General features: G+C 38.1%; 1 protein-coding gene across 2 annotated transcripts; it reads right to left on the bottom strand.

The window, feature by feature from the left end:
• Positions 1–580: 580 nt before the first annotated feature.
• On the bottom strand, positions 581–42,149 carry LOC120731264 (potassium voltage-gated channel subfamily H member 7-like). Of its 2 annotated transcripts, XM_040028201.1 has the most exons (15): positions 41,679–42,149; positions 41,116–41,346; positions 30,907–31,062; positions 24,290–24,730; positions 23,043–23,254; positions 19,416–19,841; positions 14,415–14,814; positions 13,960–14,160; positions 12,174–12,428; positions 9,926–10,140; positions 9,700–9,787; positions 9,380–9,541; positions 6,823–6,979; positions 3,500–3,680; positions 581–3,215 (listed from the first exon to the last, which is right to left on the bottom strand). In XM_040028201.1, exons 1-15 carry the CDS (start codon positions 41,752–41,754, stop codon positions 2,928–2,930), a joined length of 3,489 nt encoding a protein of 1,162 aa, XP_039884135.1. In that variant the 5' UTR covers positions 41,755–42,149; the 3' UTR covers positions 581–2,927. The 2 variants fall into 2 exon arrangements, with proteins under 2 accessions (XP_039884135.1, XP_039884137.1); XM_040028203.1 differs by lacking the exons at positions 581–3,215; positions 3,500–3,680; positions 6,823–6,979; ... (2 more) ...; positions 9,926–10,140; positions 12,174–12,428 and adding an exon at positions 13,304–13,792 and having other exon boundaries at positions 13,961–14,160.
• Between the last annotated feature and the right edge of the window lie 18,799 nt (positions 42,150–60,948).

The following is a 60,948-nucleotide window of genomic DNA, read 5'->3' as shown; positions in this document are numbered from 1 at the left end:
TATATTGTAATGTGCTACTTTGGGCTGACAGGCAGTGCAAAACGGTAAGCATATAGAGACTCAAAAAAATGCATGCTTTGTAGATCCATATGAAAATAAATAAATAAATAACTACAAAACTAATAAGAATTCCCCATAGGCTGCAATAGTATATGTTATATTTCATAGGTAAGTTTTCCCAAACCCTTTAAATCTCAAACCATGATGCACTCATTTAAGTGGCCACTTTCACATTTTTCCCATACAACATAATGTTGACTTAAAAGGAACTCAGATTATTTCAGCTCATGTGATCTCATATACTAAACCACGGTGTTAAAAAAAACACATGGCATAGTCCCCCATTTAGCCAACCAAAACAGGAAAAACATGCTGTTGGCTGTAAGCAACAACTACAATCAAATGCCACATGGCCCGTAAGTGTTCTTTTGTTCTCCAACAAAGACTGATGGAGCTTATCAGACACTTCGGATGCAGGTGGCTGGCAGATGTGCGCGAGCTGGTCGTTATGGACCACGTTTACGTGTGTGACTATTAAACTGGCTTGGGTAACGAAAAGAAAGGGGGGCTGTATTATTTCACCGTCGACCTGAAAAAAGTTGAACAAAATACGCGCTGTAATATCTAGATATTAAGACCAAGACTGTTCCAACAATGTGTCACTTTTTTAATTCACAAACGTTTTTTAAATAACACATTCAAATTGCTGTTAATCTTAATATAATCAGGTATGCACGTCTTCATAGTCAGAGTTCCTTTAACACTTTTGAATAATTATATTGTAAGAGAAAAATGAGAAAGTAAGTTATAAGACACAAAACATTTGATATGATTTTTTTCTATTTCTTTTCTAAATGTAGAAATGTCTATATCATACTTCTCCAAACGGCGAAAAAAAATTCTCAAATCTGCATGTTATATTTTTCCAGATAAGTATGTATAGTGTATTCTGTTGGCTTAACATTGTACACCAGGTGCACATTAGTCATTGCAGTAATAAAGCACATTGTTTATAGAAGAAAACCATAGTCTTTTTTTTTGATACTGTACAGTATATTGCAGTGCAATTGTCCATAACCCCTGAGTCACACTTCAGAGAAGACAGGCATACAACATACATCAGAAAACTCTTATTTGTAATAATGCTGTATTACACTAATGGCTACAGAAGACTTATATTTCTTTCATATACAGACTCATTACTCCTAAAGCCTGGAATGTTTTTATGTGCCCACACAGACTTTACACTCTAAACGGGCTCTAACATTAATGACCAGGCTCATCTGTGACTGTTGCATCATGTAAGATAATCTCCACTGTCCTCAGTCCCTCAGCGTCAGGTGCTAGGAACTGCATTCTGCAAATGGAGAAAGAAAAGCTGTGCCGTCATTTTTCTGTTGTGAAAAAGCCACCTCCTCACGTTTCCGGTGCTCACGTGTTTTGATAGCAGTGCAGGTACCTATGACTCGCTCACATCTTTGTTTCCAAGTCTCAGGTTGGACAGGTTAACTGCCTAAACGAACATGTCTGTATTCAGCTGCTGCCAGCCAGCCTTGGTAACAGTAATGGGTTGGCTCCTTTCAGCGTTCACAATATTTTAGTTGAGGCTTTCATGTGTTCTTGTCTGCTGCTCTGAAGCATAACAAGCAACAATGATCACTTGCATTGAACTTTGGCAGAGAGTAATACAGTTGCGGCTCTCTGTTGACACCCAGCGTCTGGAGAGATAACCTTTCCCTCTTCAGACTACAGGCATGAAAGGATTGAAAAAAGGCTCGATGGGGTTGTTGGCAAATTCTTGTGTAAAGACTTTTAATTTGCTTGGCAGTGTGTGTTAGTCCTGGCTTTCTACAGCCTCCGCTCTCTGTGGATTCTGCACTTGAGTACTGGTAGTATGTTAGTTAGCTTAAAACTAGCACCTTATCCACCAGATGACCCACTTTTGTCACTTTTAAATGACTCACACCTATTGCTCATAAGATGTTATGAAATGCTAGTACAGTAAGTAGTCGTGGTGCCACCATCACCTTCAACTTGTTTTTTGAGAGTATGTTTTTTCCACAAGTTCCTCTATTTTTTGTATCTTTCTTAATACTTTCCATGAATGTTCATCATCCACAGACCCCTCACTGAGGAACAGCTGGCTGCTGTTATGCACCGCACCTCCCGGTGTTTTTGGCAATTCTGCTGCAGAACCTGGTGAGTTATTGTATCCACTGTGGGGAGGTGGAGATGCCAGTCTTTCCCTGGTTTTGCAGATACCAGCAGGAGGAACCCTATTTGTCTGATGACTGGAGCCTGTCTACTGTGAGGTAGGTCAGTCGGCTCTTCTTGCTTACACTTGGAGCTAGTGTCACTATCCACACCTTCGATTTTACCCAAGCCACATAGCCCATGCTAGTGTGACCAACTGTGTGGGAACATAAAATGCTGCAATAGTGTGTCTGCAAAAAACACAAAGTCTGTTAACTAGAAAAGCATTTGCAAAACACATTGGTTGTGTATTTCTATCACAACCTAGTGGAGACCAGCATTCTTGCAGAGTAAGAAGAATTTAATTAAAAATGCTGAAATGCTGTCCTCATGGGTTAAATAGGTGCATCAAGATTAAGTGGGCATCACCATGTAAGTTTAAAGAGCAAAAATGAATGAGGATGATGATGATTATGGATTCAATCCTGTTTTGACAGAACTACTGTTAAAATATGTAACTATTGTTACATATTATACTGGCAGCTGCAGGAATAGTTTCTTAATTCCGTGTCAACCACGTAAAACAGTGTTTTGTCTTCATGCACAATGTAAGAACATCTCATTTCTAATACCAAGCCACAGATGACTGTGCCAGCATGCTGATAAAAGAAACTGCTACTTAGTAATTACAGCATTACAACCTCAATATTAGAATACCGTGCTGCAGAAAAGATTTATGGCCTTGGAGACTCTTGGTCTGAGGCAGGTTTATGGAGTCCAGTGGCATTGAGGTTGGAGTCTGAAGGTGACATGGAAGAAGAGGAAGCAGGGTTTTCAGGTGGAAGAAGGATCAGTGCTGACTGTTGATGCCCTGTGGATGGTTGTTGATGCTGTTGTGCCTCTGTATGCCTCTGCACAAGAAATTCTTTAAGGCTGTCCTCAGTGGGTGCATTCACACTGGCCAAGCTCAACACAGAGTCATTAGATTCCTGAATGGTGCTCCCTAGTTTTTGGTTGGGGGCCTAAAAAAACAGTTTTTGACAATAATAAGATCTTAGTTGCCTGTGCTGGCGTAAATAATCTCATTATATATATACATTTAATATCCTGTTTCAGATGTGAAATTATATTTACCCTTAAAACACAGCTGTATTTGTAGAAAACAAACAAACCAACACGTTTTTAGATGTGACATTTAGTTTAACAGTATGAAAAAGTGAAGGGAAAGGTCTCAATGTGTACATAAGTGGAAAATAAATGCTCTATGTAAAATTATGTCTACCAACTAAAGTGATGGCATCCTTACTTGAGTTCCTGCAGAGCTAAAGAAATGGCTTGCATTCAGAGCAGCCGGCTGAACCTTCACTGCAGATCTGTGATAGTCTGGATTAGCAGTCACAGTGCTGTAGGCAGGCGGTCCCAGAGTTGGTTGCCTCTGCAGCAGCTGCAGGATGGCCTGCATATCAGATAACAGCTGAGATTCTAGCCTAAAAAAAAAAAAGGAGTGATGAGCAAAAACAGACAGATATACTGTATAATATTAGCAAAAGATAAGTATGAAAAGAAAGAGTATTTACGTAACTCGGACAGTGTGAACCTAACTGTGCGTGACAATGGCTGAAAGCACACTCAGATGTGCTTCACTGAGCACTAGATGGAGCCGTTGCTCTGGACAAAATTAAGAGACGGCAACGGTGTGGAAACATTCTGTCAAAGCAATAGATGAAAGACATTGCCCCTGCTAGGAGCGATAATGAGCTTTGTGTGGGACATGTGAATTCTGCATTTACTGTGCAAATAACTATTATACTCATCTGGTAAATCTAATTAAGTCTAGATTTGATCAAAGTTCTATATTTAGGACTTAAGGCAAAAAACCCCAAACCCAACGTGTATTCCATCTAATGCACAAAGACACTGTCAGCCTTTTTGTTTTCCTCATTTAATATGCTGTGGCTCATGAGACACTAAGTAAAAGCAGCCACACAGTATTTTTCAGCGTACCAAACAATATTTTTCTTGGCTATTTACATAGATGTGTAAAAGAGAAAGGCCACACCGACATTTTTTTCCTGCCACATATGCTTTCAGACTAGTCAAAGCCACAAAAACACCAAAATGACAGAGAAGTGCTGCTCATCCTTCAGCCAGCCAGCATTAAAAAAACAAGGTCAGGTATAGTGCAGTGGATAAAATGCCTTATTTGTGCTTAATAAAATGAGCTTGCCCAGTATTTCAGGCACCCTGATGCGATCTTTCGTTCTCTGTGATAATTCCAGCTAAAAATACCATCTGCTGTTCATTTGCGTGTCCGTTTCAGGTGGCTGCTGACTGCAGGTGTGATTCTGAAACTACTGCCAAAGATGTGTTTCTACATTCCAGGAATGACAAAAATAAAATCTATTCATTTTAGGGAAGGTAAAGTACAACGTAGCTGCTAGAAATCAATCTCACCATTTTGTTTCTATCATTATAAATTGTTTCAGGCACATTTTTTTCTGAGCGCTGTTTTGCCATATAAAGACTTTAGTACCAGGTCATTCTCAAGTTTGATTTGCGCCGGTCCTACAATGTTGCATCCTGCTTCCATTAGATCCAACCTCCCACTCCAAGTCCGACAACGACTTCTGCCAGCTAGTTGCCGTCCTCCACCTACTCCTTCACATTTGGTGTAGCCTACTTTTAGCAGTGTGGGAGGTGACATCTTAAAAGAATAAAGCACTGCCTTATCATTTACTGAAATTAATAATAGCATTTATCTGAAAATGCAATGATAAATAAGAATAGTGACAAATATACCTATGCTGTCGCCACAGAACATACCAGAAAATGCTCTAGAGAAGTCCAGTTGCAAAAGACTACCCGAATATTTTTGTGCACAGTGAAAATCCATCATACATTCAATATCTGCTCAAATTAGACAATGTAATTGATAGATAAATCCATTCTTTCTGTTTTTAAGAACTACTATTAATGTTATATATGTAGACTTGAAGACAGTAGAAAAAATAACAACCAATTGAACAAACAGACAAATACATAAACACATAATGCCTCTAGATAAGGCTGCTTCTCTCCCAAATCAGTTTTACAGAATGTTTTGAAAAAATGGAAAAGGCTCCATTTAAAGCCACCATGAGTCACAAGTGAAAATTTGTGACTTTTATGGCGCGCTCGGTTGCTGTAATGTCAGACGTTACATCAGCAGTAGCTATGGTTTACAAATGAGATTTAGATGTTGAATGGAGAAAGTGAGGGGAACAGAGAGGAGCCTTTACCCTGCACTTAAAACTGGAAAAAATATTCCACTCTGCTCCTTCTGAGTCATTTTAAGTGAAATGTTCACTCATATGACTCCATGCATTTTTAATGGGCAGACTGTTGAATCTACCAGTTCAACTGCTGGGTAACAAAAATAACTAATCAGCAAATTACACAGCAGCAACTCAATGCATTTAGTCATGCAGACATGGTCAGGTTGACCGGCTGAAGTTCAAACTGAGCATCAGGGTGGGGAAGAAAGGTGGTTTAAGGGACTTTGAACATGGTATGGTTGTTGGTGACAGATGGGCTGCTGGTATTTCAGAATTTCTACTAATCTACTGACATTTTCTCACACAACCACCTCTTTACAGAGACTGGTATGAAAAAGAGAAAATATCCAGTGAGCAGCACTTCTCTAGATGGAAATGCCAGAGTTCAGAGGAGAATCGCCTGGCTGCTTTGAGCTGATAGGATGGCAACAGAGACTCAAATAACCACTCACTATAGCCAAGGTTTGCAAAAGAGTATCTCTGAATGAGAAACGTGTTGAACCTTGAAACAGATGAGTTACAAGAGCTGAAGACCAGATCATGTGCCATTCCTGTCAGATAAAGACAGGGAACTGAAGCCTCAATTCACATAGGTTCATCAAAATTTGACAACAGAAGATCAGAAAAATGTTGCTTGATCTAACAAGTGTCGATTTCTGTAGCAACAACTGGATGGTTGGGTCAGAATTTGGCATAAACATGAAAGCATTGATCCATCCTGTGTTGTATAAATGTTTCAGGTTGCTGGTGGTGTAATGGTGTGGGAGATATGTGGAGCAACTGAGTGCTATCATGTCAACATAGGCCAAAAAAGACAACTGCACATCTCACTTCAGTAAAGGAATGCCCCTGGATAAATGTAAAAAATGTAATCGTATTTTCTTCAGAACAAGTAGAGCTCCTACTTTAACTTCAAAGTTAACCTAAACTTTTCACATTAAAATTAAAGGAGAGAAGTTTTAACATCATTTACTTAAGTAAATTTAGACAATAATCTAGAAATACTGTCCAAAACAGCAACTCTTTGCACCATCTGGTAAAATGCTACACTGTTTCCAAACAGAGATGTGCTGAGCGCAACTAGTAAGTTTAAATGAGAAGAGAAATTTCTGCAATTTCATGTGGCGCCACACGTGAGCTGTGTGGCTGAAATGGCAAACCATTGGTAAAAGAAAAAGGGTTAGTCAAAAAAAAAAGAAGAAAAAAAACAAGCACTGTTATTCACACTAGAAAAATTCACATTTTCGGGTAATTCATAGTTTATGACAGCAAAGTGAAGCTCAACCATCTGCATGCTGACTCTAAAAATATGTACCTGTTTAAATGGTCCTGAAGCTGACCTAAGCGTTGTTCCACCTCCCCATATGTGATTTCACTGGCAGAATTATCATCCTCTCTCAGGTCCTGGAACTGCGCTGACTCATCCAGGTAGTCTGTAGGCTTCTTACAGGCCCATTTATCACAGCACAGATCTGGAGGACCAAACCAACATGCATGATTTACATCCTCACTTGTAGGTCAGAGCAACGTCATCACTAAACATTACTAAAATAGAATATAATTAATCTCTACAGCAAAGCTGTGTGTAGATCCTTTGTTGTAATTTATCACACTGCTATACCAGGAGAATTATTATATCGGTGTTTTCCAGTTGCAAACTAACCCTGTTGTTATCTCTGTTTGGCACATGGTAGTATTTAACCTGCTGTCCAGTGATATGTGTGGAGCCTCTTTTGTTGTTTTAAACAGAGGGGTGGTTAATTCTGTGATTAAGTTATCTCACTGAACAGACTGTGCAGGTGGCTTTGCACTAATACAATGCGTTGCATAGATTCGTTTAGAGTTTGGGCTGAGGGTGCATTGACAGTCGTTCTCTCGGTCCGACTTTGTATCACGTAGAACCCCAGCTCCAAAACAGTTGGGATACTGGGTACATTTTAACTGGGTAAATTTATTTTATTTTCAATAAAACATAGAAAATCAGGTCATTTTAAATTTGATTATAGCACATATAAACAACAGCACATGGCCTATTGAATCATGCCATTATTTATAAAAAAAAAGAAAAGAAGAAGCCAAAATATAGAAATGGTGTGTGGAAAAACTAAGTATATCCCATGATTCAGCACTTTTATAGCAGCAATAACATAAAGTAATTTGAAGTAATTGTTTTCTGTATGACCTTATAAGTCTCTCATATCATTGCGGGGGAATTTTGGCCCACTCTTCTTTACATCATTGCTTCAATTTGCTGAGCTTTGCAGGCATTTGTTTATACACAGCTCTCTTAAGGTCATATCACAGCATTTCAATCAGGCTGAGGTCTGAACTTTGACTGGGCCATTACTGCACCTTGATTCTTTTCTTTTTCAGCCATTCTGTTGCAGATTTTCTGCTGTGCTTGGGGTCATTGTCCTGTTACATGATTCAGTTTTGCTTTAACTGTTGGACAGATGGGTTCACACTTGACTCTAGAATACTTTGGTATGCAGAGGAGTTTAAATGACTGCAAGATACTCAGGTCCTGTGGCTGCAAAATAAGCTCAAATCCTCACCTTCCCACCCTCGATTTGGCAGTTGGTAATACACTGTGTTTGGTTTTCACCAAATGTGGTGTTGTGCATTGTGATCTGGTTTAAATGATGGTTTGTTTACAAGGAACTCTACAAACTTAACCTTGCAATTTACAATTTCTCTGATTTAGTAGTGTGTCCACTCCTGGAATGACTGACAACTGTCTTGAATGTTTACCACTTATGAATAATCTTTGTCACTGTAGAATGATGGACCTAAAATATTTTGGAAATGGCTTTATTACCCCTTTCAGACTAATAAACTGCAGCAATTGGTTCTGAGACCACTGCTGATGTCTTCCCTCCTCAATATTTTGTTAATGCACACCTGAATGCTCCAGCTGAGCAGTTGCTGCTTTTGGTCCCAAAGTCACGGCTGAAACCGAGCGTTCTCTGTTGCAGCGCCAATGCTTTGGAATAACCTTCCTCTCCATATTAGACAGGCTACATCAGTGCCAGTTTTTAAGTCTTTATTAAAAACCTATTTTTATTCTCTGGCTTTTAACTCTGTGGGTAACTGATATTTTTAAAAAAAAATTTTTTTATTGCTATGTCTGATTTTATTACTATGTGCATATTAGTATTGTACAGCACTTTGGTTTACCAGGTGTGTTTTTAAAGTGCTCTATAAATAAATAAATAAATGATGATGATGATGAAATGAGCAAACTGTCAAAAGTTATTTTCTACAGAGATAATTTGCACGGGCTGATGATTTTTTGTCTGAAGGACTGCAGTTGCATGCTGTTCCTTTGCCACCTGCACTTATAAAATTGTCTTTAAAAGAATCTTAAATGTAGAATAATTTGTGGATGGAATCATATCAATAGTGATCTACAGCATGTAAAGTATTTGTCTGGATATTGGACTAGAAAAAAAATTATTAAGAACAACTGCAAGACCCTGCAGCTCTTCATATGCATGTCTGCAAGGGAGAATAATGCAGTCTTAAATCTATGATTTTTGAGACAGATGACATCCTGTCTCTTAGAATCATAATCAGCTGAGCAGCATTTTGGCAGAAGGCAACCTAAATATTTAAATTCACAAGTTTTTGCTCAAAGCAACTCTAGAAGCCTGGGAACATCCCAACACTCTCCACACAACCAGTCACCCTCTTAGAGTTGCTAATGCAGCGTCAAAGACATTGTCCCTCAGTGTCTTCCCACCACTCACATTAGTGTTTGTCCTACAAATATTCATCACGATTTGCAACACTGCTTTGAAAGTCCTTGCCAAAAAAGCTATGATTTTATTCACCAGATATTTACAATTCATCTGTAAGACAAGATCTGTTACCTTCAAAAGGTGGTTTTCTGTCCAAGCTGTCTCTGACAATAACATCTGAGTCTAGGCCTGGAACTGTGAGTGAAGAGCGACCCAGAACTACTGAAGATCTCTTTAGGCACGAGTTAGACTCTCTCTCCCTTTGAACTTCTTTAACCATTTCTTTGCTTTCCCCTGTAGAATGGCAATCAGCAGGAGTCAGTGGAATAACACCATATCCCATAGAGGACAGACTTTGGATATCGGAGCACCAATCCATGAATAATAACAAAGAAAAAAATTTGCAGCCACAAAGCATGCTTGACAAGGTTCTCCTGTATGTTTCTACTGACCTTTAGACAGATCTGCTGTGAAAGAGATTCTTCTTTTCACATTTTTATTGTCCTCACCATCTGAATCACTTTCTTTGACACTACAGGGCTGCAAAATTAAAATACTTCAATCAGAAAATGTGTCAGTTACCAAGAATAAACAAAAAAAACATAATTTAGGCAAATTACAATATGAATACTTGTTATCAAAACACCCATTAAACACATCGGTCCAAAAAGTTCTTACATTATCTGCCTTAGTGGAGTCATCTCTCAGGTTGAACGTAAGCTCCAGGTTGTTGAAGAAGTGATCTGCAAACTCCGGGTACATGTCTAGCACCTCCAGCAAATCTTCTCGCTGAATGGTGCTCAGGTCACAGTAACTCAGAGCCCGCACATCAGCGTTAGACTTTCCAGGCTTGGCACAGAGATGGATCATTTCTCCAAATATGTCATTTTTACCTGGAGGTGACAAACACACAAACAACAGGTAATCTTGACAGTTTTAGTGGGAAGATGTAAAAATGCTGACTTGAGCTACAGTGAGTTCCAAAAAAAGGCATGACGCAGGCATAAATCTCTGCTACGATTACAATAGGAATTTATTTATCACTCTGATTTCACTAAGGGGCGCAGACGTGTTTGTTTTTGTGGATAATCAAAATCAGACAGCCTCTAATTTCTGTGTAGATGGTCTCCCAGGGCCGGCACATCAGTTGTCTTTCTAGCTTTGATCCATTATTTATGTTGAGGAGTAACTACTAACACACAGCAGCTTTGATGCGATGGGTAAAGGAGGGCTTGATTGCAATTGACACACTTTACTTGTGCACTTCAAAGGCAATTTTTGCACTGATTTTGGCTATCACATAATTAAGCCAGCTCTTCAGTGAACTTGCAAAAAGTGAAAAAACCAAAAAAATCTACGGTAAGCTTAGCTTTTAGTCTGGAGAATAAAAGAGCTTCCTTTGCAGAAATAAGGGCTCATTTTCCAAAGGACGAGAGGCCTGGTTTAAAGGGCATCATGAAAAATCCCTTTGTTGGTGTGGGGGGTTCACTAAATGCCAACAGTGTAAGCAGGGGTTCAGAAGAAAGAGATATGATATGCTGGCTGCCAGTGTGCCTTTCACAGCATGCACCGGACACCTTTCTGCCACAGAGGAAAGCCTCACACAGACTGGTGTGTCTCTCCCCCGCACACAAACACAGAGCTCTCCCCACAACGATTGATTAGGATAAGAGATTAATTCCTCACCTGTAGAACAATGCTAATAGCCTTGCTGGAGTCATGATCATTACAAGAGAAAAATACTTTAACACCATGGGCTGACCATTGCCATGTTAGAGGTTGGTATAGTTCCCCATGTGAGAATAAACTATGGTGATGGAGCATTATAATTATGCTTGAGTGGCTTTTCCACAATAATCACTAATAACACGTTTTGTGTGATGCAGCAACCTTTGCGAAGCTGAAACCTCATTCTTTCAGGTGCAGCTTTAGTGAGAATTAATCTCATGAATAATGAATAAAATCTAATCCAGGCCCGGTCTGGAGTGCATGAATGAAGTTTACTCATGAAGAAAAAATAAATAGACATTTTTCCAGTAATGGTATTTTAACATTGATGCATCAAGCTCAGTATCAATACATAAAGAATGAAAAATATAGCTTCAAATTTAGAGCTGCTAGTTGTTTTAGCCAAATCTGCTTTTTACTGACATTATTTTAATACTCTCTATTTTGCAGCTTTAACTCATTTCCCAGTGCTGTCAAAAAAGTGGCACCATTTTCACTGCGTTCTTTGAAACTGCCAGACAACCTTCCATGAGGCCACTTAATAGAAATGCCAGAGTGTCAAACCTGTCACACAAACACCCCAGAACACTCACAGAAAACGAAATGTGAAAACCCACATGAAGGCACATTTTATTTTGAATTTTCTGATGCTAAATACGCCTAGGTCCAGAACATCTGTGCACATTGAATTCACATGTGGGTACTAGAATGTTTCTTGTACAGTATGTGCTTCCTCTCTGACTATATAAACAAAAGGTAAATCTTAAAGATCTTTTTACAAAATCAACAATAAGCTCAAAACAGTATGAGACTAAATTAGACCTGCCTAAAGTTTTAGTTAGCTTGGTGCTGACATTTAACACACAGTCAGCTGAGAGATCTAAATACAACAGGGAGGTGACATTGACTATTACAGTTCATCACATTTCCAGGTGGAGGCAGAGGATTTTATGTGTAGCAGAGACTGACATTATATGCATACATTATAAAACTCCTGATAGACATTGGCAAAATGTCAAACAGCACAAAAGAGTTTACTCTGGGTATAAAAAATTTCCATACAGGACTTAAATTTAAAAGCTCTTAATCAACTGAGCACCTTCCACCCAACCTACTTATTGTAATTGAGACAAAATATCAAATAAACACTAGATGTTGGAACACATCAGTAAAATGATCAACAAGGGGTTGTATTTACCCAGGATAGCTACCACAATGTCATCTTTCAAGATCTCAATAGAACCACGCGACAGAAAATAGAGAGCAGTGAGCACATCACCACCGTGGACCAGAGTGTCTCCGGGAGGCACATGAGCGGAATTGAAGCGCATGGCCAAGGCCCTCAAGCATCCTTTGGTGGCTCCTTGAAAAGCTTTGCAGTTGTCCAGAAGACTCCTGTTGAGGTGAAGGCAGATATCTGCCTGTAGGCACTCGGGAAACCCTTTTAACACCTAAGATGCGGAGAAAAAACAGTAAATAAAAGTGCTCAAAACATTTGTTTGATATCCTTACAGAGATGTGTTTCAGAGATAATTGTGACCACATCATCAGATCAGTTTGTCAAGCTTTGTTCTCTCAGATACAAAAGCACACTAGTTAGAAAAAAAAGCACTTTCAAAAGAACTTTGTATAGAGGTGGCCTCTAAACTTGTGAGTTTTTAAAGAAAACAAAGCACCCATACACTTGAGGTGGGCTGACAAATACTAGTATTTTGCAAAGGATGGCACTAAAAGGATACTCTCCCCTGTTGATTTTAAGAATTTAATTAATAGCATAAACACAGGCATGCAAGGAAATGTGAAGTACATGCAGGCTTGAATGGATGCTGCCATTACAGAGAAAGGAGAGCATAAGACATATGAAGATATTATGCATATTTTTCAAAAGAAATAGGCTGTCATGACATTGAAATGATTAATCTGAATAAACTACACTATAAGCTGAACCGGTAACAAAGCAGATCAGAATCAAAAGTGTGCTATGCGTTTGCATCTACACCTGTTAATCTAGTGTAGTTATGCACTGAATTCATACTCTGATATATAGAATGTACTGAGTGAGTCCATCAAACACTACGTTTACATAACTTACTAAAGCTGAGATACAACAGAAGCTGTGTTTTTAAAAAATATTGTTGGTTTTTGCTTTATAGCTCTAAATCACTGAACAAGAATAATGTAAAGCAAACTTTAGACATTACAATAGTAGAGATGTGGTAAGTATTCAGAAAATTACCAGGAGCTAATTCATGGGAATGTAATGGTTCACAAAAAATGTAACATTTGCCTTTTTTTTCTTAAATAAAGGATTTATTTAATCGTCATTTTCAAAAATGTACCTGGGAATAGACGTCTACTGGTAAACTTGTACTATTACAATCTCAAATGTGAAAAAAAATCTTTGTATGTCTCTAAGTTTAATGTCTTCATTTTATTATATTACTTCCTTCCTCATCATCACAGTATCTGTTGGATATCCTCACACATGTCCAATTAGCCAGTCGGTCACTTTGGTATATACAGCACCAGTTGTCTACCTCCCATTTATCAGAATGTTTTTGTATTATGCTGTTAATCTTCCAAGGCATTCCCTTCTCGCCTGTCCCCAGTTAGATTTATTTGCTACAATGCCTGACCTTCAGTGTCTGACCTTAACTTTGATTAGAGACTATCATGTTGAACTTGAGTCTACCTCCTGTGTCCTGCATCTGGGTCTTCTAACCCACAGTCTGTAGACAGCATAATGAGGTTCTTATTTTAAACAGTGATCAGACAGAAACCCATTTTAAAAATTTAAAGAAATTAAATATGTACCTCCTGCTCTTACCAATGAAGAGATGTTAATCCAATTGAAAAGCAGACAAGGGAGAGAAAAAAAGCTCTTTTAGTAGCATGCATTTATATTGTCATCAGTGCAATCACTTGTTTTGTTGGATATCCATATCCATTACAGGGACAGGTGGATGAGTGACTTCAGTTATTTACCGTATTCATATCAATGCCATTAGTGTAGGTCCATGAGTGCTGGAAGTACTCTTCCAGCCTTTGCCTCAGTGGGTTGGGAATTTGATGAAAACGGATGAATTCCTTGACCCGTAACATTTGAGCATGATAGCGGGCCGTACCCGAGTAGAGCCTCTGGATGATGGCAGAAACATTTCCAAAAATGCTGGCATACATCAGGGCTGAAATAAAAAAAAAAGCAATGAGTGAAGAGAGGGTACTGTTTTTACTACAGTCAGCATATTTACTGCTGTTACCCATGAAGACACAGGTAATTTGATAGAATGTCAACACATTCTGCTTAAAACATATACAATGTATTGTGAAGGACCTGGAAAAAAGATAGATTTTTGCTCAAAACCCATTCAAATGATAACAAAAAGAATAAAATAATGGTAAATTGAAATACAACCTGAAAAGCATATAAAATACTCACAGCCAATCAGCATGACACATATGGAAAAGACCTTCTCTGAGTTGGTGTTGGGGGAAACATTTCCAAAGCCCACACTGGTCAGACTGCTGAATGTGAAGTAAAGTGCTGTGACATACTTGTCCTTGATAGAGGGACCAGAGTTAGGATCACTGTAGTTGTATCGCTTTCCAATTGACACGCCCAGATTGTCTAGCCAGCCAATCCTGTGTTCCAAGTAAGGCTTCTCCACATTGCCAATGGCATACCATATACAGGCTAACCAGTGGGCGATAAGGGCAAAGATGCACATGAGCAGCATTAGGACTGCAGCTCCGTATTCAGAGTAGCGATCCAGCTTCCTGGCTACACGCACCAATCGCAGAAGCCTTGCTGTCTTCAGCAGGCCAATGAGAGTGGTAGTCTAAAACAAATATACAGTAAGGAAGATTATTAGTAATAGCAACAGTAGTTTGGATGCTAGATCAACGGTTTTAGATATTGCTTCATCATGCTAAAAGATCTGACATGTTATCTACTACTTATCTACTAAACTTGTCTGCATGTGTATTTCCTTTATATTATCAACAAGTCTAAAGCTGTGGCCAGTTTCACATTCACTTCACAAACTAATGAGCTTCCTTAAAAGAAAAAACTGGATAAGACACCCCAGAGCTCTTTGGTCAAAGGCAAATTAAGTGAGAAATAAGGACACCAGCAGCCCACAGATAAATCTTCATTTGTTCAATCCTGAACAAAGAGGCACACTCATTTAATGGGTCCCTGGGAGCTGTGTAGCTGCTATGTGTCAATAAGAAATGTGCTAACAACTGTAACTGCAATTCCTATTAAAAGGACCATTTGTTTACCTGACAATTACAGAAGAAAAAGTCCAACAAGAAACAATGACACTTCGTTCATAATCACTTCTTTATATCGTTTACCATTAGTTATCTAAAGGTAAATGAACAAAATTCCACATCATTCTTCTATAAATATTTCAGAATTTCTCTGTCTTTTATCAAAATGTTGACAGTCATTGCAGCACAGGTTTACCATTGGTGTAATTTTGGAGGAAATGGGAGCGCCACAGTAGTTTCTAACTGAGGGTTTAAACTAAAAAAGGGGTTTGATATCTCCCCATCACTGATTTATAATATTAACAAAAATGTACTTTAAAATATTTTCTCACAAAGCAGATGAAAAAGGTAATATCTTGCATTTCTGCAAACTTCAAATACAGCAGCTTCAGTTTCAATCTGGACACAAACACATTGCATGTGAATGTTATAGTAACCACTCATGGCAGTTTTGAGGCATTTTTGGTAGATTAAGAACACTGAATGAGGGTAAGCTACAATATCTAATTATTGTATATATACAATAACTTATTGTATGCGATACGCTATACACTATAGCCATATTGTATGTGGCCATAGCTTAAATTAAATGACATTTTTTTTTTTTTACATGCCAAATACTTTATGAGGAACAATGGCATGCACATTTAAAGTTTCTTAGCCCCAGATGCACGTATTTCCTGTTAGCCAGAGATGGGCAGTAACAAACACATACTTTGTTACTATACTTAAGTAGAATTGTTATGTATCTATAATACATACCTTTTAACAAAAATATATCTACTTTCTACTACTTCTACTACTACTTTAGGCTTAAACCATTTGAGGGGAGTTATTTCTTGCCACAGCATGCCTTCAAACACCAAACTAATTTGAATCTAAATGGAGGGAACAATAACATATAAAACACAACCTTATTGGTGTATCCCCCACTTGTGCTTATCATACACAAAGAGTTGAAAGAGCCAAAAAACACATAATTTATGCATCATTAATATCACCACACCTAGGTGTTAAAGTCAGCCAGAAGCATTTTAGGTGCAGATATCTGTAAGTTGAAGTTACTGTTCTTCAGGATCTATTGCTACACAGCAAGCACAAAGCCAATCACTTCTTTCTTTTTGTGTTTTCAATGGCAGCTCATTTCAAAAGCCACATTTCTATCAGTTAAACAAATATATCGTACACGATGTGTTGCTGAAATTAGGATTTTCATTTGATTTAGGTTGCTTCATATACTAGTTGTTTTAAATCAGGCAACACTGGCTACTTAAAATAGTCCACTTTAAAACAATGCAGTATGTTGGACCAATGCAAAGCAGCTATAGTGGTCATGGTTAACATCAAGTGTAGCAGACAAATCTAAGGTGATGATGCTGATCAGATTCATTCATTGAATTCTGTCTTTACACTAGATTTATGCTGTCTGGGGTGGGAAATCAGTCAGAGATAGAGCATGTAACCCCAGCTTAAATCTTGTCAAATTGAGTTGGCTAAATCCACAAAGAGCAGCAGCACAGGTCAGTTCATCACAGCCTGTTCACAAAATCTACTGAAGCTCACAACAACAATTATTGTGACTTATTTGTGATTCTTTCCCCCACACTGCTCCACTATAAGTGATCTTAGGGTTCCCATACCAGTTGAATTCCACGTTAACCCTTGATTATCCTCATTTTCCTGTGTGGACGCAAACTGCAATGAAGGCAACAACTGAAATAGAACTGAAATAAAGCCTTCATTCATATCATTGTATTGGTATTATTTAATCATAAAATTAATATGACATGAGCTTCAGTTAGCTTTGCGTATAGCAGCTGGTAGAGGAGCAGCTATTTTTTTAATATAATACCTCTTTACTTTAGAGCCTCCACTTTTTTGCTGTTACTTGAGCAACAAAGTTGAATCACTACTTTGTGTACTTCTACGTAATGAATATGTCTACTTTTATCACCTCTGCTGTCAGCTATTTTATGATTGCTATTCTTGGCATGTACCAAAATGGTTTCTTGTGAAGCACTGATGGGGCATTGGCTATGGGTTAACTAAATTTGTGTCTCTGTGGCCTGTATTTGTTGAATTCCCATCATCTTTTCTAACCAACACTAGGACAGAACCATTAATTTGCCTTAAAGTATTGTAGCAATTGGTGATCATTTTCTCATTCCCTTCCATATGTCTACACTCTCTTGTTCAATCTCTCCAGTTAAGTCAAGAATTTCTTGGCTGTGCTTTAATTAAAAGTCTGAATGTCAGTCAGACTTAGACAAGGTGTTTAAAGTCAGAAATAATATCACAGGGCCAGTTTTACACTGATAAATCTGAACAGAGATATATACAGAAAAGCCAACACACAAAAAGGGCAGCAAGAGAAAATCAGAGCATCACAGGTCCAGAAAGAAGGAAAAGAAGACTCAGGGAGAAATTTGAACCTCATATCCAAGTATGATGTAAGGCTGAATGTAATGTTAATGTAAATATATAGGCAGCTCCACAAAGATTTTTTTTGAAGCTTAAAGCACTTAGATGTTTTAAAATGATAGCCTGTGCTAATGGCTTGTCACACTGACTCAAAATTTATTGTCGAAAACATTGCAAATCTATGCTACAGTTTACTTTTTTATGTTTTATTTACTTACTTAAAACTCACTTTCCACTTACAAAGTCCCTTTTCCCCCTAAGTATGTTAGATCGTCATTAAATCTAAAGTCCTAAACTGATTTAAAATGTGAGGCTTATGTTTGCGTATAATTGCAGTGTGATGGTAAATGAACATTAGTCTCCTTCTCAACCGCTAACAGCGCCTGTTTTACTGATAGATGTGATTCATCCAAAAAGAAAAAAACAGACAACTGAAACGTAATCAAAGTGAACTGAATGAAATCACAGCATTAACTGTACCTTCACAGGTAGCTGGGTTTTATGGTTACACAGGGCTACACAGCCTCATCACTCTGTCATTCTACTAATCTCTATCAGAAACAACATTTACAGGTTCAAGTCAGGACAAAGCAACCAAATTCACAATGAAACTGCTGGACACTGGACAGTAGTTTATATAATAAACGTTCTCAAAACATTCCGTTTTTCATATTGCCCAGTTTTGCATGATAACTTTCCCAATATGTTCAATACTATGGTAAAACGAAGTTGTTTTTAAAGCAAACAGACACTGAAATCTATTTCACATATTTTTCCTACTCTAATCAAAAGGTTTACTTAAGCGATTGTAGGTTAAAACCGTCTTATTAAGCTGCTAAATTGAATGAGCCTTGTGAAAAACCATCTGCCACTGTCTCGGCTGGTTTTGTTTTCTGAATGAGAATGCTGCTGAGCGGGATTTTTCATGTTCAATCTGACATAAACATCAAGATGGAAAGCTATAAATAGAAGTCATGCAAGCACATGTTCTCACTGTATAACTCTATCTATCTATTTATAGAACAGGAGTCAATTGGTTTTTCATTTTTGGCAAAAGTGGAAGTTAAGTAAACATAGTCACATACTCGTAGTGAGGATGTGCTTTAGTTTCAAATCATGGTCTCGTTTTGCCGGCTCTGTTTTGTTTGTCACTGTCTGGTGAGTGAAACAGATGTCCATGTTCTTTTTGATTTGTTGTCATTTACTGAACTGACTCCGCAGCAGCCGCATTGATGGAAAAGATTATTATGGTTTACTGTATAATCAGGAGCTTTCCGGGTGTAATGGAGTGTCTACAAAGCACGATAAAGCCCTGAAGTGGATCCAGAGCCTTAGGGGACATATCCTACCAACAAACAAGCCAACAGTCCTGGCAGCCAGCCTACCAATGGACATCTCACATCTGCATGTAAGCTGTGCACACAGCCCTGTTGGCCTGCTCCTCACATAAATGCATCATTGATTGCCATTTGGTAAGCCATTAATCCGTGTAAATGGATTCTAGAATGAGGACCATTCAAAAAAAGGGAAAAAAAAGAAGAAAGAAAGAACGAAAGGAAAAAAACATGCAATTTAAAGTAATCTCTATGGAGCCAAAATATTCAGGCTTTAAGTAGTGGAACAGGGGCAAGTACAACAGTCCAAGCATCCCTGGGGTGATGTGCAGTAAAGCTCCCTGGGAGAAAAAAACAACTAGCTGAAAAAAAACTAAATACATGCACAAAATTAACAAAAGATTACATACCTCATCTGATCCTGAGCCAAATATTAGAAGATCAAAGGGAATTGCTGCCACCATGTCTATAAGGAACCATCCTTTAAAATAATGGATTGCTATCTTGGCTGGGTGGCTGACCACTTCCTCGTTTTGGTTTACATAAGTTGTCCTGAAGTTTATGAGGATGTCAATGATGAACATGATGTCCACAATTAAATCTACTACATTGAGAGGGTTGCAGGAGTATCCGCATTCTCGTCTCTTCTGCTCCTCTTGGTCATTGAGAAGAAAAGCAGCTGAGTACGGAGTGAGGATCGCCGTGTAGATGACCAGCAGCAGGATCAGCCAGTCCCAGACGGCTTTGAATGGGCTGTAGTGAAGGATCGTGAATTTGTCAATACGAGGTGTTTGGAGTTTGTACTCTGGCAGCACATCTGCTCCGAGGGACAGGACCTGCAGGAATGGTGAGAGAGGGTCAGAAGAGCTACAAAAATCACTTGATTACGTCGCTGTCAATTTTTATTTTGGGTCAACCTCTTAGAATAATTGATAATATTACAGGCTATAGGTTTTAAGCTTATGGTGCTTTTTTGGTATAAAACAATATATTTTGAATCTATAATTTGATTAAACACAGTTTCCCATTTCATATATCAAATCCACGGGTCATTTAATCAGCTCACAGACTTTAAGGAATGAATTGATAACAACTGTGACACCCAATGTGTCCTCTACAGTCAAACCGAGTTAGTCAAAGATAGCCATTATGACAAGTGGATTGCCTCTGACCTGGCACTATAAATAAATGTTACTACCACTGACTTGTTCTCCATTTGCAGGAGGTACATTGAATTACTCTTGGAAAAAGCACTTGATAGACTGAAGAAAAGTAAAGTCTGCATACATTTTAACTGATAGATATGAATTTACTATGCAATGTGGTACCCAAATATTTGTTTTAATTTCCCCAGATGAATGAGCTCTGGTTAGATGGTAAATTATTCAATGTGGTCAGGAAAGCAAAGCCGTTCTCTGTTTCTGGCTTCACAATGCGCGACAGACTAGCAGAAAGGGCTCTCTTATGGCAGAAAATGGTGTACGATTGAGGATGAGGGCAATGGGTCTTTCTATTCTTTTCAGCACATTCCCTTATCTTCAGCACATGAATTATAGATTTCCCCATGCTAGCAGTCAGGAAGCAGATGCAGCGTTCACATCTCTGCAGTGTCTTCAAACTCCAAACTAAAATCAGCAGGGAGGGAGAACATTTAATCACGATGATGGTTCTTTTTCATTTATAGATGAGAAAGCTGTGGTGAAAGAAGTTTAAATATAAGGTTTCTGAGCTTCTCTTTTGCTTAGTTACTGGGCCCAAAAGCATTTTATAGTGTCTTACACAGAGTTCTTAATTTATTGAAATATCCCAAAACAAAACACATTTTGTTATTTATCAGAATAACTGCAACATTATCCCTAAAGTATACTTTGTTTGGTAGTGTGCACCTGCATGCGAACAAAAATGTCTAATCAGCCAATCACACAGCAGCAGCTCAATACATTCAAGCATATAGACAAGGTCAAGATGCCATGCTGCATTCCAAACAAAGCATGAGAATTGGGAAGAAATGGGTTTTAAGTGATTCTGAACGTGGCATGGTTGTTGGAGGCATACACACTATTTCAGAATCTGCTTCTCTACTGGGATTTTCCCACACAACCATCTCTAGGGTTTACAGAGAATGGCTAGTAAAAGAGAATATATCCAATCCAGCAGTTGATGTGCAAAGGCCGAGATGAAAGGCCAGACTGACAGGCTGACAGAAAGACAGTAAATCAACTAATCATGTGTTTTTACCAAGGTATGTAGAAGAAGCACTTGGTATAAACAACAAAAACCATGGATCCACACTGCCTTGTATCACCATTTCAGGCTGGTGGTAATGGTCGCGTACCAGTTTGGGGGATATGTTCTCTTCAGCCTGCTAGAGTATTGTTGCTGACCCTGTCCATACCTTTATGACTACAGTGTACATATCTTTCAGTGGCTGCTTCTATCCATAAAATACACCATGCCACAACTCTCAGATCCTTTCAAACTGGTTTATTGAACATGAAAAACACGACTAGACTCAAATGGCTTCCACAGTCACCAGATTGCAATCCAAAAGAGCACCTTTGTGATGCTATCAAGTCAGGATGGACCAAAATCTATTCTGAAGGCAAAATGGGCGGGGTCATACTAGTAAGGTGTTCATAAAAAAGTGGCCAGCAAGTAAACATTTTAGGTTTTTCCCCTCACTTAATTTTATGAAACATTGTTTTTTTTATTAGTTTAAAAATAAAACCGCAATGAATACTGACATGTCTAGCTAGCCCTAGAACCCCTGCTTGTTCAAGTGTTAAGAACAATTCATCATTAAACATAATGAATTAATAGGTTCTATAGGGAGTCAGTGAAATGTTCTTGTTGTTGTTCTGAAACAGAAATAGATGTTTTTTCTCTGATATTGCCACTAAGTTTGCTTCAAGATGAAAGTACTTTCATCACTCGGGACATGTACTGGTATCCTGGGTGGTTTAGGGCTCAGGTGAATATTCAACTTGAATAGTGATATTATAGCAAGAAGGAATGAAAAGAGCTATCAGAATAAATACACTTGTACTCTTGCCCTCTTGCAACTGTGTCCATGGTTCCCAGAGCTGCACTCCAAAGATGCACACATATACAGATGTAAGACTTGAAACAAAACACAGAATTGCAAAACTGGAACTTATCACCAGAATAACTGTAAACTAAAACAAAACATACATTTTTGTCTTAGACTTAGGGATTGAGACTCCTCTAACTCCCTTCACTCGCAAGTTATTTGTCAAAATAGGCAATACTAATGTTTCATTTTTCAGCTTATTGTACTAGATATTCAATAAAATCATCGAATCATTCCAAATCAATACATAGAGTAAACCTACAAAATTAGCAGCATGTTTGTTTGCATGAAGAAAGTGTAGCTGGGCTGGAAAATAATTCCCAGCCTGAATATCTGTTTCAACTCCTGGCACTACTCCTCTATTTATGTGGATGGGCAGTAGCCATATGTTATCTCTGCAGCATGATAGACTGCCAGCTGTTTCTTAGCGTCTCCAAAAGTAAGGCTTGTATTGTTTTCATCTTTTGAATCTATCTGGCATCATGGGAAAAATGGGGAAGAGAAAACTACTGCAAAAATGATTTTGACCACTTTGGTATACACTTCTCTGGTTCAATGCCTCTCTATGTAAAAGTCTTGCTATCTCAGTTGAGTTGAGAAAAATTTAGATGATATTTAGTTATTGGCATTGCGGCTGGTGCGATCTGATTGCAACATGATTTCTTCTTTAATATAATGAGCTGTCAGTGAATCATATCTCATCATCTTCATGGAGGCATCCAATTTCAGAACTACTTTTGAAATGATTAGTGCACTGGCAAGCTTCCCATCCATCCCTCTCAGTGACGTTCTTTGAAATAGAGAACCAAGGATATGTGTGGAAAGGTGGATGGATGGATTTCTAAGCGTTGGACCCAGGTCAGAGAAATGGTAGCTGAGAGAGTTTTGCAAGTCAAACAATAACAGATGCTTCAATGTAAAAATAAATTGGAATTTTCAGACTCACCTGTGTGACCTTTTCTGTTACATTGTGAGTTCTTTCTTTAACCTTTGGTGCTATGATGGGTTTCTCACTTGTTGGTGGAGAGTGGGTCTTCTTCTCTGTCCCCTCTGAGAAGTTGAGTGCAATCAGGGGGATCTTGTTGATAGTGCTATATTTGTTGATGTTTGAATCAGAGGTAGAGCCAAGAAGGCTGGACTTCACGTGGTTGAAAGGGCCTAGTGTTCAAGAGCAAATGGCAGCCACATTAGTAACCTTGGCAAGATGTAGAGGTTAACACAGTATTTGGTGGGGGTTTTTTTTGTTGTTGAATAAATATTAAGAAATTACCTGCTTCACCCTGATTAAACAAGCAGATTTTTAATCTCCTGTCCATTTTTAGGTATTATGGCAATATAACCATAATACGCTGAGCTTTGTGTACTATAAATCTATTTCTAGCCAGAGAGAATACCAGCCTCATTTACTGTACATGCACATCACCATTGACTAATATAATCTTACATCAACTGATAGTGGAGGAACTACTGGGAATTTTTAGTATTTTTTTCACCCAAGAAAAAATGTGCTACAACACATCTAACGTGCTTTTAGAGCTGCGGTTGGCTGTGAATTAAAGCCTACTAGGAATCGGGGGGAAACTGATTTATTCATACACAAGCCTTTAAATTACACATGCCTAAAAAGCAATGTTTTCACCTTCTGTTTTTCTCATAGCTATACATGTGTCAACACACATGTCAACTCTGGGCTGGACAAAGCATATCTCTTTCTAAAATTATTTTCCAGGACAACAGAGAAGTACTGAGTAAAGACTAAGTGTGTCTGGCACCAAAAACAGTGTCGGTTTATGGCTTTTCTTTTTTTTTTTTTTTTTTAAAGAATTTTGCCTCACAATTTATGCCTGATAGCCCACATGGATTTTAACAACAGTTAGTTTGCACAGCTATGTAGGTGCCATATAATATGAACACGGATTGAGACAAATTATTTAAAAGCAATGCTATTATCTACGATTTTACAGATGTTAAGATTACATTGTGACAAAATGATGACATCTGTCTCAATCATTAGTTTACAATCATTTCAGTGCAGTAAGCCCATATAACCTATTGATATATTGGTCAGACTTTACTTATCATAGTAGAGTTAAAACATGAGCAGCCAATCGTAAGGTGTTGGCTGGGCCAATATATTAATACGACATAACACAGACAGAAGCTACAAGTTATAGAGCGTAGTGTAGCACATACCTTCATTTGTATGGCGATCCCTGAATAAGTTTTTTGAATTGGAACTATAGCCTTCAATTTCATGAACGGATGAGGCCCTTCTCATGCTGCTGATGCTGCCTCTGGGGAAGGTATTTGACAGGGAGGTAGAGGACTGGTGTGGCTCCGAATGGTAGAGTTTCTCCCAGGGGAGTTTAGGGGATGAATGGTCAAGTGGTTCAGGACCGATGCTAGCCTGGGAGGAGTGGTGGCTTGAGCCTATGAGGGCATGTGTGTCATTGGCCTCAATGGGACTGCAAATGCTCTTGGTGGGTGATGGGAAACTCTCCAGGGCCACTGAGTCCTCATCCTCTTTGGGCAAGTCCACCATCACAGCATCTGGGTCCTCTTGCGGAAGAGATTGCTTGTTGGTATTCATCAGGCTCAAAGCAGCCTGGCGGAAACGGAAGAATCTACTCCTCCCTAAAAATAGAAAGGACATTGAGAGAAGACCTCAATGTACAGCACAGTAATATGTATATCTATAAATATATTTAATAGCCCCAGGAGCATGTCTGATATTGTTTTCCATTGCGAGTTTTCTATTGTGTATGTGTCATCATTGACTGATTGCTGTAGTGCTGGTGAATTTTTTTGTGTTCCTCATGTGTTCTAGTCCTTAATGTGTAATAAACCTTTATTTTGGTTGGTTGATTTATATATGAACCTTCCAGAATATAATAAACAGGTTTCTTTTTGTTGCAAATATCTGTCTTTGTGTCCTGCACTCATCTCCTAAGTCCCCAGTACTGCAGCAGTCTGTTGTTGTTATTTGGTGCATCCTGCATATCTTTGAAGGATTACAGTCGAATACATCTATCCATTGTGCCTAAGGACAATGGTATTTTACTCTAATGGTTTCAGTTGAATTAGGTATAGTGAAACAAAGTAACATTATCCATAGTTTATTCTGTTTTGTTGTATTGTTAATATTCACATAACATGCATTCTATGAAAACTGTCTCCTTGAATGGTTTTTGATATCTTGGTATCTTTCCACTCTAGTCTCTACATACAAATGACAAATTATCTTTATAACATTTATAAATGTCTGTAAAAACAAACAAACAAGACAAAAAAAAAAAGAAGAAGTAAATTTACTATTCTCTGAATTAGATTTTAACTTGAGTCTTTCCTTTGGTGCATAAATGCTAGTATGAAAGAAAGATGAATGAATGAATAAAAAACTTAATTCAAGGTTTAAAAAGAGAAACAGAAAAATAACAATTCTTTGTTTAATCACAGAGTGAATCTCATTACAACAAAATTCAGTAACAGTGACATTAGGGGGCTGTTTCATAAGCACAAAAATAAAGGACAGCTACACACATCAGTCTTGAAGACATGCCTGTACTCATTCAGTAGGCTTCATCAGTTCTATTGATTTAGGCAGTTTCCAAACCTTTTAAACTGAGTGTACTGACTTTACTCACTTTGATGTCACATGACATTAAGTAAGGTCACAGTATTAATAAAGTTATCATAGGGGTCTAGTATAGTGTGCTGTTAAGGAGTGTTATATAGGCTGAAATGTTTACCACAATGATGCTACAAATTACCGACAACATATGATGCAGTTCACCTTCCTCAATTTTTATTTTTATGGATGCTCCATGTCGCCAGTCTCGAATTGGACTGCAGATCATTGTTGTTGTGCTAATGTTTGCTTTGGTTATTAGGTTGGAAAGATCCTACTCACTTCCTTTGACACGCTATCCTTTTATAGAGTATCTGTGATGTTACATTAAATTTCTACTCCTCTGGCCCGTGTGCTGTGCTGGATATATTTTTTACTATCATGCTGCTATATTGACAAAAGCTTTTTAAAGCTTTTATGAAAAATGATTAAAGGACTGGGTTTATAAAAAATGTCTTATCACTTATCAGCCAGGCACTATCCACTGCCTTTAAGTAGAAATAATGAAAAACTGGTATGCAAAATCAATCAAAGACATACCCATATGGCATATTTACATGCCTTATTGTTGGATAAATGCATAAAAAGATGATTTTGTAGGCTGGACTTTTTTACATGTCTTGAAATGCTGTATAGTTATTTATCTGACATTAAACTTTTCATTTAGTCCCTAAATACAGTAAGCTTGACTTCATAAACAATCATTAATATAATATTAGTACTGTAAGGATCACAATTTATAGATATCAAAAAGGATATCTACAAATTGTGTAAGTCTAGCATATCATATCATATCATATCATATCATATCAAGTGTATTCAGTATTCATTAATTAGTTGTTGTGAAATCAAAATGATACAATTCTTTTATAGGTTTTTATTAGTGCATAAATGCTGACATCATAATAAGATAAGGCACTTTAGGGGCTTAATGTGTACCTGTGTGGAAAGTTAGATTGCTTACCTTCTGAATATGTAGGAGGAATTTTCAGACAGACAGTGTATTATATTATTGTGTATCATACTAAGAGGATTTTTAAAAAATAATATTTTAGCATATTTATGACACTGTGATAGTGTGGCTTACAAGGACATGCCTATGTGTATAGTTGAGCTGTATTCATTTGGCAGCATGCACAACATTTCAAGAGATGTTTTTTAGTTGGTTCTCTTCTTTAAATTTGCACCTTCTCTCATTTGCTGCGTTCCTCTCACTGAATCTGTCATACCTGCTCCAGCTAACCATGTCAAGGTTTGATGGCCATAAAAAAGAACAAATTTTTTTCAGAAAATTACAGCTACAAAATTTAAAAGGAAAAAAAAAAGTAACCTACTAAAGCAATTGGTATTAATTTGAAGCAATTGAAAATATAGCCTATAAGATTTAAAAGGTAATTACTTAAATGATGATTTATTAAGACACCTTAAATCTATCTATGTGGATTAAAGGTCTTTTACAATTAGAATTACCTTGCCTTGCCTTTCTAGTATTATGGCTTGGATGCAAGTGTAAACGTGCAAAAGGCTACATCAAAGACTAATGGCCTCAAATAAAAGTCCGGTGTCCTTTAGACATACAGTATGAGATTGACATTTGGATTAAAGCAACATTGGCAATCATATTAGCAAAGTACTGGACTGTTGTTGGTTGAAAAAAATCTGGCTGAGCCTGGATTTATGTTTGATTTTCCAGGACTCTATGCTATGTTCGAGAGCTGTGGACAATATTCCAGAGAATAACACTGCAGTTACAAGAGGCCAACATCAGACTCATTCCCAGAGTGCAGATATGAGCAAGCATGAACATTTAGAATTGAGTTAAAAGTTCATAGATTCAGAGTTTCAGAAAAAAGCTCATAAAGTCTCTATTATCAGAAGTCGTAAAAATTACTGTATTCATAGAGTACTATAATAAGTGATTTTTTGTTAAGTCGCTGACTGAAAACACAGTTTCCATTTTATGCAGCAGCAAGAGTCTGGTTTGCATAACCCAGTATAAGTGTACCATCTCTGGCTTTAGGCCTTAACAGTTGAATTTAGTGGAGGATACCTTTTAGATAGGAGCTTGAGGCGAGAGGGATTACTCTCTGCCAAGCTCCGTACTGTACTAGTTGACACCTGCTGGCCTATAACCAGCTGTCAGCACCAGATGATAATTAACACCCATGTGTAACGAAAATCACCTTTCAGAGACTGTTATATTAAATCACAGGAATAGGCATGGTGGAAATTTTCTCCAAGGCTCTTTCTATTTTGAAATCAGTGACGTTATTTCTCAGCCAATGGTACGTGTCTGCCACTGCGCTTTAAATGCCCGATAACCTAAAACTAATTTCATCAGTAAGCATTTCTTTTTTTTCTATCTTCTATACTTATGACGTGAATCTTATTAAATACATATTCATTTAGAGAAATAATACTTTTAGCAATATCTGCACATAATACATTCCAATAGCCAGCAGATTCAGTTCAAAATGACTAGCATCAGTTTTTAAAACTCATTTCAACCAAGCAACTAGAATAAAATTACACTTTAATGCACTGCCATTACTTAAGAGCTGCTCAAAGAAAAAAATAAATAATACTACTATCATATATAAAGTGAAAGTGTGCATGAAGTCAAGAGTCATTGTCTCTGACTCTCCTAATCTTATGTCACATCATATGTTTATCTGTCTAATTTACCCACGGGTTTCCTCTGCTGAAGCACAGTCACAAGCAATCAAGTCTGACTAACAATGCTGGCAACAAACAAAAGAGACATACACACGTGCACATGCACACTTAAATACACACAGCACAGCACAAGATGAATGTCAGTGCTCTGGAGGAATAGATCCTGAGCGAATAGCCTAACTCAGGTCAAGAGAAAAGACGCTGAGTGCTTCCAAACAGAGAAGAGCAGGAAGGTTTCACTGACATTAACACCTCTAGAAATACACCAAAAAAAGAGAGGTGTGCTATATGCTGCTCTCCCCCAGGGTGTAAAATGGATATATTTAAACATTTTTAACAAGATTACGTTATGTAAGTCGACCATTTCCTCCTTGCATGCAGATGGTATATTTAATTGCTGTTGGTGTAAACTATATTACACTGGCAAACTAAATAATGCACCATTTTTAGAACAATAAAAGCCAGCAATATGTTTAGAAGTTACACAGTGCATGAAAAGGAACACAGTACTAAATTAGAGCCTACCAAATGTGGAGGGATATTTTAGTTTTAGCCATCTGCTCTGGTATTGACATACTTTAAAGAAGCGAGGAAGGTTTTGTTTTGTGAATGGTGTTATTACATGATAAATGCATTGCATAAATGAATAGTGATGCATATTTATGAAAAAAAAAATCAAGTCTTCTTTTGTTAACTGAGTTTGGGTTCTGATTTTTTTTAAAAGATATTCGATTGGTTGAAGCTTGTTTTGTTTGCTTGCTGAATTTCTAGATTCTTCTTTTAGTTCACTTATAATTCTTGTCAATTATGAGTTTAATTTCTTCATTCTCCACCTGCCTCCCATCTCCTCTCAGCATTTAGCCTGTGTATATTCAGACTTCTTTTTCCTTTGTCCTTTGTCAAACCATCTGTTTTCTCCCCCTAATGTAGCTCTTTGTCTTGCTTCAGTGTTTTCCTGGATTACTCCCCATGCCGGGTTTTTGGATTTTTGTTTTGAGTTATCCTTCTGGACTTTATTGATCGAACTTTGCTGTCAGCCAAATAAAAAAAAGGTCCCTTATTATTTGCCTCTCCACATCGCCGACTGATAGACAGAAAAAAATTAAGATGGAATTTCTAGTGTTACAAAAAATCATGACAGTAAAGACATAAAAAGAAATAGAACTTAGACACACTGATCTGCTTGCTGCTGTTATATTTATTAAACTCTTTTTCTCTTTTGACCTCGTAGTATATGAGCACAATCCCTGCATTGCCACATACACGCGAAGTATCTCAATCGTCATCACATGCAGTGAGAGGACTAATGAAATTAATCTGACTGATTAACACCTTGCATGTATGTCTGTCAGTAGTCAACCAAAAGCATTAGCAGGATCACCTGTGTGATAATACTAACCTCAAGTGACATCCAAATGAATTCAAAACTCCTCAAGTTCAAAATACAAAACAGACTGTAAATGAAAACCTTTCAAAACATCAAAATATTGTATCATTCATATACCATATATGCCATATAGGAATCAGAATGTATTAAAATACCCAACGGGTAACATAAGTCAGTGAATGGAATAAATGTAATAACAAGTAGTATCTAGTCATTTTCATTTTCATAGGAAATATTTACTTAGTATGATGTAAAAAAATTCTATTTGTGATTTGTGTATACTCTTAATGGACTATGGCTGATAATATGATGTTTTGATGAAGCACACAGTTTGTATTAAGAGCCTACTGTTGTTTTACTCTGAACTTCAACAGTTTTGAACTTACCTGGATGTCACTTCAAACACTCAACATTACTGACACACATACACAAAGTGTTCATTTTTCAGATTAATAGAATAGAATAGAATAGAATAGAATAGCCTTTATTGTCATTGTACAGTGTACAACGAAATTGGAGTGCCACTCCCTTGGTGCAAGATTCAATAATAAATATAAATGTAAAATATAAAAAGTACAATAAAACAATCGCAAGTACTCAAACAATAGTAAGTACGATATATACAGGATAGCAGCATTAATATAATGACAGTATGAATAGCAGCATAATATAATGGCAGTGACGGTATGGTATAGCTAAGCAGGTTCAATTGTTTTTGTGCTTATTTACTACGGTGATAGCTCTGGGAAAGAAGCTATCCCTGAATATGTTTGTCCTGGTTTTATATGATCATACAGTTCCCTGATTGCATGTTGGAATGACTAAGGAATTTCCCATGTGTGCATGCTTGTTTAGTCCATATGTTGCTTGTATACCTGATGAAGGTCAGACGGACTGAAATAAGAAAGTGAGAAACATGCAGGAGTTCTTGATATTTTTTTTTAAAACGTTTATCCTGCAATGCACCAGTTACTCATTCGGGTATGCAGAAATTTTGTCACAGATGTTTGTATGGCAGCAAAGTTAAACAGCTCCACAGTATTTGTTAGATACTGGTGTCATTAGGGAGGTATGTCATGCTATATCACTAATTATTCCAGTAGTATTTAACATACTTACTTTGGTCAGACTTTGTAGGGGATGTGGGGCTTATCTTCTCTGTGGAGTTGTCACTTCCCTCATCCACAACATACTCAAAATTTAAGATAAACATCATCACCACGCCCTCTTCATTCTTCACTGGGATTATATGAGTGTTACACTGAAAGTCAGACCCTGAAAGAGAAACAAAGAATCAGTGTCAGAGAGTTGAACATACAACGTGCCAGTTAAAAGTCCTTGTGAGAGACGTTTACCAACATGTAGTATCACAATCAGATGGGCCAGTGTAAAGGCTATTATTTATTTCCATTTAAAAGAACTGTAAAAATGACTTACGACACCTCTGGAAAAACAGAGAAGACGTTAATATTAAAAGTCAATGGCTGTATGCCAGAATAGATGAAATAGATGAGATAAAATAAAAACATCCAGAGGTTAGATTGGTTCATGTCTGTATGTTGTTGTTCTTATGCATATATTGCATGCATATTTTAATGAGAAATATATTACATAAAATAACCAAGTTTCAATACGATGGCTGAGACAGCACGATTTAGTGTAACAGATCAAACAAGCAAGACAGATTACAGCCAACACAGAAACTGCAGTGTGCACATAGAAATAATCACTAAAAATATCCGTTGTGTGAGGCAGCGGAGCAGAAAATCCAGCGAGATCACAATTTCTCAACTGCACTGGTTAAAGCTGCGTTAGCAAAATCTACTCTTGCTTGTGGGCATAAGTGCTCACCAATAAAACTCTCTACCCACTGGACTTGAAGCAATAACACAACAGCTACTTACAGTTGGGGGACATATAGTATCAGTGGCCTTTTCTCGTATGAGGAAAAATGTTTGCTCTGAAACTACTCCAGTTATTATTACATTATAAAAACCAGTAAAAAAACACAGCCCCATTTGAACCTTTAAAAAAAAAAAAAAAAAAAAAATTAAAACGTGTAGATATATTCATCATTTTGAACTGAGCTATAAAATCAAATTGTTTCATAGTAAAATTGCACCTTTGTCTCTCTGTGTGGATCTGTCCGTCATTTTGTCTGTCTGTTTGTGTTGTGCTCATACTCACAGAGGACACATATTACCAGTGTTCGCTGCAATTTCCTCAGGGCTCACAGACACCCTGCCAGCAGCATTCATTAGCAGTAGACTTGCTGTCTGACTAAATATAACAAGCTTGGTCTGTCTCTACATGCCACAGTTCTCTTGGACAGATTTCAGCATCAGAAATCCCAGAAGTGATGATAATGTAATCTAAATGAAATGGAAAACATTGAAAATGCACCAGCTGGTGTTAGAGAATAGTGGAATTCAGTGTTTCACAGGTACTGAGTGAATTAATGGAGTAAATGGAACAAAACACAGTTACATATGTGATGTGTTACTAAGAGCAGAAGGTGTGCTGTGTGCAATCTCATCTCGTGTAAAGGCTTCCTGGTCATATTACGTTATAAAGTCGAAAGTGGCGCTTAGAGAGCAGGGCAACCTCGAGTCCTTGCCCAATTTAAATCCCCTGTTCATAAAAAGCACTTTTCCTGCATTTCCCAGAAATCCTTCACCTAATTCTGCATTGTCCTTTCTGTAAAAGGGAGCACTTTGGTATTGACTTTGATCTCTTTGAGTTAACACTGTTCATTTGTTCAGAGAGGGAAAGTAAGTGGATGAGAGTTATTCAGAACTGATTGTCTGATAAACAGAATAAGAGTAAAAAATTGTGAGCTTACAGGATACAAAAACAGTGCAACAAAGTTCACCAGTAAGAAGAAAGGTGGGAAAACTGTAATCACAGTTCTGATGTGTGTTATGGACATAAAAAAAAAACAGTTTTTGTTAAGACTCACTTTTAATTATACACGGATCAAGTATGTAGAGCAGTTTGTCAAGTAAAAAGATCCACCCTGGTACAGAGCAGGTGAGTATAAGATAAAGAATATGTAATGTAGAGTGTAGACTGTTAGTTGTAGTTATTTCAAGATATATCCTAGACAAAGAACAAGGGACAAAGTGGTTTATTAGCATGGACGAATGAAAAAATATGGCCAAGACTTCCTCATTTCTCTTCCTTACTTGAACAGATGTGGATACCATCCTTGCTCTATTGCTCAGCCGTGAATAGACTTCTGTAAATTTTACTTTAAATTTTCATTTAATTTGACAGCTCTAGTAGAGATTAACAGGAAAGAAGACCGAGGAAAGAGAGAAGAGGAATGAAATGGTCAGTTTTCACCCATGTGCTATGTGCCTGAACTATTTAGCCATCAGGTCACCCAGTTAATTTAATCTCTGTCTTTCTGTGTGATTATGTGTTTTTTTTGTCCGCAAACTCTTCCTAGATAATCAAATAAACAAAATTGGCATAAAGGATACATCCAAGGATTTTTATCTATATCAAATATTATGGCATCGTCATATTGCCTAGCAACCACTCACCGACAGCCCAAAATGACCCATTTTAAGCATTTGTGCGCCGACAATACCTTCTGTCATTATTTTACAACAATAATATCTAATTATATCCACAAAAGCTGAATTATACATGTCGAGCAACCACCTCGTAATGGGTTAAGGGAAGATGCTGCCAGCAACTATGTGAAATTGATACACAGTGCTGCAATGAAAACTTCCTTGCGATTACTTTGATCACTATAGCAGATTGGCACAGTTAGCGATAGTTTGCATGGAAGACTACCCCCTTGGTAAGTACTTGGCCAATGTTTGCAGAAAAAGCATCAAGACGACTACAATTGCTAATTGTTAATGTGCTAATGTACAAAGCAATTGCAATGAATGTTTTTAGTGTAGCTGCCTACTTTATTTCACCTAGCAACAGATAATACCCTCTACCAACCACTTGCAAACACTGAATACACCCGAGCTTCCCAGGGGTTTGCCCATTGGTGTCTAGGCCTGTGTGACTGAGGCTAAAAAGTACCAACTTTTGGCATATGAACACTAACTACCTTTCTTTCTTTCTTTTAATTTTTTTTTTATTGTGATAAGCATATCAGTTTGCCGACAGCATGAACAAGGAAAACTACTAGCATGCACTAGTATAAATAAATAAATAAACAAACACCATATGGCTTGCATGGTTAAAAACACATTGTGTTCATTCTGTTAGGCACATTTATATTTACATTATAGCTAATTAACAGAAGAGTGATGTAACTGCATAACTAACCAGCAAAAAAAAAAATTAAATGCTAAGCTTAAATGCTGTAAAATCTAGCCTGAATAATAGGAATAACTAAATATTTATATTAGTAGTAGTTACTACTAATAGCTGATAGTGGAAATAGTGGTGTAGTCTGTTTTTCAGAGAAGGCTCCGTGATCAGCCAGGATGAAACTGTAAATTCAGCAAAAAATATTTCTGGGCTGGGCTTTACCTGACCAGATGGGAAACAATAGTCATGTTTAAAGGCTAAGCCATGGGGGTCCCTTCTCATCTGGTCTCCTGCTGAATGTCACCTTTACCGAAACGGATGAAAGCAAAGCTTCTTCTAACTCTTGAGTTGAATCAGCACGGACAGTGTGTTACCAAGTTTAATCTCATAATACGCTCTTATTCACGTTTTCATTTTAATTGTTTTGGAACCAAACAAAGGACACAGTGCTTCTTCCTGTTAAACAACAAGCATATTCAGTCAGAAGAACAGGGAGTTCTTCTTTCTCTGACCAAAAAACCCCCAATGGCAGTGTGCCATGTGATCAGTTGAGTTATTTGTTACCAGAAAAAACAAAAGTGTTATTCACAGTTTAAGTCTACTGAAGGTATTTTAGTAAACATTACTGCAGGGGCACAAATCTGAATTAACTGTAATTAAAATTAGTTATAATTTATTCGTAACTAACTGTTACTGTTAAATCATAAATCAATTTAGCAGGTTTTTAGCTTATCACCAAATTAATATTCTAGAATATCCAACATGTAAATTAAGTGGGGACTTAGACAATAGCGGACCTCAATCAAATCTTATTATCTGAGGGTGTGCGCTTGTTATTTAAATGTTACAGTAAATGCAAGCCATAAAATATGTGAATAAGAATGAAATTCAGATGAAAAGATCCCATTATATGTGACACCACCCCCTGCTGGGTAACAAATTGCCTTGGCAGACATCACTTCACAGCTGAAGTATCATTAGAATAAAACTGCCAGACAATTTTTATGAAGCTAAGGTATTTTTCAAACTCATCAAGAAAGGTTTTCAGATTTCTAACTTAACCTATTTACAAGCATTTATGTTTGGATCACAGAGTTAGGAGAGAGTGAAAGGACATAACAGAAAAAAACAGTATTAATATATAACAGTAGAGTAAGAAGCTCAGTGACATTAAAAACAAGGTGTACTGAGTATCAAAGCTGTGCGAGCCCCATCAAGTCTTACCGATGTATATGTTTTTATACTTTTCTATTGTCGTGTCTTGGATTAGCATTTTTGCCTTTAGATGCAGTCAGGCGACACTTAAAAATGAGATTATTTCAAGCAGCTGCAACTTTTATCAATCAAATGAAGAATGCATATAGTGCGCAAAGTATACATTGCATAAACAAATGCGACAAGTCAGAAACAAAACTGAGGTTTAACACAAAATGAAATTCGTGAAGCCCCTAAGCTGAACATGTCTGCAAATAGTTCAGAGCAAACACTTTTGCTTTAATAAATAAATAATAAAGTGACTGCCTTGTAAAAGCTATAGCCCTTCTGAAAAAAAAATCAATTCTTTCAAACGGATTTTGTTAAACTCTATTAGGAGAATCAATAAAATATCATCTTTTTGTCTGTTTACTGATGTTTTATGCAATTAAGGCCTGAGCTTTTACAGGTCCACTCAAGGACAGCCAGAGACTTTTCAAACCCATTGCAGAATTAATGTGTTTTTATGTTTTGTTCACTGTGGTCCTGAATCTGAATCCTCACCTCATTCTCGCTCCCTATTTCAACTCCAAGGCCTTTTTTGTTCCAGCCACTCTGAATTTTGGTTGTGTTCACTCTTCTCTCAACCCAGGCTCCATGTCCCTGACCCTGCACCTCTAAAGAATACTGCCACCACCATGCTTTGCTGGGGGAATAGTATTAGCCAGATGAGAGAAATCCCTAGTTTTCACCAGACAAACTGCTTGCAGTTCTGACTAAATAATTCAATCTTTAGACTTCCACAGTTCTTTAAAAGCATTTTTTGCAAAAGCCAAGAAGCCTCTCATAGATTTTACTTCTGTCTATCTCTATGTCCTGATTTATGGACTGCTGCCAAAGGGTTGTGCTGCAGGTTTTGTTCTCTCTGCAGAGAGCTTCTGAAGCTTTCTTCAAAATACTGGTGGTACATTCTCTTACCAAAGACCAACTTGCTTGATTACTCAATTTGCCCAAATGACCAGCACTATGAAAGGCCCTTTCAGTTTCACATTTAATTCATTTCACAATTATTTTGTGCCTCGGAACACTCAAAGCTTTAGAAATTATGAAGGATGCAAACAAGTAAGGGTTTGCACCCTTAATGACCCATGGTAACCATGGCAACTGGATAGCACTGGGACAAGGAAAGCCAATATGTGTGTGTGTGTTTGTGCAGCCAAGAGTAGATGCACCCTCATGCTCAGCAGACCTCCTGAATAAAGTCATGGTTAAGCCCTGCCCTGATGTATGCCTCACCAAATGTTATCATGGCAGTGTGCAGAGTGTCTCATGACTTAATTTTTTCCACTAGGTATGTGTAAATGATAATTAAAGTCAATTGAATGCATATGACTGTAACTTGTCCTGCAGCAAAGGTTCTAAACACACTGATAAAAACATACACTTTGACATTACTGAGTCCAAACAGGTGGGAAAGCCAATTTGAGTCAGTTAATGAAACTAGTGTATGCAGCCATCCACAGTATATCTACTGATATCAGTATTACATGACTAGAATGCCACTGTAACTCTAAAATACATTACACATTTTGCTCAATACCGAAAGAATAAAGAAGAAAGATCCACATGTTTAAGCGTGCCATCTGCGTCCCTGGAAATTGTTAATGTCTGTAGAACTTGGAGTACTCTAGGTGTTAAAAATTGCGAATGTGTCATGCTGCTCAAAAACTGTGGAAATACTTGAATAATTTTAACTTTTCTGGATAATTTTTATATCACACAATGTACGTCAGTAAAGGCTTTTAGTGTTGATGGAATAATAAGGGTGTTTTATTACTTCTATATATATTTAGTCCATTTTCATGCAATTGTTTTAAGTCACAGTCTTTTTAAGCGTTTAATGCTTATCAACATATTTAACATCTTTGACAAGAAAACTTTTTTTTTTTTTTACTGAATGTGCATTCATTTTGAGATCTTTATATAAACTGTTTTCCCTGTGAGCCAAGAGACGCTATTTACACCTGCTTGAAAGACTGGACACTGTATTAAGACTAGCTCCCTATACATGATGGAAATTTCATTACTGTAGATTCTGTTTCCATCATCAATTATTAAAACATTGCTGCTTAATCAAGTGATCCTTTCAACACAATTGGAATGATGAGCAACAAAGAAAAAAAAGCTGTGGTGCGACTTTAAGATGTCTTAAAGACGCATAAATGCACATAGCTGTGTTCATATTTGTACACAGTAGTGTTTATTAAGGATTCATATTCTCCTATGTAAGTTGATCTGCTTTGGGAAGAAGCATGAGTAACATTGTTGAATGCAGATTTTTCTGTTTGTATCCTTCCAACCATGTTCTACACAACTGTACTGTAGCTTTTAAACACAGCCCCACAACTACTAGTGAGTCTTGTATAATGAAATCTGACATGTTCCTCTTTTAGGGCTATTCTGCTTAAGCCAATATACAACATTACTGGGGCATAGCCCATCAGGACTGGTGTATGTAGAGAGAGGCCATGCAAGCTAGCCCTTTGTTTAGAGTCCTTAGACCCTGTGGCAATATCTCGCCTCAATGAGAGTGCTGTAAGCTACATAGACTGGCCTAATTTCATCTTCAATCAGTGTCTTCAGAGCCATCAGGGATAACTAGCAGCTCCAGCACACGCCGTACTGAATTTATATTTATTAGTTGGTGAGATTTTGCTTTGTGATCTTTTAATTATGTTTAATTTGGTACAGATGCTGGCAGGTTAAATGAACTGAAGGGTATATAATGTAGGTTAACGTACGGTACCTAATTAGGAGAAAAATACAGATGGTATAGAGAGGAACATTGGATTTCACACTCCACTACAAGAATCTCATGACATTAAAAATAGTCCATGATTTACTACTGCTATCTAATGCAAATATTGTTAGGGTTATGTCAGTAACTATCACTATCAATTTCCAGTTATTAATTAAGCTTATCTCGATTTGTTGAGTTTGAAAGGAGCTCGTGCTACAGCATGTTTTAACAAACATTTTACCGGACTTGAAATCATCTGCTTGCACGGGCTGAAAATAACCAGATGCAGAAAACCTTATCTGCTTCACCTCATACTACGAGACACCAAAGAAGGCTCGCGTGATGAAAAATGGATGTGCTATTTTAGAGAGAAGTCATCCAAGTGTCTCGCAGCACACCTTATGTACTGTAGGCACTCCCTGTCCCCTCACTCCCCTGCCACTAAACCCTCAGCAGGGGTACATGGCCCTGCAGTCCCCTTGGTGGCGTGCCACCTATGAAACTCTGCACCCAAGCATACCACATGTCCCACATCATTCAGCATGGTTAGCTAAGCTGCTGCTGTTATGTCGCCATTATCCATTTAACTTCTCTCTGCTCCATGGTGTCAGCTTCCTTTTGTTAATACTCATTCAGGTACAAAGTATTATTACACCCTGTGGAATAGGATAGCTCTACAAAGCCTTCAGGGGAAAGCATTTATCTCATTGATTATGTATCATAGCTGGTGTAACACAGCACATGTGGTATCTCTTCTAACAGCACGTCATGCTTCTTCACATAGAGGGAAGCACAAAAATTAGAAGCAAATGGTCTGGTGCAAAAGGCCTTTGCTGTGCTCCCATGGTTGCTATTGTTCCCCTACTTTTAATTTCTAAGCATTCACATAAGCTGCTTAACTTTTGCTTTTTAAGTGAAAAGAGAAATAAAGCTTTGTTGCTCCTGATGTCGCACAGCTTCCTCAAATCCAAACCTTACTTTCTTACCGCAGTTATTGGTGGAAGGGGAAAACAAACTACACCTGCCTCACTTCAGTTCCTTCAACCTCTGGCATTTTAGGCACACATCAAAAATCAACCAATACTTGGAGAAAAATATGCATGAAAAAGGGGAGAAACAGAACATTGGTAACCTGCCTATGCTGAGACTGGTTTATTTCATAATTTGTGATGTACAGTGTGTGCTCGGGCTTTAATACAAAGGATTAACTGATTTGCATTAGGACTGATAACTTCAAATGCAGTTTGGAGACATGAAATGCAACCACTTTCTGCCCATCAACTTCAATTTGTCAGCTGTCTTGAATCAATAGGGCTACTTCTCTCAAGGATGGCATGAATCTTTTATTCCCTTAAAGCAGGCGAATGGTGTCCTCCATACCCGTGTAATGCATCTACTCTGAAAGCTGCTCATTCCCAGTCACTGCACTGTCAGCCCTGACATCTTTATTCATGAGCACACATGCTAACTATAAATTCCTCTGAGGAGTATTAAGAGTTATGTTTTGGATTCGTAATGCACACTAGGGAGGATTGTGATAGGACTGGGACAAACGATTACGTTGGAAGGTTTTCAGACTCTCATCCACAATCCACAATGCTTTAAGCATTCCATGCTCACGACTTTTAGAACAGAGTGCAGAACATGCATGCAATATGGGAAGATGGGAACCTAAATGAAGTTTCTTTAAAATCCTGTTTGCCGTACACCAAGCACTTCCAGTTAGACCCTAGAGTTTGGTGTGAAATTGTCTTGCAGCTTTCTGCAACAATCTATTTAACAGTGCAGCAGCTGGATCATGATTAGCAAAAAAACCCCAAAACATGCCTGATGGTTGCTGATGGAAGATTAAGCATGTATCCATGGCACAGAATCTAATTAAACTCATGATTAAAAATTAGGCTCCTAGGATTAAATAAAATATTAACACTTTTCTTCTATTTTAGAATCCACATATATAAAACTGCTGTTTGCCCATGATTTAAAGTGATCAAATGCTAAAGAATATTAGTGCAAAGCAACAATATCTCACCAGAAGAGGTCTCACATGGCACAAACACGGGTGCTAAATGAAAACAATAAAGCATGATCAAAATGTGCAGCTCCACAAGAGTAGTACCTTTGGGATTAACTGTGTACAGATATGTCACGCTGACCATAAAAAAAAAAAACCTCATGTGAGAGCATGGCAGGAGGTGGTCAATCTGCGGATTTATGCCACTGAGTGGTAACGTTGTATTAAATCTCTCTGACTCAGGATTGCTGTCTCTCAGTACACCATTCATAACAGGACTGGCCAAAAATGAATGACAAAAGTCTACCGCTTAAGGGAGAGCATTTTCACTGCAAGAAAATCTGTACAGCAATTTTATAGGTCAATGGACTGATCCACTGTCTACTGAAACAACTGAAAACCTTTGGTACAAACCACCGCATCAATAAATGCACCATAGAGATTCAAACACACAATCAGTGTATTTTACTATATTTGAAATTTGTAAAGTAGACAAAGAATTTACTGCAAGGTAAGGTTCAAAAGACAAAACATAAACTTTACAGCTGCTGATGTCAAAGACCTGTATCCTACAAATTCACCTGCAGAGCTGCTTTGTGTAGTGCATTATTTGAGATGTAAGACTAACAATATTACAGAAACACTGTTTTTATTTGAAAAAAACAAAACAAACAATAAACACAATCCAATAATATTAAAAAAAAAACAACATTCCTGTTGTATTATATGATCAGAATATTTTTTGTTTCTCGTAAGAACACGTTTCATAAATCTCTAATAACCATCATCTAGTTATTTTTTGCAGAACACATGAAATAACACCAGCATAAACTTACAGGAAGATCTAATTTTAGACTAGACTAGCCTTGCTGTTTTCCTCTGTCTGAGGTACTGTGGACATGCACCTCTGGTTGGTTAGTGACCAACTGACTGACACAACATGAAATGAGGAGATCTCCAGGTGCTCTCCAGACACCTCTCAGCTTACGGGCATGCTGTGCCAGCCCCCTTCTGTTTTACCAGATCAGTTACTTACCATCCTTGCGGTAGTAGGTGATCTCCACCTTGCGCTCCTCAGACCCAAACACTGCCTGTGTCACCTGGTTGATGGCCTCTTTGTCAGTGAGGTCACCATGGAGGAAGTCACACGTGCATGGCTTCTGCATGATGTCTGGTCTTGAGAAGCCTGTCATCTCACAGAAGCCATCATTGCAGTAGATGATTGCACAGTTCTCCACCCTGGCGTTAGCTATCACAAATTTCCGGTCTGTATGAAAGAGGGGAACAAATATATATGATCTGATGTGATCTCAGTGTAAACCATGGCTCACATATACTAACAGTCAGCAATCAAGTGAAGTGCATGGCAACTACTAAACAAACCGAGTCTATATAATAATAATAACAATAATAATAATAATAATAAAACAAGAATCTAACATTTCAGTTTTATCCTTTTCTTTAAGAAATATCTTAACATAAAGTTACACACACACACACAGACACACGCGTATATACATATCTTATTCTGTCAATAACGTTTACTTTGTGCTATTTCTTTATCTGGTAGCAGAATTTGTACATCAACAAAATACTTACTCTGTCCCTCGAATTTCCGAATTATTATTCCAAGGAATGTGTTCTGTGGTGCAACGTGACCTCTTCTTATAGGCATATTTAGACAAAGAATATCCCGCGATCTTCAGTAAAAAGTGCCTCCACAGTAAATCCCCAAGTTGCAAAGGTTGGCTATTTGTGGGGTTTCTTTTACCAAATTCGCTACACGCAAACACTCTTTCCACTTTAAATTACCTTTCTACTTTACCGTAGAGTTATTTATCCCGCTTGTATGACTGAGCATCTAAATGGCTCATCTCCGAAACGCGCGGAATCGGGGAGGATTGCTTGAGTTAGGTTTAGTTCGCAAAGCATTTCGCGTTGAGGTTGGGTGCGATCCTGACGTCCTCTGTCGCGGTGTGTTGAGCGCACACAGCGGACAGTGGTTAATATGCCAAGGGGAATGACGTTGCTCTCAGGGGGCTTAGCCCGCGTATGGATAAGTCCCAGCCTTGCGATGCAACAATGAGCATTGCTGGAATACACTACAGTATGTGCTTACATACTGCCTTGTGTGTATGGGTGCGTGCGTGCGTGCGTGTGTGTTTGTGGTTGAGGGGGAGGGGGGTCCACATAATGACAGGAGACTTTTTTAAGTGGAGGGTGATAGTTAACAGCAGTTTGATAAAAATTGAAACGCACACATATTAACACTGGCAACTGGCATGCTGTTTTGAACTCTTAAATAACCGTTTATACATGTTTGATACTCTAGACTGCTGTAATGTTTGCTGTTCAACATCTACTTAGCGCTTTTTTCCACTTCACCGATTTGAATATGTAAGCTAACTCAGCGACCGCTGATTAATGAATTAATGTTCCTTAGCATTTGCAAACATTTCAAAAAGAGTCTAACCGCTTGGGAAATATGCTTATGTGCTTTCTTGAGCAGCCTACTAATTAACATATATCATTACTTTTTATAACACATGCGACATTTTAACCCGAGGCTATCTACTGTACTGTCTCATCACCCGAACCCCCACCGCTGGTAGGGGAATTATGCTAAATATGGCTACAGCTAGGCAACTCCTTACAGTGAATGGGCAGATATTAGAGTGGATTCTATCTTAATCATCGAGTCCTTAGTGAAAAAACAAACAAAGACTTATTTCTATAACTGGAGAACTGTTTTTCTTTGAATGAGGAGAATTAGCATTCATGATATCTGGTGGTCTCCTAGAATCCACCCAACAAACAAGCAAACAAACATATAATTTTGCGGACAAAATGCGCTTACCTTATTAATGTGTAAAATATTAGACAGTAGGCAATGCTGATTATGTAAAACTTCAACAGTTACACAAAACCACATGTGCACCATGTTATACAGAAACACCATGTACCATGAGCTTAAATATTTCATACAGGCACACAAAAATCAATCAAAAGTCATATAATTAGATTCGATATATAAAGCGTTTCTTATATTTTTTACATTTTCTTGGGTTAGTGGGTCTGTGCAAGCTGCATTTGACTGACCTCCCTGACTCTTCTGTTAGTTTTCTTGTACCGTATGGATCAACTGCAGCTTGAGTAGATTCATATAGCTTGAGCAACTGGAAAAAATAATCCTATAGGTATGCTAAGCCCTTAAGAATCACTTTGGACATCTGTCCATTGCGTTAAAAAGACTAATAGATTCAAGTGATGGTGAAAATGCAGGGCAAGAGGCAGGGTACACTCTGGACAGGTTGCCAATGCTCATACATCCACAGTCCACTGAGAATAGCCAATTAAGCTAACATGCAAGCACCACACAGAAAAGACCTTGCTGACCAAGACATTCAATCCCCATATCTTTTTGCTGTGTGACAGCTGTTTTTCCTAACTTTCTCCTTCAAAATTCTATTTTAGTGAAAAAGCAGTGACATCAGCTCAAGAAACATTTACAGTGGCCTGCACATGAATGTAAACCCAGAATCTAGACAACTTTTCAGCTTGTCTGCACTCAGTTTATGCCATAAACCGAGTGACCGAGTTTGTAGGCTTCTGCTTGGCTTGACAAAAGAGGATATGTGAGTGTAAAGTACTTTTTATTTTATTTATTTTACTTAAATGAGACTATGTCCTTAAACTTACATACAGAACAAGTCTTTTGTGAATTTGTTTCATTTGTGAAACATTGTCAAAATGAGGAAAATCCTTTCTCATTTTGAGCGATGTTAAAAAAGTTGGTCACTACTTTTAGGGATTACTGTTATTTCTTATTTTCAGAATGTTCCAAACCCATGATTCAAAGTGTTTTTCAGTGGTTTTCCTTTGGTTCCTCCCAAAAAATCCAGAATGAAATTTTAAACTCTTTTCTTTACATACAAATCCTTTAATGACCATCTCAGCTTAAAAATCACCATATTATCTCAATGGAGAACGTTGCTCTCAGACACCACTTTTTAAAGCTTATGCAGACACATTCCTCTGTGGAACTAGCTCTGATATTGTATTTTTCTAGGTAAATACAGAATTTGCTTTCAAAATCAGTATTAAAACCTTCCTGTAGCTATGCTGCTGTAAGCTGACACTGCTGGATAACTTCCCACGATGCACTGAGCATCTATCTTCTACTTTATTCTTTTTTTTGCTGTCCATGCATTTATATGCCACTATATCATGTCATTATCATTGTGCCTTCTCTCCCCTATAGCTTTTCTCTCTCTCCCTGTACCTTTCTGCAGGTGCCTCAGGCTCTGTGGCTGCATGCTCCTGATTTGCAGTTACTTGTCTCTCCAGCCTGCCCGGTGTTTATTGTTACTGTATATAGCATTTCACTTTACTATGCTCTCTTTTTCTATCTTTGCTTTCCCTTCAGCCCAACCAGTCAAGGAAAATTCAGTAAAAGGACTAGATGTTACAATCCCTGATAATCCCTGAGTCGTGTATGGTCTTCATCAATCAATATAATGTGCAAATTGGATGTTATTGTAAAATCTAATATAAAATATTTAAATTTATGTATTACACTTTATACAATTATACAGAAATGTGGTTATTAAGTACTACTTAATACTACTTAATAGCATTTAGTATGCTGTATATATCTTGTGACACATTTTATGCTGGGGACGTATTATTTTTTCACCCTTTTAGTTATGTATACGTATGTATGTATGTGTATATGTGTGTATATCTTTATCTATATCTATATATATATATCTATGTATATATATATATATATATATATATATATATATATATATATATATATATATGACAAACAAACCAAGCATAAAACATAAAAAGCTAACAAACATAAAAAAAAAAACTGTCCAGAAAAGTTGAGCACAGATTAGCAGTAGGTGCCTTTAACTGAGGTGCTGTCCATGGTGCTGTAGTTTCAGTACCACTGCCTGCATGCGAACATGACATGGAGCATAATGATGTGCTATTGTATCCTTGCAGTTTCTCTCTCTTTCCTTCTGTCTCACTCAGTCACTCGCTCTCTTAAGCTTTGGCAATTCTACACAAACAACAACCAGGTGGTTAAAAAAATGTATGCATAATGCAAAACCTCACATACAGTCTTGAAACATCTGTCCCAGTATTTCAGCTTGATTTCTTCAAACAGCTGGCCAATTGTGAGTGAGAGAACATAATGAATAACTTCACATGACATGATCACATTCACAGATCATACATGGTGTACTTCATCACTGTCAGTGAGGACTTAAATATTTATACCTGTTTATTTCAATTCCAGCGAGCATGCAGTTACCTGCTTTGTGGTCTATGCGCCTATTTAATCTTTTTCATCACAATATTATCATATTCCAGTTTAGTATTTACAGTGCCTTTGAACCTTGTCTGGTGTCTTATTTTGTTGCTTTGCACTGTACTTCTTGAGAGGCTGTGCCAAGCTGCAGGTGTGTCTTAAGATGAAAACACTCCTGTTCTTTTGCCCTACATTTTGAGGATTGGGGCAAACACGTGTGGAAGTATCTGCTTTTTTGTTTTGAACTGTTCTGGAACAAGAGTTTACTTTAGAAGTTAGCTTAGAAAGCATTTTTTGACTTTGAAGGTACTTGAAGGTACAGTAACATGCACAATATAATCACCCCTATCCCCGCCTCCCGTACCCATAAATGGAGACCTCTCCAGGCCTTGTGTGGTGTATTTTATCAGATCACTGTTGCATTAAGCCAGTCTGAAACTCGTATCCATTACTCACAACAAGAAAAAAAGCTGAACCTTTCAAAGGAAAGCCATAACTCACTAACAATTAAGTTGGTTTTTTTTTTTAAAAAAAGCTTTGCATTTTGGGAAGAAAATTCATTTGATTAAGTGTCCAATGCATGGCTTGACACAGTGGTTGAAACCATTGCTTACATTGGTATGACCAATGTAGAAATATCGTTGTTATGTGTATTTCACTTCTATGAACACAACTAATTAATACTGGCATATATGCTGACTTGTAAAAGCAAAGGGTAGCAATGCGTGCATGATTGTGTGGTATTAGCTGAGAGAAAATAACGTTCCCGTGCCATGACGAGCTGTGTGCCTTGGTTCTGTCGCATACTACTACTTCAGCATGCTTGCTCACCTCACAATACGTCTGCATCATACTTGTGAATTAGACAAATTATTATTTAATGTAATATATTACATCAAACTTTTACATCAAATAAAAAAAATCGCATTGTGCCGGAGAGCGAAAATAAAGAAAGGGTTTTTTTTTTTTTTTTACACATTACCATTAATTCCTTGCTATTAGCCAAACTTCTATTCATATGTATTTAATTTTCTAAGTGGCTAATGGAGGTTAAAAGCCCCATGCATTAAATTATGTCATGTGGAAATGTTAAATACCGAATATCAGATATGACAGTTTACATTAAGTCCAAGTTGAGATCATCAATCCGATGAACCGAATGCACTCTACTCAGTTATCAATGTGATATTAAGCAAAACCTCAAACCTGCACTATAGAGTTCTCAGCATTAAATCTTCCAACAATGACATGCAGTCATGCCATGTAGCAAACAATATGATCGCGCTGCGGTTAGTAATTGGTCTGTTGGGTTACAGTAGTTTCAGGTTTGAGTGATTCTGAGAGTGGTTTTGTGAAGAAATAGCACCCAGTTTCAAAACGCTGTCTTAGATGGCATCCATCATTTGAGCAACAAAATGAATGCATACCTGCTCAGACAAAGACTGCCGTTCCACAGCTGTGGTTAACTGTCACTAGTAGGAAGGTGGAAATAGAAGTTGTGCATAAAAATCACAATCTTCGTGTCATATCAAAAGGCATTACATTGCATTGCATTATAGAATGGCATTCTTAAATAAATCATAAGGTGTTTTTTAACAACATCAAATGGCATGCATTTCTAGATATTGTATGGTAATTTTGAAAATCACACGCCTTTTCATTCATTCATTCATTCAGTCGTTGCACATAATCTCTGAGATTTTAGAGCAATCTGAGCCACCAGAGCAGCATGCACTGTCCAGAGCCTAATCCAGGTCTCACGGCAGTAGTGCGCTTTCTGTCTCTCAGTCTCCCTTTATCTTTTTTTCCCCTCTCTCCTTTTCCTCTCTGTGGTACAGTGACACATACGTACACTTGCACCGATGGTGCACACTTGCAGGGCTTACTTAACGTTCATATAAACCATTACGGCCCTATCTCTGAGAATAATCCACTACTGCAAAACATCAGAGTGCTATTGCCGCACCCACTGCTGTGCCTTACCCCATAAATGGCAGCACACGTTCTGCACCATCTGCCCCCAATGAGAAAAAAAGGGCCACCCTGCACTTTTGGCTTAGTGTGTCACTTCACAATATCATTTAATCCGCCAGAGGTCAGTGCTTTGTCCCTTAGGCACTAGTGAAAATGTTAGACCTATTACACAGGCTGAAAAAAATGTGCTTTCATAAATGGTTTCTCCAAATTACATGAAAAATATACTAAGCTAAAGCTTCGGCAGCTATGCTCTCTCGCTACCACGTGCACAAAGATTGTTTTGAGCATCCTGTGTCACATGTTTCCATTAATTTGCAGGGTCAGAAGTACTGCAGCATCTGTTCCCAGTGTTAGGCCCTGTGTGAATACAGATGCAGTCTCTTGGCACAAGCACCATATGTTGCCACCAGCAAACAGGCAACGAAGTCATTTGATAGTGAATCCGTGTGGCTTGCTTTGCCGTTTGCCTTTGTCCAAGCTGTGACTGCTGATTCAACACAAAGCCAGACATCTTGTATAGGTCAGCCATCCATTGTTGTTTATCAGAGTAGCAGTGGAAGGAGAATTAGTCGTGATGCATAAAGCTTACACAAGTCATGCCAGGGGGCAAATTATATTTATGGATGGATCTCACATACTTGTAGGCTCTGTGTAAAAGAAAAGAAAATATTTTCCTCAGATTACCAAACAAAACAACAACAACAGATCATTAAGATCATAAGTGACATTAACGTCAGTCATCACTCACGCTGCGAAGTAATTGGGATGTATGTAAAACAACCTGAAGTGACATTAAAAGCCTTTCATCCTTTCCTAATGGTAGAAGTTCCCCACTGAGGTCACCAGCTTCAGCAGAATGACACTTTTTTGTGAGAGAAAATGGCTCTCCAAGGCTACAGCAAAATATGATTATAGATCGTTTATTTGGATCACTAATGCCAGATGACATGCAAAGGCCACCATCAGTGAACCTTTTCCCACTAAGAAACAATTTACCTTTATGAATAATTAAAATGATGCCAATTAAACCCCCCCCCCCACAATTTGGAATCACTTTGATGACCTTCAGATCTTACTGCAGATTAATCACTTAATAGGAAATAATCAGCAACTGTTTTATGACTCCTGCTACTGCTGGCGCAAAAAAAAGTGCAGAAGGGAGAGGGAAGTAACAATTGTTTCTAAAGAGCTAACTCATTAGCTGGAAACACTCTCTGATATTAAAGTGCTTGTTTTTTGCAGCTCATGATAATGACTCACAGTCAAGTTGGGAAAAGACGCGTTATAAAGATGCGATTACTCCAGACATTCATGCTTTGTTTCCTGCTGTGTGAAATCACTCCAATCACATGTTAAATACTGAATATGATATCACTGACAGCATTGTATTCCTATAGGAAACCATGACAGTGAATCTCACTGAATCTCACAAGAAGAAACTTGTAAATGTCATCAAGGTGTGCAGAAATTTCTAGCTGTTGCAGTGCTCTTGCCAAGTTTGAGGAGGAGCAGTTCGTTCTCACTGTTGTCAAACTGCTGGCAGGATTCAATGGAGTGATTACCTCATTTCAGTTATCCCCTCTGTGATCAAAGGTTACCATGGAAACTGGTGTGTCCCAGCAGATGTGCTGCTGCCCCCTCCCCCTTTGCAATGTAGACTTCTCAGTATGAAATTATTCTATAGCGCTGTCTTTCTCATATTTTTCCTATTTTTTGTCATAGCTCACTATTGCTTGTGCATTATTTTACAATTAAAAAATAAACTACTTATTTTAAGCAACAGAGTGTATTGGTTAACACAAACGCTGTATAGATATGATTGATGGAGAGTTAGATCTGTCAGTATTGCAAAATGTCACCAATTGAGTCTCTATCATGCTTAACAAAAATGCCATCTCTTCATGAGCTGTCTGGTTGGCACAGCACACACAAGGGACTCTTACTGCGAGTAGTCTGGCTTCACAGCTCGGTTTCTGGAGGACAGCCAATATAAGGAGTCCGTCTCCGCATCTGAACTAACTAATGCATGCGTAGACAGCCTGCGTAAACCATGCACAGGCTATCTTTGAGTAATTTTTCTCATGGATGAGCCAAAAATATTGGAAAATGATGACTCTAAAAATAAAAGCTTAGATCTTTGTCCATATGATTATGAAGATAGACAGCTACATTCATAGCTTTCCCTACAGAGATATACACCCACCAGAAGTGTGAATGCTGGTTTAACAGGTAACAGAATCATTGGGAATGAATAAGAAATTGCTCAAGGCTTCGTCTCTTCCTTATTTGCTTCAAAGAGAAAAAAATACTAACACCAACCACTAAAATAATTTTAATTAATGCTCCCTTGTGAGGTACTGTACTTCTCTCAGATCTTCAATATTTTCCTGTGTAATATTCTTCTTCTTCTTTTGGCTACTCTCTTTAGGGATTGCCACAGGGGATCATCTGCCTCAATCTCTCCCTATCCCTACCATTCTCCTCTGTCACACCAACGCTCTGCATGTCCTCCTTCTTTACATCCAGAATACATCTTCCTCTTCTCTTCCTGCAATATATCCACTATCCCTCCTCAGCGTTGCCTCCCTAACTTTGTTTCCAAACCACTTGACCTGCCCTGCCCTGTCTGATATACTCACACTCATCCTGGCTGCTCCCCATAAAAATCTTTCAGCTTTGATGCCTCCACCTCTTGTCTTATTGTTAGTGTTTTTGTTTTCATGTTTCCAAACCAGATATCATAGCAGTGCTGTCTCCCTCACAATAACATACAGGTATTCTGACTTTATTCAATACACTTTCATTCCTCTTCTTTTCAGTACATACCTCCACCTCTGCAGGCTCTCTTTTACCTGCCCCCTACCTTTAGTAGAGATCACAATGTCAACATTATGGTGCCCGGAGACTCCTGCCTGAATTCATTTGTCATCCTGTCCATCAACATTGCAAACCCATCTGCCAGTTGTGATTACTACCACACACCTAAACACTGTCTTGCTGTCCTTGCAGTTCTGCACCACCCTCACATATTTCCCTGCCACTCCTAATTTTCACAGAACCACGGTTCCTCTCTTGGAACCCTGCCGTCTGCCTCTCTAGATCCACAATGATACAGTACAGCTCCTTCTGACTTTCTGTATACTTGTCCATCGGTGCTCTCAAGACATGTTATGTGTAACTCTTTCTTGGCATAAAGTCGTACTGCTGCTTGCTAATTGTCACCTCTCTTTCTAACCTAGCTTCAAAAACTCTTTACTATGGGACTCCCGCATGACTCATCAACCTTTTCCCTCCCCTCTGTAGTTACTACTACGATGCATTTCACCATGGTTCTTGGTTCTGTACTAATACACTAGTCAGTTCCTCATTCATCCTTTCAGGATTAGACAAACTGGTTAAAAAGTCTGCTTTCCTCTCATCTGGACTTAGTGCTATTCCACCCTTCATAACTGTCCTCACTTACTAATCCTCTTCACTCCCTGATTTACCATCTTTCTTTCATCTGTCCTCCCCTTTCTCTTTTCCTTCATTCCTCAGCTTCCCAAAGTACTCCTTCAACCTTCTCAGTGCTTCACCCAGTATATTTCCAGTAACTCAGTATTAGTTGTTTCCTTTGCCTTTGCTAATTCTCTCTTTCTTCATCTCCTAGAGATGAACATTTTTATTTGCTTTATTTTGCTATTCCAGCAACTATCACCTTGTTTTCTTTCCTCTGTCCAGAGCATAACTAAACACATTCTTGGCAGTTTCCCTCAACACTTCGGCTGTACTGTCACAGTCTGGCAGAGGCAGACTGCATGTATTATGAAGAGGACCCAAAACGCAGACACCATGAAACAAAACTTAAATGTTAACAGAAAGCGAGCCGTTTATTAAGGCTGGTGAAAACATTACAAAACAAAATGCAAAAAAGCTAAACAATAACCTAAACTGGGAGAGCTAAGATAACATAGAAACCCAAAACATGAACCCTAACATGGATACAAAAATACCTAGAGCACAGAACCTGGAAACATGACACAAAGGACAACAGACGACCTGACAGTGAACGAACAGAAACACACAGACTAAATACACACAAGGGTGATTAGGGGGAAGTGGAAACACATGGGGAAACAGCCGACACTAGTCTGACATAACGAGACAAAGGAACCAAAGCTGACTACACTGACATAGGACACAGACCTTCAAAATAAAACAGGAAACATGAGATGTAGACAAGACAATATAAACTTGACAACATAAGATACGCAGCATGAAACAGGGAGAGGGAAACTTAAATACAGGGGTAGAAAAACACAAAGAGAAACTAATAAACAAATGAACTTAGCTATCCTAAAGAACTTAAAACATCCAAATAAACTAAAACTCAAAACGCTGGGTCAATAGACCCAGGAATGTGACATGTACTTTCTCATGTCATCTGGTAACTCTTCCCAACCACCCAGAGACACTCTTAGCTCCTCCCTAAACTCTGCGTTCACTTCCTTCACTCACTCAGCTCTGGTATTTGAAGTCATGCTACTAACTATCTGTGCTGCCCAGCTGCATATGCCCCTGTTACCACCTTAGCATCTCTTTCAGATTTCATCTTCTGCATAAGATGTAGTCCACCATCTGTCCACCTTCTTCCCCTCTTATACATCACCCTGGGTTCCTCCCTCTTCTTGAAATATATGTTGAACACAGCAATTCTTTTTGCAAAATCCAATACCATGTATCCTTCTGCATTCCTCTCTGCAAGACCATACCCACCCAACCCCTGTTCACCACCTTTACTCCTTTCACCTATGTCCATAGAAGTCTGCTTCTGTTACCACTCTCTCACGCCCCAGAGATACTCTCTATTTCACACTTCATCCAGCTTACTCCAGAATTCCTCTTTCTCTTCTGACATCCAACTTGTAGGAGATATGCACTGACAACATTCAGCATCAGTCCTCAATTTCCAGCTTCAAACTTATGATCCTGTCTGTAAACATTCTTACCTCCACAACACTATTTATATTCTTTTCTTTCAAGATTATCCCTATCTTTTTCTCTTCCTGTCAGTACCATGGCAGAACCGTTTGACTCTACCTCCAATGTTCCCAGCCATGCTTCCTTTCCACCTTGTCCCCTGCACACACAATATATGTACCTTCCCTCTTTCAATTATATCATCAACTCCCTCCTTCTACCTTTACTCCCTTCATTTAAAGTCTCTCTCATTTCCACACTCTGCCTTTTCTTCTCTCACACTGCCTTTGAGCATGCCTCCCCCCTCTCCTTTTCCTTTGTCTTTGGCCAACAATAGCACAGTTTCCACCCGCACCATGTTGGCCGACAGCACTCGAGGCGGTTGTTGTTAACCCGGACTCCAACTGATATGGAAATCTTATTCTTGATGTTTGATTTGGCAAAGCTTTTAAATTGCCCTTCATGACACTACCCTTCCCATTTATTCGGGTTTGGGATGAGTACGGTGGCTTGTGGCCCCCCTGTGGCAGGGTTATCTTACTGTGATATAAGTGGTGAAAATGCAATTCATTATATTTAGGTCCAAGGTATAAAGCACGCAGGGGTGAACTCAGGCTACATGCCTTAGAAGGCAGCGGGAACAGAATATATCACTCTCAGCTTTGAATGATTATAGTTTTATAAAGTACAGTATTATAGCTTCAAATGTAATCAAAGTAACACATATTCTGAACATTTACATAACTGTGTTCTTTAATGCCCAAAATAATTGTGTAGTCTCTACTGAATAGTTTAATGACACTTGCACAGTCTAAACGGTCTAAAGCATGTGTGTGAATGTTATTCCACTCTGTGTAATTAAAGTTGTGCACTGAAACATGACAGTAGTGCTCCAGGCAATGTTGTGCACTGAAACATGTCACTAGTGGCAACAATAAACCTTAAAACTTAAATAGTTTGAAGAAACAAATCAATGTCTGCAGAATAAAATAAATATAAGCTAAGGTTCACAAGTTTAATTATGACAATAAGTGGATTTAAATTGAGCAGGTTACTGAGTAGGGCGACTTAGAAGATGCACCTCCTGATATGTATAAAGCCACTGAGACCTGGCTGTTTGGCAACTTCTTCCAATTTCCATGGTGAATATCAAGAACAAACACTTACACAAATAGCTTAAGTGGAATTGCTGAAATGCCACTTTTATTCTTTGTCTTACTATTAACTTTTGTTTTTGATAAAGCTTATAGTTAAGGCTGGATCAGGTGACCTTGAACCACCCAGTCTTGCTGCTTTAGGCTTATAACTTGCTGGGGAACTACTCAATATGCTTTGAGCACTTCCACATACCCATCTTTTTTCTTCCTATGTCTTTTTTTTCTGTTGCATCAACTGTAGTCTTTTGTCGATGTTTGAGAACGCTCAGTGTGCATCTGTCTTCCTGTTTTTCCTTCACCTTCATCCTTCGCCCTCCCTGACCCTGATGATGCCAGAGGTCTCTTCCTGTTAAAAGGGAGTTCTTTCTCCCCACCATCACAAAGTGCTTGCTCACTGGGGATCATCTGATCTCTCTCTAAAACTGTAGGGTCATTACATTACAGTGTAAAGTAAATTTAGATAATGTTGTGAACTGGTGCAATATTAATAAAATTGACTTTTAGGGTAAATACATTTTCAAGGTTGCAGAATGACTGCACGTAGCACTGTGGTGTAAGTGGGAAAGAATGACTCTGTGCTGACATCATGTGGCCACCACAACAAATTACATGTAAGATTTTATAAGTGACATTGCTAAACTTCATGCTGTTGCTCTATTAGAAAACCCAGGACACTTGACATAAGCATGTCACCTCACCCAGCAGATATGAATGCACATCGTGGTCCTTTTTTTTTTTTAAACAATGAAAAAAAAGTAAAAATGTATCTCTTAAATTTTTAGCCAGTGATGCTCATTTGACCCTTTACTGCATATAACTCAGTGCAGTGAACATTAGTGTATTATTTGTACAATCTGTTCCTGTCTCCACTATGAAAATACAAAATAGATCTTGCATTAAAACCTGTTCAGACCAAAGAATGATTTTAAATGATTTTACAAACAGACTCCCCTGCCAGTGGATAATTTGTAGAATTCATGATTAGTCTGTCTGCTTTTCGTCTGTGTATGGCAAAGAGTTTTTAACAGGATATTATGAATCTATAAGATTTATGGTGCAATTAATATTTAAACTTTCTACATAAACAGACTGTGTTCTAGTATATCTACAAACCCTTTCTACACATTTGTGCAATGTAGGCACAGACACTGCACAGTACTCCATTGACTCTTTTAAAAAGCAGCTGAAGACATTTCTCTACAAATGAACTTGTAATTAATTTTTTCCATTGTTTTATATTATTTTATTTATATTTCTGTTTCTGTTTTTTTGTGATTTTTATCTATCAAAAGTGCTATATAAATACATTTTACATACTTACTTACTTAGATTGTATTAAATTGTTGGCAAGTCACTCATTTTTAGTAAAATTCTTCTTCTTAGCTGTGCTCTGACCAAAATCTGGCTCTAAGGACATTCAGTTGGGTATTAGTATAAAAAATGCCTGCAGAAACAGTTTGATGATCCTGCCTAAGATCCTTAAGACAAAGATACACATAATAGTCTCATATCCACGTGCAACAGGCTATGGAGTGTTCAAGGTTTCTTCTTGTGTTATAGAATCAGCAATGTAAATGATGCTTATTCATTTTTAAACATTGACAGTGAAGCTAGTTGACAGACTGTGTTTAGTGAACTGGAATTGAAATCAGTCATAATTGTATAATAAACTACAGGTAGGCTCTGCTTATATTACCACACTTTACATTGTAGTGTAAACTTTAACTTTTCTGCTGAATAAATTTAACAGACTTATCTGTAATTAAAATCTGAAACATGTCTTTTCAGTTACACAATGCCTACAGAGGCAGTTTAAGTTTTTTAATTTACAGGATCTGTAAGCCCTGTTAACAGGTTGTGCTTTTTTTTCCTTTTTTTTTTTTTTTTTAGCAGTTTTCCTGCCATGTAGGTGCAAATGTACATATTAATGAAAAAAAAAAAACATGTTAATGAAAAGGCTCTCTTTTTTACACTTTGCTTTGGTGCAGTTCTCACATCAGGAACGTCATTCTCACCACTCTTAATCCAGTTCTCAAAACAGTTAAGGCATTTTTTAATAACACAAACTCATGTGTGCAAAACACTAAAACAATTTTGCTTTAAGACTCATGGGAAGTGATGTTACTGATGTGAGAATTGTGACCAAAGCTGTTGACAAAAATTGTAAGTGACTCTGAATGTGGCATCATTGTTGAAGGTAGTCTAAGTATTTCAGACTGCTGATCTACTGGGATTTCTCCACACAACCACTGGCTTTACAGAGAATGGTCTAAAAAGAGAAACTTTCTAGTGAGCTGCAGTTTTCTGGAAGAAAAAGCCTGGTTGATGCCAGAGGTCAGAGGAAATGGACAGACTGCTTCAAGCTAAAAAGTAGTGAACAGTAGCTCAAATAACAACTCATTATAGCCAAGGTATGCAGAAGAGCATCTCTGAAAACACAGCATGATGAACCTTGAAGCAGATAGGCTATAGCAGCAGACTCCTTTCACTTAATAACGAACTAATTTGCGTGGGCTTACCAAAACTGGAAAATAGGAGATTGGAAAAATGCTGCCTGGTCTGTAAAGCATGAATTTCAGCTGTGACATTTGAAGAATAAGGTCAAAATGTGGCATAAACAACATAAAAACATTGGTTCTTTCTACGCAGAAAGTCCCCGATGCTGTCATATCAGGATGGAGACAAAAAAGGAATTATTTTTCTGCTTTCCACAACCAGACTTAAGAAGCCTTTGGTTTCACGCCCTCACGGCAAGCATCTATTGCTTCATTTAGAGATTGTTGATTATGAGGCTTTCAGTCATGCATCTTCTACCTCCAAGTAGAGAAGAATTCCACAATAGGGTTGAGGAATGGTGAATACAATGGCAGGAACACCATTATCACCTGCTGGTGAAAAGTTACATAGTCCCAAATCACCACATGAAGTAGCATGTTGGCTCTCACAATCACCACTTTCATTTTCAGGAATGAGGGCATTTTAGTTCCACATGAATTACCACATGTTCAGCAATAGCAGCACGCTGGCCTGGCATATGTGGTCCTTCCATGGATGATGTTCATGTAATATCTCCCTACTTTATTCAGGTCAAATCCTTCCTCAACCATGTACACAAAATTGTGAAGCATCTCATTGGCCTCCAACTCAAGCCCTCTCTTAGCTGTGAACATTAGAAATATTAGCTTAGAAAATAGAGAAAATATGTCTATTCTTACCTGTACAGAGAGGCTGAGCTCTCTCATTGTTCCTGTTTGCAGAAGGACCAGTCTACTGGAAATGGTGAGGTGGTGGTACTATTCTAACAATACAACAGTTATCAATTTATCAGTTATTATGCAAAGCTGACTTGAGAAACAATTAAAGTAACTTCAAGTAAAGTGAAAACACTAATGCAATGCTGGAAAAACAGTTCTGAGGAGTTGTCAGTCAGATGAAGAAGAAATGCTAATGTGGCTGGTGAGAACGACGTTCCTGATGAGAGAATTGCATCAGATCAATTGAGGAGTAGAATTGTAAAATGGCCTTTGGACATCAGTGTTTCTGCTATAAATAATAGAGGTGGTATCAAAAAAATATAAACTAAGCACAAAAGTCTCCGTTGGATGCCTTCACCATTAAATACTGTTTTCCTTGATTTAAGTGACTTGGCAAAAAGTTCTCCTGCTGCATATAGAGATATTTATGAAGACATGTAAAACAGAAGAGGGCAGTGTTGAACAAGAAATAAAACTAGACCAGTCAACCGGTTTTATTTATGTTACAGTTGCTTCAAATTCTTGACTGTGAGGCATTGCCCATAAATTCCCCAATGATATGAAAAACACAAACAGTTTTTTAACATTTAAAATTACAGTTGTTAACAAACAACAGGACACACTTGTGATCTATAGTTCCAGAACATAGGAAACAATCGTGCTGTAATGCTAATATGTTGCTGCTCACAGTCTACTGTATGACTGATGAAATCATATTAACTAAAAAAACAGAGAAAAAAAAAGATCCAGTGAATTACTCCTTTTACTGGATTGCAAAGTATGCATTGCAAAAATTGTGTAACAATGAGCGTAATTAGTTTTTTTTAAACATATTTTTGCAACAAGTGTTAAAATGAAACTAAAAGAAATCTAGAAATTCAATACAAAACATTATCTATATCTATCTAGACCATATATATTCTTTTCTTATTTAATACACCTGGGGAAAATACTGTTTGCCTGCCTGAACCATCCCTTACTATATTCTGCAGATATATCTAGACACCTAGCATTTCCTGCATCCAGGAGAGACATCTGATCTTGTGGCTGGTGAAAACAATGCCTCTGCGGGGTTGAGTAATGTAGAGTACGGTAGGAAAAGTAACACCATCCATGGAACAGAATGTAGACTATGGTGTAAATGAAAGGTAGCTGTGAGCAATGGAAAATTATCTGCATTTTTGGTTTGTTAACTGCATGTAGAGTTTTGAAAAATGAACTCAATGTGAAAAAGGGCCTTGTATCATGATGCATCCAAACATACATTGTGAGGTGACATGATAATTATGTCAAGCTTGAGGATAATATTGGTAATGCTGTCAGAGCGATCTGACTGGAAGGACTAAACCGATGGCACGGTGTCTGCTGGATTGCTACACTGAAAATTAAGAGATGAGAGTTATAAATCTATCAAGGCTTGAGGCCGGCTGAGAACTACAGAGACACTGGATAGAGAGACAGATAGGCAGACAGATATCTTTCTTAGGGAACAGACTAAGTATACTTTGAAGACTCTAAAATAAAATAAAAAATACAGAAAGATGGAAGGTGTTAAAAGTCATTCTTAAGTGTGGCACTGATGATAGAAAGTTGTTCTTGTGAGGGGGGAAATGGTGCCATACCTATGTAACATTCATATCATTTGAATTATGAATCAGAGCAGGAAGAACTCTATGTTCTTAAATGATGAATATTTAAAGGATTGAGTATACACATCATCATATTGACAAAGGAAGAATACTAATGTCCTCTTCTCTGAGTCTGATTAGAGGTTAAGCAGAATGCAGACTGCATAATTCATTTTCATTCTTGCATTTTTCTGCCTTTTGATTTGGCTCTTCTTGGGTTTGATAACTTCTTTGTGCCAAAGTCCGGCCCTTTCAAAACTGAAAATGTGGAAAGGTGCGGAATGCTAATGAGGGATAATTGGTGCCATTTGTGTTTAGCGTGTCAAAGTTAAAGATGAATTTCAACTTTCATTGTGCATAATATTTAATGTGCAGGACCTGCTTGTTAATGAGTCTTTTCAAGGCCCAGTAGCAGTTGATGTACATAGACTAGCTGCCGTCCCCACTGACACAGACATTGTCCACAGTTTATTAAATTGAATGTTGTATTTAACTGGTTTGGAGCCAGGGCAAAGTTACATGCTTTTGTACCATTCAAACTCCTCTTTCTGGTGGAATGTGCTTATTTCAGGGGGAGAGAGAGAGAGGCTGAGAGAGAAAGTGGGAGTTAGAGTCCATGCAGGTGAGAGTGTCTAACAGTGAGGAAATCAATATGATGTAAATTATTAAGAGCTCAGGAATGCGTCTGACCCCTACTGTCTTGCAGCAGACTGGGCTCTGAAGGCTGGCAGGTGGACGCGAGCTTGGACTCTCCCTCTAACACTCATTAGTGGCTGGAAGCCGGGGCTCCTTGTGAGTGGGAAGGCAGGGATCACAGCGGGGAAGTGATGGCCCAGGCCTCTCACATCCCGGCTCAGCCTTCGCTCTGGCTTTGCCAGCCTCTCCCTGGAAGCTCATTAGTAAGTGCACTGATGCATAAGAGCTAGTCATTAGCTGGGCTTTTTTCCGTCTTCATCTCTCTTTCCCCCGACACCATGTCTGATCCTGAAGACCGGTGGCAGTGCTGGTTTAAAAGACAAGAGAAGTCCACATTACCGCAGGTGCTCTAGACATATGGATATGAGACAGTAGTAGCCATCTGAGTTTTGACTTTTTTTTCCTCTTTTATTTCATGGAGGGTGTTGGGTGGGGGTTGCAAGGTGCGGTGGGGTGGAGAGTCAGGGTGGGGGAGGCAATTTGGAGTTTTTCAAATGGAGTCCATCCACAGCCCTTCAAACCAAAGAGTAAACATTAGCACTTGACCAAGGCTTTGGCTGGGCTCCCCTTTCTTCCTCCATGGTTGGTTTTGATCTGGGGTATTTGCTTTTGCTGCTGGCCAGATCCCCTCAGCACCTGATGGTTGCCCAGGCTTTGAGTAAATAAGATCCGGGGCCCAGGCCTCTTCGGGGCTGATGGGTAAATAAGGTCTCTGGTGTGTGTAGCGTGCCTGGCAGCAGGGTGAGCACTGGTGTGGAGGCCTCTAGAGACACACCATCCCCCCTTTCCTATATCTCGCTGTTTAATTCTGTTATCCTCTCTCTCTTTAACTTACTCCATTTTTTCTCCCTACCCACCAGCACACACACACACACACACACACACACACACACACACACACACACACACACACACACACACACACACACACACACAGACACACAGACAGCCTTCTCAGCAGGCGTACTGATTAATGTTAGGTGGTTGCACTTCCAGAGAACTTGTAGCAGGAATTTAACTTGACCACTTGTTCAGGAAGACTGAAGGGGGGAATGAAACCACTGAGGTTATTCAAGTGTCATATACATAAAGTTATTCACATGTTTTCTCCGTATATTCCTGTTATGCTTCAAGTTTGCAGATTGCCACTATTAGAATTTAAAGACCTTGTAATTAAAAGTGTTTGAACATCATGTAGGATCAAGCGCTTGTCTCTGAGGAGCAGTTTGGCATTTAGTACGTCTTTAAATGTCAGAAAGATAAATGATGATAATAGCACCTGAAATAATGTAATTACTTTTTCAATGGTAATCTTCCTAGCCCACAAACAAATGGGTTTCATATACTACTGAAAGATTAAGCAATTTAACACCTGTTGTCTCGGTGATTTATTAAAACAACAACTACAACAAAAAAGGTCCAAACAGTAGGGGACCTTTCGAATACAGCAGCCTTCATATTGCTCAACCTACATATTGTTTACCTTGTTGCTTTCAGCTCCTCTAAAGCTAACGGTCGTCTTTTATAAAGACATAGCTGTTGTGTCCTAGTTTTCCCAGTAGATGTATATTACTCAGCTGCTGATATAGTTTTACACAAAGTGTTTTTTCTTTTTTGTCTTTCACTGAGCATTAGATATGTAGTTAAATTTACATGCTATAGTATCATTCAGTCACTGTAACAAGGGATTTGCCTTTGTGGAAGTTTACTGAGTCAAATCTCACCAGCTTAATGTGATCTGGCACTAACCATGTTGGATGCCCTTATGCCAATTAATGCAGGTTGTAACTCACAGACTCCTGCTGACCAATTCACATCCATTGTTGATAGTTTTTGGCTGCAGGAGCCTCAAACCTCCTTGTTAGAGCCAAA

The sequence above is a fragment of the Simochromis diagramma genome, unplaced genomic scaffold, assembly GCF_900408965.1.
Source record: "Simochromis diagramma unplaced genomic scaffold, fSimDia1.1 OVJJ01000343.1, whole genome shotgun sequence".
Lineage (NCBI taxonomy): Eukaryota > Metazoa > Chordata > Actinopteri > Cichliformes > Cichlidae > Simochromis > Simochromis diagramma.
This window is presented reverse-complemented; position numbering and strand designations above follow the sequence as displayed.

Excerpts from the sequence above, each read along its gene's own strand:
- LOC120731264 (XM_040028201.1), bottom strand. The coding sequence starts at position 41,754 with ATGCCTATAAGAAGAGGTCACGTTGCACCACAGAACACATTCCTTGGA. Across the intron at positions 3,681-6,822 it reads CTTCAGGACCATTTAAACAG|GCTAGAATCTCAGCTGTTAT; the intron begins GTACATATTTTT and ends TTTTTTTTTTAG. Across the intron at positions 3,216-3,499 it reads TTAGCTCTGCAGGAACTCAA|GCCCCCAACCAAAAACTAGG; the intron begins GTAAGGATGCCA and ends CTGTTTTTTTAG.